Genomic DNA, 72,089 nt, shown 5'->3' on the forward strand with positions numbered 1-72,089 from the left:
ATTCAATGCATCACAAGTCCATTTCAAGTTCATCAAACCCTAACCCAAATTCACCAAAACCACTAATCAAGTTCATGAAGTTTTCTAAGGCAACCTACACATCAAATTGAAGCTAGTGATGCTAGTAACACAATTAAAACATCAACTTTTAACATCTAACAACATATGATCATCCAAAATTCAAGAACAACACACCAAAATTCAAGTTCACGCTAGTTACACTAAAACAACGAGATCGAGCATACAAATTACATACACGACATCACAATGAGCCATAGACACTAACTAACACCATTTCAAGTCAAAACACGAATTTAGAGAAATCTAGAGTTTTAGAAATGTTACCCAAACGAGATGAAGTTGGTACCAAAATGAAGAGGATGAAGAGAGGATCACGAATATGTAATTTATTTTGTTGTAAGCCTCCTAGATCGGATTTAGATGATGATTGAATGAATTTGGTTTTGGGTGTGTGTTCTTGCTAGAGAGAAAGAGAGAGAGATGGAGGTGTAAATGAATGGGTGAAAGGGGTTGACCCTTTGACCTAGTCAAGGGTTTGATCCCTTGTCAAGTTTAGTCCCTCAACTTTCGTTCGGGTGCGGGAATTACCTAAACGAGATAATTTAAAACGCGTATCAACGGGAGATGTTATAAACATATAACGGACTTTATATTAGTATAACGGAAAAGTAAATGGAAAAAGGCGGGATGTTACATTACCTACTCCTTAAAGGAAATTTCGTCCCGAAATTTAAGTAGGCGTAGTAGTCGTTGTTTCTTCCTCGAGATCTTGCGTTTCTGAATTCACGAATAGATGAGGATACTTCCTTCGCATTTGATCTTGTCTTTCCCAAGTAAACTCGGGTCCCCTTTTGGCGTTCCAACGGACTTTAACAATCGGGATTCGGCTTTGTTTCAATGTCTTGACGGAGGTGTCCACAATTTCAACCGGTTCCTCCACAAAATGAAGTTTGTCATCAATAGTAAGTTCTTCGAGAGGGATGACGATATCGGGTTCGGCAAGACACTTTTTCAAGTTAGATACATGGAAGGTAGGATGAACGGAACTCAGTTGAGGCGGAAGATCTAAACGATAAGCAACGGTTCCAATACGCTCCAAGATTTCGAAAGGACCAATATACCGCGGATTTAGCTTCCCGCGTTTCCCAAAACGGATTACACCCTTCCAAGGTGCGACTTTTAACATTACTCGGTCACCGACTTGAAATTCAAGATCGTTGCGTCGTTTGTCGGTATAGCTCTTTTGACGACTTCGGGCCGTCTTAAGCCTATCTCGGATTTGAACGATTTTCTCGGTGGTTTCGTGAATGAGTTCGGGTCCGGTGATTTGCACGTCGCCTACCTCGGCCCAACAAAGAGGTGAACGACATTTGCGGCCATATAGCGCTTCAAAAGGTGCGGCTTTAATACTCGCGTGATAACTATTGTTGTAAGAGAACTCGGCGAGAGGTAAGTGCTTGTCCCAAGCTTTTCCGAAATCAACCACGCAAGCTCGTAACATGTCTTCCAAGGTTTGGATTGTACGTTCGCTTTGTCCATCGGTTTGAGGATGATATGCGGTGCTCATGTCTAAACGTGTTCCCAACGCTTCTTGCAATGTACGCCAAAATCTAGAAACGAAACGGCCATCTCGGTCGGAGATAATCGATAAAGGTACACCGTGTCGGGCTACGATCTCCTTAATGTAAAGTTGTGCAAGTTTCTCCATTTTGTCCGTTTCTTTCATGGCCAGGAAGTGTGCGGATTTGGTGAGACGGTCAACAATAACCCAAATGGTATCATAACCGCCCGTCGTTTTTGGTAGTTTGGTGATAAAATCCATCGTTATTCTTTCCCACTTCCATTGCGGGATCTCGGGTTGTCGAAGTAGTCCGGACGGTCTTTGGTGTTCGGCTTTGACTTTGGAACATGTCAAACACTTGGAAACATAAGTAGCTACGTCCCTTTTGATGTTCGGCCACCAATATAGCTGTTTAAGGTCGTGGTACATCTTATTGGCACCGGGGTGAATCGAGTATCGTGACTTATGGGCTTCATCTAAAATAAGGCTTCGTAGGTCCCCATAACTAGGCACCCAAATCCTTCCGGCGAAATATCGGAGTCCGGTTTCTTTAACTTCGAATCGAGAGGTGAGGACGTTCAAGTGTTCGAGAGAGATGTTTTCATCCTTGAGAGCCTCATCTTGGGCTGCCCGAATTTGGCTATTAAGGTTTGTGTGGATGGTGATGTTTAAGGCTCGGACACGAAGAGGCACCGCTCTTTCTTTTCGACTTAAGGCATCGGCTACTACATTTGCCTTCCCGGGATGGTAACGAAGCTCGCAATCGTAATCGTTTAAGGTTTCAATCCACCTTCGTTGTCTCATGTTTAGTTGCTTTTGATCGAAAATGTGTTGGAGGCTTTTGTGATCGGTAAAGATAGTACTCTTGGTCCCGTAAAGATAGTGTCTCCACATTTTAAGTGCAAAGACAACGGCTCCGAGTTCGAGATCATGTGTCGTATAGTTTCGTTCATGAATTTTGAGTTGTCGAGAAGCATAGGCAATGACTTTCGTTCGTTGCATCAATACACACCCAAAACCATGTTTCGAGGCATCACAATATACAACAAAGTCATCATTGCCTTCGGGAAGTGACAAGATAGGAGCGGTGGTTAGCTTCGTTTTCAAGATTTGGAATGCGGATTCATGTTCGGTCGCCCAGATGAATTTCTTTCCCTTGTGAGTCAATACGGTTAGAGGACGTGCAACCAAAGAGAAATTTTCGATGAATCTACGATAGTACCCGGCGAGACCCAAAAATTGACGAATGTGAGTAGGAGTAGTAGGAGTCTCCCATTTGCTAATGGCTTCGATTTTCGTTGGATCGACTTTAATACCTTGGTCACTTACAACATGACCAAGAAATTGAACTTCCTTCAACCAAAATTCACACTTGGAGAATTTGGCATAAAGTCGTTCTTGTCTTAAAAGTTCAAGCACAAGTCGGAGATGTTGTTCGTGCTCTTCTTCATTTTTAGAATAGATCAATATATCATCGATGAACACAATAACGAATTTATCGAGATACGGTTTGCACACGCGGTTCATAAGATCCATGAACACCGCCGGTGCATTAGTGAGACCAAATGGCATTACAAGAAATTCATAACTACCATAACGAGTTCGGAAAGCGGTTTTGGAGACATCTTCCCCCTTAACCCTTAATTGATGATAACCCGAGCGGAGATCGATTTTCGAATATACACAAGACCCTTGTAGTTGATCAAAGAGGTCATCGATGCGAGGAAGAGGATATCGGTTCTTAACCGTCAATTTATTTAGTTCACGATAATCAATGCACATTCGTAGGGATCCGTCTTTCTTTTTAACAAACAAAATCGGAGCGCCCCAAGGTGAATGGCTAGGTTGGATAAAACCACGATCAAGTAGTTCTTGGATTTGACTTTGCAATTCTTGCATTTCAGATGGAGCGAGTCTATATGGTGCACGTGCTACGGGTGCGGCTCCCGGAATAAGATCGATTTGGAATTCAACCGGTCGATGAGGTGGAAGACCCGGCAATTCGTCGGGAAATACATCGGAAAAGTCACTAACAATTGGCACATCATCGATATGCTTATCATCGGACTCGACTTTCTTAACGTGGGCAAGGATCGCAAAACAACCCTTACGGAGCAGTTTTCTAACTTTAAGGCACGAAACGAGGTTGAGTCTGGTGCAACTCTTATCGCCATAAACAATCAAAGGTTCACCATTCTCGATAGGAATTCGGATTGCGTTAAGATCACAAAGGATGTGAGATTTCGTTTTGACTAACCAATTCATACCGATTATTACATCAAAGCTTCCTAGTTCCATGGGTATCAAGTCAATCTCAAATTCCTTACCCAAAATGTTTAACGTACACCCCCGGTAATATGTGTCAGCACTTAATAGTTTCCCGTTAGCCACTTCAATGGTATAAGTGGTATCTAATGGAAGAGGTGGAGTGCTAAAAGAATGAGTCAAAGTCTTGGATACAAAGCATTTATCGGCACCTGAATCGAATAAGCAAGAGACATAAGAATTGTTGAGAAGAAACGTACCCGTGACTAGTTCAGTGTCATCCCGGGCTTCCTCGGTGTTGATGTTGAAAGCTCGGCCGCGCGTATTGGTGTTATCTTTCCTTTTCGGGCATGCATTTCTATAATGACCCGTTTGACCACATTCGTAACAAGTGCCCGTCTTTGGTGCATTGGGCCACTTTCGAGCAACGGGAGTGGCACTTTTACAATCGTTGGCCTTATGACCAACTCCTTGGCACCGGTGGCAAATTAACTTACTACATTCGCCAAAGTGATGTTTGTTGCATTTGTTGCAAAGAGGTAGGTTCCCGGCATAACCTTTCTTGCCGTCGGAGGTGTAAGGCTTCTTAGCAAAGTTGTTGTTGCTTGATTGTGAGGGTTCCCACTTTCTTTTGTTACCGCCCGATTTATCCTCGGCCTTAGGTGCCGGAACTACGATTTCGTCAACCGTTTCAATTAGTTGGCGAGCCATGTTCATAGCGGCTTGATGAGTAGTGGGTTTGGATGACATCACCCCTTGTTTGATGCTTTTTGGGAGACCGAGCATGTAGAGCTCAATCCTTTGAGATTCGGGGTTAACAAGATTAGGACACATCAAGGATAGTTCGGCGAAGCGTTGATTATAAGCTTTAAGATCGTTTCCGACCGCTTTCAAAGCTCTTAGTTCTTCCTCAAGCTTTCGGGTTTCTTCGCGCGGAAAATATTCAACAATCATCTTTTCCTTTAGATCGGCCCAAGAGAGGGCATGAGCTTCATCGGTACCCACCGATTGAACATAGGTGTTCCACCATGTTAGAGCAATTCCGGAGAAAGTGTGCGTGGAGTATTTGACCTTGTCTTGATCCCGGCAACCGCTTATGCTAAAGACGGCCTCGGTTTGTTCAAACCAACGAGTAAGCACAACCGGTCCCCCGGTTCCATCATAAGTGTGGGGTTTGCACCCCATGAAAGCTTTGTAGGAGCACCCTTCGCTAGAGTTACCGGCTCCTTGGTTGTTGTTGTTGTTGTTGTTGTGGTTGTTATTATTATTGTTATTGGATGAGTGACCGGCCATGGCCGCATCTACGGCGGTGGCTATCATCCGTTCGAGAGCTTGTTCGGGAGTTTCATTGCGGCGTACACGACGAGGAGCCATTGTTCCTTCAAGTCACAAGAATATCATTGATTAGTATTCTCAATAATACTAACCGTGATATAGAATAAAGATAAAGAGAAGTTTTTCCTCGACTCGCCTTAAATTCTTTATGTCATAATGTCGGAACGTTCATATGAGTCACCGTAATATAATCCCGGAAATTATATTACCCTGATTCATATGTGCATTCGACATTATTCTATAAAGTCAAGGTGGCGTGTCAATCAAATTAAACAACGTGAGATTAAGATGAACTAAGAGTAGATATGAGTAGAAGTGTTCGAGTATAAATGCACAAGTAGTCAAGTAATTCCTACTTCAAGTCTATATGCCGGTTGTAGTCTAGACTCATCAATGTACCCTATGACTCGGGGTTGACACTAATGAACTCTAAATCCCTACAACCAACGCTCTGATACCATCTGTAGCGACCCGACCAAATCGTCATTGACGGCGCCGTCTACTTAGGTCCCGTTACGTGGTCATAAGTCTTTAAAACAACGTTTGACCAAAAGATATGTCGCATTCATTTCAAATGTAAGGGTTGTTCAAGTTTTACAAGAATAGTTCCACCACAAGTTACGATACCAAGTTTTAAGTACAAATGAAACTTATGCGACACAATTTAAAAGTATCCAAAAGACGCTCCATGTATGCATGTATACTCGACATCCAATGCAAGTATCAAAATAATGAGCGGAAGCATGTATCATGTATCGTTCAAGGACCTGAGAAAAACATAGAAATCTGTCAACGAAAACGTTGGTGAAATCATAGGTTTAAGTAAGTAAGTACAAGTGAACCACAAGATTTGCATCAATGAAATAATAGTAACACATTCCAAAAGTCTGTTTCACGAGCACCCAATTATCAAAGCTTAACATTCCTTCCATTGTATACCCCATCACTTAGTGCTAGAACAAACACTGATTCTCGAAAATATATTTCATCCGTAGACGGTAGCGAACCGTCAAGGATGAGGGTTGTCAACCCATATGGCCATATAACATAAGTTCTCGCTTACACCCGGCAAGTGTAATTAATGATAATCGAATTGAGGATTTTTGTTCTAAACTCGTATGTAGAATGTTTGTTTTCCCGTTCTTGTGTTCACTTAGTTCAAAAGAATCGTTTATGTTTTCTCATCCCAATATAAGTTCAAAAAGAGTAAAAGTGGGACTATGATCTCACCTTGAGTGCACGAGTAGTAAAGTACTTCAACAAGTAAACGTGTGCAAAGAACAATGCTAGTCTTGACCTAAACAATAGGTTGTATCAATAACGGTAAGCACGATAGGTCAAAGATGTTCAATTAGTCCTATGGCTCGTTAAGACTCGATCACAATAGCATGAGAATCAAATTGTCATGTTTCATGCAAGGTACAAGTATAAAAACATGTTAGAACGATTGCACAATCATTTGGTTAAGTTTGATTAAAAGTCAAACTTGGTCAAAGTCAAAGTCAACGGGGTCGGGTCGGGTATCCGACAATTTTTCTAAGTTATATAATCATATATGAGCATGTTGGCCAAGTTTCATGTTAATCGGAGGTCCATAGCATAGCAAACATTTTTACGTCAAAAGACAACCCAAACAGCCAGTTTTAGTACAATGGGACGGCGTCCCAAATAGCTAGACGGCGTCCCACAATGAAGGGTGGGACGGCGTCCTGATAACCTAGACGGCGTCTAGGTTCGAAAGGTGGGATGGCGTCCCCAGTATCTGGACGGCGTCCTGATCAGTTCCCAGGCCCTGTTTGCTGTATTCCTCAAATGGACGAACCAAAACACAAACAATCACATTTTATGATCCGCAAACAATTAGAACATGTATTTTATATCATCGGAAAGCTCTTTCGACAAGGAACGCAACTAAGCACTTTTCATCAAGCAAAAACATCATATACTATAACCGAAAACTCGTCAATTGATCAAGAAAGGTTTATTTTCAAAGTTTCAAGTTCGTAAAACGTATTTTATGATTCGGGAATCCAATTTACACATACGATATGCCGTTTTGAAGGTAATTAAGTATACATTGCATCTAAACACTTACTAATAATAATCCATGGCATTCAATGCATCACAAGTCCATTTCAAGTTCATCAAACCCTAACCCAAATTCACCAAAACCACTAATCAAGTTCATGAAGTTTTCTAAGGCAACCTACACATCAAATTGAAGCTAGTGATGCTAGTAACACAATTAAAACATCAACTTTTAACATCTAACAACATATGATCATCCAAAATTCAAGAACAACACACCAAAATTCAAGTTCACGCTAGTTACACTAAAACAACGAGATCGAGCATACAAATTACATACACGACATCACAATGAGCCATAGACACTAACTAACACCATTTCAAGTCAAAACACGAATTTAGAGAAATCTAGAGTTTTAGAAATGTTACCCAAACGAGATGAAGTTGGTACCAAAATGAAGAGGATGAAGAGAGGATCACGAATATGTAATTTATTTTGTTGTAAGCCTCCTAGATCGGATTTAGATGATGATTGAATGAATTTGGTTTTGGGTGTGTGTTCTTGGTAGAGAGAAAGAGAGAGAGATGGAGGTGGAAATGAATGGGTGAAAGGGGTTGACCCTTTGACCTAGTCAAGGGTTTGATCCCTTGTCAAGTTTAGTCCCTCAACTTTCGTTCGGGTGCGGGAATTACCTAAACGAGATAATTTAAAACGCGTATCAACGGGAGATGTTATAAACATATAACGGACTTTATATTAGTATAACGGAAAAGTAAATGGAAAAAGGCGGGATGTTACACACAAGATTTCATATTTCAATACACATCCCATACATAGAGATAAAAATCATTCATATGGTGAACACCTAGTAACCGACATTAACAAGATGCATATATAAGAATATCCCCATCATTCCGGGACACCCTTCGGATATGATATAAATTTCGAAGTACTAAAGCATCCGGTACTTTGGATGGGGTTTGTTAGGCCCAATAGATCTATCTTTAGGATTCGCGTCAATTAGGGTGTCTATTCCCTAATTCTTAGATTACCAGACTTAATAAAAAGGAGCATATTCGATTTCGATAATTCAACCATAGAATGTAGTTTCACGTACTTGTGTCTATTTTGTAAATCATTTATAAAACCTGCATGTATTCTCATCCCAAAAATATTAGATTTTAAAAGTGGGACTATAACTCACTTTCACAGATATTTTTCCTTCCTCGGAAATAAGACTTGGCCACGGATCGATTCACGAACCTATACAAATATGTACATATATATCAAAGTATGATCAAAATATAATTACAACCATTTTTATTATGTTTTAAAGATTTGAGTGTATTAAGTCAGCTGTCCTCGTTAATAACCTACAACTAGTTGTCCACAGTTAGATGTACAGAAAATAAATCGATATATATTATCTTGAATCAATCCACGACCCAGTGTATACACGTCTCAGGCTAGATCACAACTCAAAGTATATATATTTTTGGAATCAACCTCAACCCTGTATAGCTAACTCCAACATTACTGCATATAGAGTGTCTATGGTTGTTCCAAATAATATATATACATGGGTCGATATGATATGTCAAAACATTTGCATACGTGTCTATGGTATCCCAAGATCACATAATATATTATAATACATGTATAATACAATATAAGTTAGCTAGGATATGATTTGTATAGATTTGTTAAACATTTCCCGTAGCTAAAAAGATCAAAAAATATCCAATCTTGTTTTACCCATAACTTCATCATTTTAAATCCGTTTTGAGTGAATCAAATTGCTATGGTTTCATATTGAATTCTATTTTATGAATATAAATAGAAAAAGTATAGGTTTATAGTCGGAAATATAAGTTACAAGTCGTTTTTGTAAAGGTAGTCATTTCAGTCGAAAGAACGACGTCTAGATGACCATTTTAGAAAACATACTTCCACTTTGAGTTTAACCTTGAAATTTGGATATAGTTTCATGTTCATATGAAAAATCATTTTCCCAGAAGAACAACTTTTAAATCAAAGTTTATCATAGTTTTTAATTATCCAAACCAAAATAGCCCCCGGTTTTACTAAGACGGCGTATATCCGATTTTATGGTGTTCATCGTGTTTCCACGTTTTAAATCATTAAGTTAGCATATCATATATATATAGAACATGTGTTTAGTTGATTTTAAAAGTCAAGTTAGAAGGATTAACTTTTGTTTGATAACAAGTTTAGAATTAACTAAACTATGTTCTAGTGATTACAAGTTTAAACCTTCGAATAAGATAGCTTTATATGTATGAATCGAATGATGTTATGAACATTATTACTACCTCAAGTTTTCTGGATAAAACTACTGGAAATGAGAAAAATGGATCAAGCTTCAAAGGATCCTTGGATGGCTTGAAAGTTCTTGAAACAGAATCATGACACGAAAACAGTTCAAGTAAGATTTTCACTCGAAATAAGATTGTTATAGTTGTAGAAATTGAATCAAAGTTTGAATATGAATATTACCTTGAATTAGAAAGATAACCTACTATAAATAACAAAGGTTCATTGATCTTATATGATTACTTGGAATGGATTAGAAAGCTTGGAAGTAGACTTGCAAACTTGGAAGTATTCTTGATTTTTATGAAACTATACTTATGGAATTTATGAAGAACACTTAGAACTTGAAGATGGAACTTTAGAGAGATTAATTATATGAAGAAAATTGAAGAATGAAAGTGTTTGTAGGTGTTTTTGGTCGTTGGTATATGGATTAGATATAAAGGATATGAAATTTTGTTTTCATGTAAATAAGTCATGAATGATTACTAATATTTTTGTAATTTTATGAGATATTTCATGCTAGTTTCCAAATTATGGTTCCCACATGTGTTAGGTGACTCACATGGGCTGCTAAGAGCTGATCATTGGAGTGTATATACCAATAGTACATACATCTAAAAGCTGTGTATTGTACGAGTACGAATACGGGTGCATACGAGTAGAATTGTTGATGAAACTGAACGAGGATGTAATTGTAAGCATTTTTGTTAAATAGAAGTATTTTGATAAGTGTCTTGAAGTCTTTCAAAAGTGTATGAATACATATTAAAACACTACATGTATATACATTTTAACTAAGTCGTTAAGTCATCGTTAGTCGTTACATGTAAATGTTATTTTGAAACCTTTAGGTTAACGATCTTGTTAAATGTTGTTAACCCATTGTTTATTATATCAAATGAGATGTTAAATTGTTACATTATCATGATATTATGATATATAATATATCTTAGTATGATATATATACAGTTAAATGTCATTACAACGATAATCGTTACATATATGTCTCGTTTCGAAATCATTAAGTTAGTAGTCTTATTTTTACATATGTAGTTCATTGTTAATACACTTAATGATATATTTACTTATCATTTAACATAATTAACCAAGTGTATCAATATCTTAATATGATTCATATGTACCTAGTAAGACGTTGTTATAACGATAATCGTTATATATATCGTTTTCGAGTTTCTTAATTTAATAGTCTCATTTTTATGTATATAACTCATTGTTAAAATACCTAATGAGATACTTACTTATAATAAAATCATGTTAACTATATATATAACCATATATATGTCATCGTATAGTTTTTACAAGTTTTAACGTTCGTGAATCACCGGTCAACTTGGGTGATCAATTGTCTATATGAAACTTATTTTATTTAATCAAGTCTTAACAAGTTTGATTGCTTAACACGTTGGAAACATTTATTCATGTAAATATCAATCTCAATTAATATATATAAACATAGAAAAGTTCGGGTCACTACAGTTCCATCCTCAGGGATTCTGGTAATTTGACAAATCAAATCGTGCTAATACATTCCTTTCTGCTTAGCATGCTATAATCATTCGAAACTCCATACTTACGAATTCTGAACCATTACTCACTTTACTAGAGGTCGAGAAGAGAATAAAAAGGCAAAGAGCTCCGAAACATAAGGGAAGATATAAAACTCGACAACAACAATGAAATCACAAACCGTGTACATTAATACGAATAGCAATATAAAGACACGGGAGTATGATAAACACAATTACCCCAAGAGTGAAGTAGAAGTAAACAGATTCCTCTGGTGGGAGTTGGAATAGAAGAATTATTGTTACGATAGTCAGAATGAGGTTAGGAACCAGAGTTGGATTAAGCCTATTCACAATCATTGAAAGTATGAATCGAGAAAGAAAGTATTGGAGTGGTGAAAATAATAGAATGGAAGAAGTTCATTTATAGTGAAAATACCAAGACAAAGCAATCGAGACACATAATCGCATTTAATTATAGAGATCTTAATTTCCATAAACCCCGAAGAATCAGATCTTATAGATTTCAAAGATTTTATTTAAATCCCTTGAATTCTGGAATTCAACTCTGACTACGTCAAAAGTCAAGAAGAATCTTATTTTCCTCAGTTCACTATTTTGTGATAACTTCACTAGTACTCTTTACACCATCAAATTGTTTTATCTATATTACTCAGTAATGATAAAACTCTATTTATCAACTCATATTCGTCATGAAAACATTATTATTGTTAGCCATGACGACCTCGATCAATTCGGGACGAAATTTCTTTAACGGGTAGGTACTGTGACGACCCGGAAAATTTCGACCAAATTTAAACCTAATCTTTATATGATTCTGACACGATAAGCAAAGTCTGTAATGTTGAGTCACAAAATTTTTGAACTGTTTCATATACATTCAATTGACCTTCGACTGTTTCCGACGATTCACGAACAATTAATTGTAAATAGATATGTGTGTATATATATACATAGTATTTGGAATTACAATTTGTAATATTATATATTGTAATATATATATAAGTAATAAATATTAAAGATTCAATATATTACATAATTGGTAAATTGTAATAAATTGCAATATATTACATCTAGTTACAAGTTAAAATATAATAATCATTATTTTCATTATTATTGTCAATAGTAATATTAATATTAAAATCTGTATTATTAATATAATTGTTTTCAATAAACAACATATAGATATGAAATATATATATAAATTGTTGTAGTATTATTACTAATATTATTATAATCAGTATTATTATTATTATTATTATTATTATTATTATTATTATTATTATTATTAATATTGCTGTTATAAATTTATAGTTATTATCATATTCATTAATAATAATACTATTATGATTACTAATATGTTATTATAAATTTTTATTATTATTAAGTGTATTATTACTATAATTATATTATTAATTAATAAGATTAATCATAATATGTAAATACAGATATGTACATGTAGATATATAAATACAAATATATATACAGATATATAAAATCAGGTATATATATATATATATATATTGATTTACATATACAGATAAAGTATAAAAATCAGTACTTTTGTATTAATAATATAATTATTAGATTTAGATTAAATACGGATTAAAATACAGAATCAAATCTGTTTCACGTTCCTATCATTTTTATTCAATTTTTTGTTCATGTCTCTGAAAGAGGTAAACAACCAAATCGATCGTACCATTCTGTTAGAAATCAACATCGATATTTTTAATTCTTTTATATATATTTCTGTCCTGGTGGTCCGCTCGAATTGAGAAAAGATTCCCATTACCATTACAAACAAAAATTGATAGAATCAAAATCAGATATGATAATTCTGTAAGGTACAGAGATTACTAGATATTAAATAAATGAAGAATCGAATGCAGTTAGGCATTCACATCAATCTTCTTGATATTTTATTTTACTCGTCCTTCCTGTCTTCAACTTGTTACCCGTTCAAATTAACTTCTCAATACAAACAAGATGATCAAATCAAGTTGTCAGAGACCAATAGTAAATCATACGAACCTGTTGACAATCACAATCTGCTTTTAATTATTTTCAATTTCTTCCTGAGCGAATATTTCATGTCGATCACAAATCTGCTACGAAATAAACTATAATTGAATCTTATGCTGTATATATTGTACGAATCTGTTACACTTCATTTTCAACTTTATACATTTTTTGTTTGTTCCTTTTGGAGTTGATTCTTCATATCGTTAACACGAGCATTATAAAATACCACGATCAATACCCAAGTCATCATCTTAAATTACCTTCGGTTCCTTGCTTCTTCTTCTTCATTAAACCGTCATCTATATCTCCTCCCTTGAAGAATCTTGATGCTATTGTTGTTTTCTATCGACACACACAAACACAAACATCACCACCTACGAACTACAATCGAATACCATGAACAACTACAAACCACCTTCACACCATGAAATCATTATATATATAAATACAAACATATACACATTAAAAATATACACTTACATACCTTCACAACCAAACCGTCACCTCTTGATTTAGTTATCATCATTTAGTGATCACACCTTCAACCACGACCCCACTTCTGTAGTGACCCGAACTTTTCCATGTTTATATATATTAATTGAGATTGATATTTACATGATTAAATGTTTCCAACATGTTAAGCAATCAAACTTGTTAAGACTTGATTAATTGAAATATGTTTCATATAGTCAATTGACCACCCAAGTTGACCTGTGATTCACGAATGTTAAAACTTGTAAAAACTATATGATGACATATATATGGATATATATACAGTTAACATGATACTATGATAAGTAAACATATCATTAAGTATATTAACAATGAACTACATATGTAAAAACAAGACTACTAACTTAATGATTTTTAAACGAGACATATATGTAACGATTATCGTTGTAAAGACATTTAATGTATATATATCATATTAAGAGATATTCATACATGATAATATCATGATAATATAATAATTTAAAATCTCATTTGATATTATAAACATTGGGTTAACAACATTTAACAAGATCGTTAACCTAAAGGTTTCAAAACAACACTTACATGTAACGACTAACGATGACTTAACTACTCAGTTAAAATGTATATACATGTAGTGTTTTAATATGTATTTATACACTTTTGAAAGACTTCAATACACTTATCAAAATACTTCTACTTAACAAAAATGCTTACAATTACATCCTCGTTCAGTTTCATCAACAATTCTACTCGTATGCACCCGTATTCGTACTCGTACAATACACAGCTTTTAGATGTATGTACTATTGGTATATACACTCCAATGATCAGCTCTTAGCAGCCCATGTGAGTCACCTAACACATGTGGGAACCATCATTTGGCAACTAGCATGAAATATCTCATAAAATTACAAAAATATGAGTAATCATTCATGACTTATTTACATGAAAACAAAATTACATATCCTTTATATCTAATCCATACACCAACGACCAAAAACACCTACAAAAACTTTCATTCTTCAATTTTCTTCATCTAATTGATCTCTCTTAAGTTCTATCTTCAAGTTCTAAGTGTTCTTCATATATTCTACAAGTTCTAGTTACATAAAATCAAGAATACTTTCAAGTTTGCTAGCTCACTTCCAATCTTGTAAGGTGATCATCCAACCTCAAGAAATCTTTGTTTCTTACAGTAGGTTATCATTCTAATACAAGGTAATAATCATATTCAAACTTTGGTTCAATTTCTATAACTATAACAATCTTATTTCAAGTGATGATCTTACTTGAACTTGTTTTCGTGTCATGATTCTGCTTCAAGAACTTTGAGCCATCCAAGGATCCGTTGAAGCTAGATCCATTTTTCTCTTTTCCAGTAGGTTTATCCAAGGAACTTAAGGTAGTAATGATGTTCAAAACATCATTCGATTCATACATATAAAGCTATCTTATTCGAAGGTTTAAACTTGTAATCACTAGAACATAGTTTAGTTAATTCTAAACTTGTTCGCAAACAAAAGTTAATCCTTCTAACTTGACTTTTAAAATCAACTAAACACATGTTCTATATCTATATGATATGCTAACTTAATCATTTAAAACCTGGAAACACGAAAAACACCGTAAAACCGGATTTACGCCGTCGTAGTAACACCGCGGGCTGTTTTGGGTTAGTTAATTAAAAACTATGATAAACTTTGATTTAAAAGTTGTTATTTTAAGAAAATGATTGTTATTATGAACATGAAACTATATCCAAAAATTATGGTTAAACTCAAAGTGGAAGTATGTTTTCTAAAATGGTCATCTAGACGTCGTTCTTTCGACTGAAATGACTACCTTTACAAACACGACTTGTAACTTATTTTTCCGACTATAAACCTATACTTTTTCTGTTTAGATTCATAAAATAGAGTTCAATATAAAACCGTAGCAATTTGATTCACTCAAAACGGATTTAAAATGAAGAAGTTATGGGTAAAACAAGATTGGATAATTTTTCTCATTTTAGCTACGTGAAAATTGGTAACAAATCTATTCCAACCATAACTTAATCAACTTGTATTGTATATTATGTAATCTTGAGATACCATAGACACGTATACAATGTTTCAACCTATCATGTCGACACATCTATATATATTTTGGAACAACCATAGACACTCTATATGTGAATGTTGGAGTTAGCTATACAGGGTTGAGGTTGATTCCAAAATATATATAGTTTGAGTTGTGATCAATACTGAGATACGTATACACTGGGTCGTGGATTGATTCAAGATAATATTTATCAATTTATTTCTGTACATCTAACTGTGGACAACTAGTTGTAGGTTACTAACGAGGACAGGTGACTTAATAAACTTAAAACATCAAAATATATTAAAAGTGTTGTAAATATATTTTGAACATACTTTGATATATATGTATATATTGTTATAGGTTCGTGAATCAACCAGTGGCCAAGTCTTACTTTCCGACGAAGTAAAAATCTGTGAAAGTGAGTTATAGTCCCACTTTTAAAATCTAATATTTTTGGGATGAGAATACATGCAGGTTTTATAAATGATTTACAAAATAGACACAAGTACGTGAAACTACATTCTATGGTTGAATTATCGAAATCTAATATGCCCCTTTTTATTAAGTCTGGTAATCTAAGAATTAGGGAACAGACACCCTAATTGACGCGAATCCTAAAGATAGATCTATTGGGCCTAACAAACCCCATCCAAAGTACCGGATGCTTTAGTACTTCGAAATTTATATCATATCCGAAGGGTTTCCCGGAATGATGGGGATATTCTTATATATGCATCTTGTTAATGTCGGTTACCAGGTGTTCACCATATGAATGATTTTTATCTCTATGTATGGGATGTGTATTGAAATATGAAATCTTGTGGTCTATTATTATGATTTGATATATATAGGTTAAACCTATAACTCACCAATATTTTTGTTGACGTTTTAAGCATGTTTATTCTCAGGTGATTATTAAGAGCTTCCGCTGTCGCATACTTAAATAAGGACGAGATTTGGAGTCCATGCTTGTATGATATTGTGTAAAAACTGCATTCAAGAAACTTATTTTGTTGTAACATATTTGTATTGTAAACCATTATGTAATGGTCGTGTGTAAACAGGATGTAGCGACCCCGACAAATCGTCAAATGACGGCGTCATCTACGTATGGTCCCATTACATGTGTCGTAGGTCTTTATAACAAAGTTTGACCGAAAATATGTCGCATTCATTTCATAAAAGGATGTTTCAATGTTTACAAAAGAAGTTCCCATAACGAGTACATAACAATGGTTAAAGTTTGTATGAAACACATGCGACACAATTTAAAGTAGCCAAAATACGCTCCACGTATGCAATATACTCGACATCCAATGCAAGTATCAAAAAGTATGTGCGGAAGCATGCATCACCTAAGTTCAAGGACCTGAGAAAACATAGAGAATCTGTCAACGAAAACATTGGTGAAATCATAGTTGTATGCATAAAGTATATTTGTATCACAAGGTTTAGTATAAAACGTTTATCAAGCGTATACATCTCAAAAGATGTGTTTGTATCACGAGCACCCAATTATCAAGCTTAACTGAATCTTACCTCTGCATAATAGTGTTAGAACCTACACTATACATTGAAAGAACGTTTCATTCCTTCGAATGAGGGTTCGTTAAACCCGCATGGCCACACAACATAATTTCTCGCTTACACCCTACAAGTGTAACTAATGATAATTGGACTTGAGGCTTTTCGTTCTAACTCGTATGTATCTTTGCTTTTGTATAGTATTCAAAACGTTAAAGTATGAAAAGTATATGTAAGTATGTATTGTATATGTTTTCTCATCCCACGATTTTTAAAGTATAAAAGTGTTTGAAGAGTGGGCTATGATCTCACCTTTGATTGCAAGAGTGTAATAGTACTTCAACAAGTAAACGTGCAAAGAACAATGCTAGTCTCGACCTAAACAAATAGGTTGTATCAATAACGATAGTCACGAAGGGTCAAAGATGTTCAATTAGTCCTATGGCTCGACACGACTCGATTATGTAGCATGTGAAGCAAATTGTCAAGTTTCATGCAAGATACAAGTATAGAATCATGTTAGAAAGATTGCATAATTAATTGGTTAAGTTTGACAAAAAGTCAAACTTGGTCGGGTCAAAGTCAACAAAAAAGTCAACATGTTCGGGTCGGGTCCCGGACTATTTTTCTATGCTAATTATTCATATACAAGTGTATTAAAACAAGTTTCATGTGAATCGGAGGTCAATAGCTAGTCAAACATTTCGCGTGAAATGGGACAATTTGAGCAGATTCTGGCCAGGCCTATTGGCGCGCCGCGCAGGTATAGGGGCGCGCCGCGCCACCCACTGGGCAGGTCTGTTTCTGCTTTTCCACAAGTATGCACGAGCCAAAACCAATTCTAACACAACACTTGACCCGCAAACACTTATAATGCCTATCATACATCGTTGGAAAGGTATTTTGACGAGGGATGCAACTAAACACATATCATCAATCAAATTTCCACTTACAACAACCAAAAACCACAATTAATGTTCCTCATTCAAGGCATACAAGTCATAAATGCCATTTAATGATTTGGTAACCAAATTACATGAACAATATGCCGTTTCGAAGGTAATTAAGCATACAACACAACCTAACACTTACAATTAGCATTTCGTGTCATTTAAAGCATCAAAAGTCCATTTCTAGTTCATGAAACCCTAACTCAAATTCACCAAATTTCATAATCAAGTTTAGAAGGTTTCTTTAACCAAACCATACATCATAACGAAGCTAGTAACACTAGGAATAAGATTAAAACATGAACTCTTAGCATCAAACAACATATGAACACTCAAAATTCAAGATTAAGCATGTGAACTTTCAATATGAACTAGTTACATCAAAATAGCAAGAACAAGCATACAAAACACATAATCATACTAGACTTGAGCCATAGACACTAATTAACAACCTTTTAACTCAAAAATCTCAAGAACACATAATATTAGTGATTTTAGAAAGTTACCCAAATTTGATGAAATCGGTATGGAATCGAAGAGGAGATCACGAGGAGTTCAAATATGTAATTTGTTTTGATCGAATCCTTCTTGAACGAATTTGGATGAGGAATTGCTTTTTGATGAATTTAAAGAATGGTGGAAGTATTAGATGAAAAGGAAAAATTAAATGAAGAAATGAGGTGGAAGAGTTTGACTAGTCAAGTGGCTAGTCACCACTTTGGTGTCTTGGCGAAACAAGTCCCTCAAGTTGCAATCGGGTGCGTTAAATTACCTAAAACAAGATAATTGAAACGCGTATTAACGGAAGATGTTATAAACATATAACGGAGTTTAAAATAGTTAAACGGAAAAGTTGACGGAAAAAGGTGGGATGTTACATTACCTACACCTTAAAAGAAATTTCGTCCCGAAATTTAGGTAGGCGTAGTGGTCGTTGTTTCTTCCTCGGAATCTGACGTTTCCGGAACCGGGAATAGATGAGGGTGTTTCTTTCGCATTTGATCTTCTATTTCTCAAGTAAACTCGGGTCCCCTTTTGGCGTTCCAACGGACCTTAACAATCTGGATCCGGCTTTGTTTCAATTCCTTCTCGACGTAGTCCACAATTTCAACCGGTTCCTCCACAAAATGGAGTTTGTCATTAATAGTAAGTTCCTCGAGAGGAACGACGATATCGGGCTCGGCAAGACATTTCTTCAAGTTAGATACTTGAAAAGTAGGATGGACGGAGCTTAGTTGAGGCGGAAGATCCAAACGATACGCAACGGTTCCAACACGCTCTAAGATTTCGAAAGGACCAACGTACCGCGGATTTAGTTTCCCACGTTTCCCAAAAAAGATGACACCTTTCCAAGGTGCGACTTTTAACATGACGCGGTCACCGACTTGAAATTCGAGGTCTTTGCGTCTTTTGTCGGTATAGCATTTTTGACGACTCCGGGCCGTCCGAAGCCTATCTCGGATTTGAAGAATCTTCTCGGTGGTTTCGTGAATGAGTTTAGGCCCGGAAATTTGCACGTCACCCACTTCAGCCCAACAAAGAGGAGAGCGACATTTTCGACCATATAACGCTTCAAAAGGTGCGGCCTTAATACTCGCGTGATAACTATTGTTATAAGAGAACTCGGCGAGAGGTAAGTGCTTGTCCCAAGCTTTTCCAAAATCAACAACGCAGGCTCGTAACATATCCTCTAAGGTTTGTATTGTACGTTCACTTTGCCCATCAGTTTGGGGATGATATGCGGTGCTCATGTCCAAACGCGTTCCCAACGCTTCTTGTAACGTACGCCAAAATCTAGAAACGAAACGACCATCTCGGTCGGAGATAATCGATAACGGTACTCCGTGTCGGGCTACAATCTCTTTAATGTAAAGTCGTGCAAGTTTCTCCATTTTGTCGGTTTCTTTCATGGCGAGAAAGTGCGCGGATTTGGTGAGGCGGTCAACAATGACCCAAATTGTATCATAACCGCCCGACGTTTTCGGTAGTTTGGTGATAAAATCCATCGTGATCCTTTTCCACTTCCATTGCGGGATCTCGGGTTGTTGAAGTAACCCGGACGGTCTTTGGTGTTCGGCTTTGACTTTAGCGCAAGTCAAACATTTGGCGACGTATCTAGCAACCTCCTTTTTGATGTTCGGCCACCAATATTGTTCTTTAAGGTCATGGTACATCTTATTGGTGCCGGGATGAATCGAGTATCGCGATTTGTGGGCTTCGTCTAGGATGAGGTTTCGTAGATCGCCATATCTAGGCACCCAAATTTTTCCGGCGTAATATCGAAGTCCGGTCTCTGATGTTATGCGAGGTGGTATATAAAATAGTTATTATTTTACTAGGAAAATACTATTAAATACGATACAATTTTACACAAGATATTTATTTATTTATGGAATGGATATACTTAAACCTTGCTACAACACTTATAGGCAGTGTACCTAATCGTACAGTAGTGTAGTTTTTAGTAAGTCCGGTTCGTTCCACAGGGAAATCTTTAAACAAAGCTCAACGCTATATTAGTTTACTTTTATAAAAATACAAACATATATATAAGTAATATTATTATTATAAAGGGGGGTTTTTACCGTTTAATGACCGGTTTGTCGATTTTAAAACTTTAGTCGCAGTTAAAACCTAATGTAAAATATAAAATAAATACAAGACTTAAATTAAAGCGTAAAGTAAATAACGATAATGAAATTGCGAATAATAAAAATGCGATAAAATAAAATTGCGATAATTAAAAAGTACGATAATTAAAAGTGCGATTAAATAACAATAAATAAAAGTGCGATAATTAGAAGTGCAATTAAATATAAAATAAAGGAAATTAAATATGAAATAAAAGAATTATGCTTATTTAAACTTCCGTAATCATGATGTTTGACGTGTTGATTTTAGTTTTATGCCCATGGGTTAATTGTCCTTTGTCCTGGATTATTTAATATGTCCGTCTGGTTTTTGTCCATAACAGTCCATCAGTCATAAATATAAAGTGCAAGTGTCCTTGTCAAATTATTATTATACCCGAAGATAAATATTCCAACTAATTGGGGATTCGAATTGTAACAAGGTTTTAATACTTTGTTTAATGAATACACCAGGTTATCGACTGCGTGTAAACCAAGGTTTTACTACTTTGTTAACAATTACACCAATTACCCTTGAATGTAATTTCACCCCTGTTTTAATTATTCTAGTGGCTATTAATCCATTCCCGTGTCCGGTTAAATGAACGATTATTCGTACATATAAATACCCCGCCCATCGTGTCCGATCGAGTGTATATGGTAATTTATAGGGACGCCCAATTGTAAATCTTTATATTAACATTAACAAACTTTCATTTAGTTAAACAAATATAAAGCCCATTAATAGCCCATAGTCTAATTTCCACAAGTGTCGTTCTTTTGTCCAAACCCCAATTATGGTACAAAGCCCAATTACCCAATTTTAGTAATTAGCCCAACATCATGATTACTTCGTTTTAAATAAGCATAATAATAACTTAGCTACGAGACATTAATGTAAAAAGGTTGAACATAACTTACAATGATTAAAAATAGCGTAGCGTTACACGGACAGAATTTCGACTTACACCCTTACAACATTCGCTAACATACCCTTATTATTAGGATTTAAAATTAAAATTAAAATTAAAATATAAATTATATATATATATTACGTATATATTGAGAGAGAGATGAAATAAGATATGAAATTTGATCAGAATTCGGTTGGCTTTATAGCCAGAGTTGAAAATTGGGGCTCCGCGACTCGCGGAAAAAAACCCCTTCAAACTCCGCGAGTCGCGGAGGATGTATTTACAGCTCACACCCTTGGAGTTTCTTGCTGCCGACGGTTTTAATAATATATATATAATATATATATAATTAATATAATTAATTATATATTATATTATATTTATATACATAGTTAACTTGTAATTTTTAGTCGGTTGCGTCGAGCGTTAAGAGTTGACTCTGGTCCCGGTTCCGGATTTTAGAACGTCCTTGCGTACAATTTAATATCTTGTACTTTGCGTTTTGAATCTTGTACTTTTGTAATTTCGAGACGTTTCTTATCAATAATTGGAACCTTTTTGATTGTCTTTTGTTCTTTTGAGCTTTTTGGTCGTTTGCGTCTTCAATTCGTCGAATCTGTCTTTTGTCTTCACCTTTTATTATTTAAACGAATATCACTTGTAAATAGAATAATTGCAACTAAAAGCTTGTCTTTCTTGAGGAATAATGCTATGAAATATATGTTCGTTTTTAGCATTATCAAATATTTCCACACTTGAGCGTTGCTTGTCCTCAAGCAATATTGTCTTGAAATACTAGAATCACTTCTTTATTCTTCACACTTTGTATATCAGTGATTTCTATACGGCGGTATAAACAATGGTAGTAACGATATGGTTTACAGTCCCACATGACTATAAAAATTTAGATCCATTAAGGAAATTGGATCTTTATGAAAACATTTGATCTTTTGAAAATTAAATCTAGTTTTTACCCTAGATAAGTTTTCCGGAATAACCCTTTACCGGTGTTTGCAAAATATTTTTGTGGGTTTGGTGGGTTTCAGATTTGAAAATTTTAGCTCAAAACTTGCGGTTTTGTGTCACCCACTTGCTAACCTTGTATTTGGAAAGCAACACGTCCAGTTTACTTGTCCCGTATATTACCTTTCGGCAAACTACCGTCCGGTTGTAAAGGAAAGCGTTGAACAAGCAACTGTTTAAGGCAATGTCCCGTGACATGCTTTTGATTATGGTCTATAACGTGTCGGACGCAATTACTATCCTTGGTAGGAGCAATAGTAAAGCTCACCCTTATAATTTTTCGGTATGGCACAAGGTCCTGTCTTTGACCACTATGCAACCACCGTTCTTACGGTTGACACCCGATTTAGTTCAGGTGACCTAATGAATTCCAGGTGAATTTCTAGGATTTTACGTTCAATGGTAATGAACGCATTGAAAATAGGTTTTCAGAAAACAAATCGGCTTGTAGTTTTGATCAAAATATTTTCTCGTTCAAGCTCGAGTTTAGATATCATCGAATTCCATGAGTTTGTAATTCTCAATCTTTAAGGTCAATCTCAAGGATTGAGTAATATCAGGCTTAAAAGCTGATTTTTAATCTTTAAGGAGATTATCCTTTCTAGGGATCTGATTCATTAGTCTTATCAAGCTAATTTGCACGGTGCCTCCCCATTGTACGAGATAAATCCTTCTCATGGTTAGGATAAATCTGACCACTTGGCGACCCTGTTTGATGCTGAGGTCCGTGGATTTCCAGCCGATTTTAGAGATGACTTTTCTAGATTTTTCGTCAACCTACAGCTGGTCTGGACGACAACTTCATGACCTAAATCAAGAAGCGTGTGTCTTTTTCGGAAGACTTTACTTCCTTTTAATGATGGAATTGATTCATCGTGTAGATCCATCTCTTCTTTTCTTTCATCGGGTAAAACAGTTTAGTTTAGTTCAAAGCAAAAGTATTTTCAGTTATTGGTTACAGATATATGTGACATATGTTTAAAATAACTTGGTAAATTTTCCCACACTTGGCTTTTATTTTCCTTTTTATCGTCCTCTATTCCATTTTAAATGAATTTTAACATTTTAGTTTGTTTCTCAATTTATGTCCTTTCCGAGGTAACAATAATTTCGGTGTTAAAACCTAGTTTTATCGTTCATAAATATGTATAAACATGATTTGAATTCATTTAATTGAAAATTTTTACTAGAATTGGGTAGTCAGTATATAAGACTAGGGCTGTTCTTTTTTATCAGAGAGCACTAGATTCTAATACAACTACTGCTTTACTAGTATTTTTAATGGTAACCAAGTGTATAAAGTAAAAAATTTTAAAATCCGAAAGAATTTAACCCCTTCCCACACTTAAGATCTTGCAATGCCCTCATTTGCAAGAAATCAGTAACAATTTAAATTATTGAGGGTGATTTGTGTGAAAATGATTAAATTTTTACCAAAGTTTCCAAATATATTGGCGTTTGTTTGCTGAATGATAAATGGTGCACATCATTTGTTCATTCCGTCTTGTTGTTATTTCACATATATTTTGCATCTTGTCGTCAAAATTAGTTGCTTTTGCTGAACTTAATGCCAGTCTTTGAAAATGCGTTGTTTTACCCTGTTGTGTACATAAGATAAACTGCAAACATATATACATATTTTTGAAGTTTGGTTTATTACCCCACATTCAAAAATTATTAAAATCTAAGAATAAAAGTTAGATAATTATAAAAATGATTACAATATTAACAAAAATATTAAATGTATCAATAATTACAAATTACAAAATAAAAAAAAATAATAATAAGTAAACTAAGGATGATATTGGTACCAATAGGGGTTCCACGCATAACCATAAGTGCTATAGAATGCTTCGGCAGGGTCATACGTAGGATATGGTGGCTGCATCTCTATCGACCAAGGAGGGAAGACGGGTTTCGGTGTAGGAATATAGTTTCTACCTATATGTTGGCAATGCGCTATGATCTGGTTCTGATGAACTTGCCAATCTTCAAATGCTCTCTGTCTAGCATTTTCGTATTCCTGAGAAGCTATAAACCTATGCATTTCTTGCATCTCATTCCCCCCTCCTACATTACCTTGTTCCTGGTTTCTCTCCACCTGTGGATGTCTACCATGGTATCGTACTGCGGCGTTATTTCGCCGCTTCAAAACTTTCGCACCATGGTATACATTTAAACCTATAGTGTCGCGGGGTTCCGGCTCTTCTAGTAATAATCCCCCCCGACTTATATCCACACCGAGATATTCACCAATCAAAGTAATAAAAATACCACCTCCTATTATGCTATGTGGTCGCATCCCCCGAACCATAGCTGATAAATAATAACCCACACAATATGGTATACTTACAGTGCTCTGTGGGTCTCGAATACACATATGGTAAAACAAATCTTGTTCATTTACCTTTTCTTTGTTTTTACCCCTTTGTGTAATCGAATTAGCTAAAAACCTATGTATTACTCTTAATTCGGCTCTATCTATATCCAAATAAGAGTAGTTTCCCCCTTTGAAACGGTGATGGCTTGTCATTTGACTCCACACACCGTGTGTATCAAAATTCTCATCTATCCTTCTACCGTTTAGTATCAATCCTCTACAATCGGCAGACGCTAACTCCTCAGGCGTATATATACGTAAAGCCTGAGCCATGTCCAGTAAAGACATGTGGCGCATCGAACCGCCTAACAAAAATCTAATAAAAGAATGATCGGTTAAACTAGCTACCCGATCATTCAACTCTATACTACATAACAACTCTTCACACCATACTTTATATACAGGTCTGCGTATGGTGAATAAACATATCCAGTCATTAAAAGAAGAATTACCATACCTCTGTACAAGTAATTCCCTAATTGGCCCGGCCAATTCTACAGCTTCTAAGGGTCCCCATTCTATGACCCTCGGTACCTCAACAACCTTAGAGTGAAGAGTATGCAAACCCCGTTGATATTTTGGATAATCTATCCAAAGTCTGTCAAATCTCAGGTTCGGGTGCAATTCTTCCAAATGCATATCGGAAAAGGTCATGACTGGATGAGGTACATCCTGCTTGTAGTAGTTATCCACCTCCTGTTGTTCCAAGTTCTCAGCAGGAGCATGGCGGGCTTGGGATGAAGATTCACCCCTTTCATTCTGCAAAACACATCAAACACAAATTTTGTGCATCCAAATATGCATTAGTGTCAGCAAAATCATCAATCAAAATAATTACAATGACATTATCAATTTATATCAAACTTAAGCTTATTTTCACATTTTTATCAAATCTACACTTTTTCAAATAAGCATATACGAAAATTTTCGCCAAGTTCATAAGCATTCAACTCAAATAACATGTCAAAATAATCATTACTAGCAATTAAACAAGTCTCAAATGGCATTATCTTTCAAAAATCAAGTTCATGAATTTTGGACTTGAAAAAGTCCACTTTAATTCTCAAAATCATGTTTAGGCTCAAAGTTTGGATCATTTAACTACCTAGACATGTTACACTACTCAATTTAGCAACAATTCATGACAAAAATCGGCCATAACCTGTTTATATCAAAAAGCCCCAAATTGCTCAAGAACACAAACCCTAGATTATTCAAAATTTGAAGTTTAAGGCTTCTAATCATGTTAAACAGCATCAATCTAGGTTATACAAGCATAATACATAAACAATTTAAGTCTAATTACACTAAAAAGCATCAAAATTAAATTGGAGAAAAAATAGCTCAAGAACACCAAAATTCGGATTAAATGGTGTTTAGGTGTAGAAATTTACCGTTTTTCTTGAGAAATTCTTAGATAGCATCCTTCTCAACATGATTTTAGCAAAAAATTTGGTGATTAACGGTTAAAAATTGGGATTTTTGGGGGTGATTTTCGGGTTTTTTCGGGTGCAGTTTCGCAGTATTTTTGCTGTGTTTTGTGTGGGAGAGTGAACTGATCGTTCAGCTCTTTATATTTTTTTTCTGTAATTTGGTCCCTCCGCGACTCGCGGAGATTTAGGCTCCAAACTCCGCGAGTCGCGGAGTTTGGTATTTTTTTTTTTTTTTTTTTTTTTTTTTTATAATCATTAACTTTTGAAAACAATTAAGAAATTAATTTTAAAATTTTGTTTCCCTTGTTATTTAGGACGAGGTCGTTTCGGATCGATGTCCTAGTCCGTCCTTCGACAAAATTTTAAAATTTGTCTTTTTGTAGCGATTGTTTTAAAAGCTAAGATTTTTGGGTTTTTTAATGTTTTTGGCATACTTTAAATCAATAAGATTAAAAATAATGATAATAAAAGTTCTCGTCCCTTCCTTGGGTAAAGCAATTTCGGTTCAAAGACCTAGTCTTCAACTTACGACGAATTTTAAAAATCATATTTTTAACTTAATGAGATAAAGTAAATTTTTGTTTTTAAATTCACACAACTTAAATATAAAATTCAAAATTAAAAATTAAAAATTAAAAATTCACACCAAACTTAATTTAAAAATTCATATTATAAATTCATACCAAACTTATATTAATTTTTCAAATATTTACAATTTTAAATATATTGTTTTTACAAAGTTTACAATATTAATTTAAGATTTAAATATTAATTTTAAAAACATGGTAAAAATAAAATTAAAAATCTTTTTGTCTTTTTATCCCACTTTAATCAATCAAATATTATCAAAAATATGCGCCCCTCTTTTCAGTAAAGTAATTTCGGTTCCAAGACCTAATTTAACTCATGACGAATTTTTGAAATATTTTGGGTTGATTGATTAAAGATATTTATACCTTAAGAATAAACGTTAAATTTCGCAGTGATGTAATAAATTTTTGAATGATATCAATAATTTCGGTCGCCAAACCTAATTTTATTTAATACCAATTTAATACTTTTTAGCGAACAAATTAGCGTTTATTATCAAAAGGTTAAAAATAAAAATAAAAATAAAAACTGTACAGACATACCTGTTAAATAGATTTCTTAGTTATATGATCTATTCCATTCATAAGATAGTCGGTTTAATTGGTTTTCCATGGCTGCATAGGCGTAACCTCGAGCATTCATTGTCTTTTCTTCTAAACATATGAACGGTCCGTCTCTGCATAAAGTAACAAATTCGGTATTTGAATAGGTTTGATTATTTGAACATTTACCTCCATGTGACCATTTTCCGCATTTGTGACATCGTTCTAGGTGTCGTGCTCTTCTTTTCGCTGCGGATTTTGATTTTCCTTTACCAAATTGTAACTTATTATCTTCGCATCTGGATCCTTTTCTAACTCCGTCCATTCTTTCTCTGATTACTGATACTAATTCACTCGGTAGTATGTCATTATTTCTTTTAGTGATCAAAGCGTGTAGCTTTAGACCATGGTTTAGTTCACAGGCAGTCTTCATTTCGTAAAAACCTAAAAAAATAAAAATTCAGAATGGGGGGAGAAGACTAGTTCTTTAGGGTCTGCTAGGGAAAGACCATACATGTTCCATTTTCGAGAACTACACGAAAACAGACAATCTAACTCTAACAGAAATACATATTATCCTTTAAAGACTTTATTCTCCCCACACTTAGTTAGCTGTGGTGTCGAAATTGTGATTAACTTCGTTGTCGACTTCCATCGGACCATGTATGTAATGTTTAACTCTGTGACCATTAACTTTAAATTCAATCCCATTTGAATTTATCAATTCTATCGTTCCGTATGGGAAAACTCTTTTGACTATGAATGGTCCAGACCATCTTGATTTCAATTTTCCAGGAAATAGCTTGAATCGTGAATTGAAAAGAAGAACTCTGTCTCCTTCTTTAAATTCTTTTGAACTTCTGATTCTTTTATCATGCCATTTCTTCGTTCTTTCTTTATAGATTAACGAATTTTCGTATGCTTCATGTCTTAATTCTTCTAATTCGTTTAGTTGACTTAATCGTAGACGTCCGGCTTCATGTAAATCAAGATTACATGTCTTCAAAGCCCAAAATGCTTTGTGTTCAATTTCTACTGGAAGATGACATGCTTTTCCATAAACAAGTCTAAAAGGTGTGGTTCCAATTGGAGTTTTGTAGGCTGTTCTAAAAGCCCAGAGTGCATCCTCCAATTTAATGGACCATTCCTTCGGATTTGATCCTACGGTTTTCTCTAGAATACGTTTTAAAGCTCGGTTGGTATTTTCAACTTGTCCACTTGTTTGTGGATGATATGCGGTGGAGATTTTATGAGTTACTCCATATCTTTTAAGAACTTTCTCAAGTTGATTATTACAGAAATGAGTTCCCCGATCACTTATTAAAGCTTTCGGTGTTCCAAACCTTGCAAAAAGACGTTTTAAAAAGTTGACTACAACTCGTGCATCGTTAGTTGGGAGAGCTTGTGCTTCCGCCCATTTAGATACATAATCAATGGCTACGAGTATATATAAATTATTATGAGATTTTGGAAATGGACCCATAAAGTCAATACCCCAAATGTCAAATACTTCACATACTTGGATGACATTTTGTGGCATTTCATCACGTTGACTTATTTTTCCGGTCCTTTGACATGCATCACAGGATTTGCAAAGAAGGTGTGCGTCTTTGTAAATTGTAGGCCAATAGAATCCAGCTTCATAAACTTTTCTTGCTGTTAGTTGAGGCCCATAATGCCCTCCTGTTGGTCCTGTGTGACAATGGTTTAATATTTTACTAGCTTCATCTCCAAATACACATCGGCGTATTATTCCATCGGGACAACTTTTAAACAAATGTGGATCTTCCCAGAAATAGTGTTTTATATCACTGAAGAATTTCTTTCGTCTTTGGTACGATAATCCTTTTTCAAGGAATCCACAAACTAAGTAGTTTGCATAGTCTGCAAACCATGGGATTTCTTTATAATCTATCTTCAATAGATATTCATCAGGAAAGTTGTCTTGTATGGCCGATTCATTTAGAACTTCTAATTCGGGATTTTCAAGACGAGAAAGATGATCAGCGGCGAGATTTTCTGCTCCTCTTTTATCTCGGATTTCAATATCAAACTCTTGTAAGAGTAAGATCCAACGGATTAATCTTGGTTTAGCATCTTGTTTTGAAAATAGGTATCTAAGAGCAGAATGGTCGGTATAGACCACCGTTTTTGCTAGAACGAGATATGATCGAAATTTGTCAAAAGCAAAGACAATAGCAAGGAGTTCTTTTTCAGTAGTTGTATAGTTCGTTTGTGCTCCTTGTAATGTCTTACTAGCATAATATATAGGTTGAAATCGTTTTTCAATCCTTTGTCCTAAAACGGCTCCCATTGCAAAATCACTTGCATCGCACATTAGTTCAAATGGTAGATTCCAATTTGGTGTTATCATGATCGGTGCATTAGTGAGTTTTTCTTTAAGAATATTAAAAGATTTGATACACTCATCTGAAAAGATGAATGGCGCATCCTTTTCTAGGAGTTTATTCATAGGAGTGGCAATTTTAGAAAAATCTTTTATGAAACGTCGGTAAAAACCGGCATGCCCTAGAAAACTCCTAACTCCTCTAACATTGGTGGGATGTGGAAGTTTAGCAATTACATCTACTTTAGCTCTATCCACTTCAATTCCTTCTTTTGAAATTTTATGTCCAAGAACGATGCCTTCTTTAACCATGAAATGGCATTTCTCCCAATTAAGTACTAGATTTGATTTTTCGCATCTAATTAGCATTCGTTCCAGATTAACTAGACATGATTTAAATGTATCACCGAAGACTGAAAAGTCATCCATGAATACTTCCATGCATTCTTCTATCATGTCATGAAAAATCGCCATCATACACCTTTGAAAGGTTGCAGGGGCGTTGCAAAGTCCAAATGGCATTCTTTTGTAAGCAAAAGTACCATAAGGGCACGTGAATGTGGTTTTCTCTTGATCTTCGGGTGCTATTGGAATTTGAAAATATCCGGAAAATCCATCTAGAAAACAATAGTAACTATTTCCGGCTAATCTTTCCAACATTTGATCTATGAAAGGTAAGGGAAAGTGATCTTTTCTGGTGGCGTCATTTAATTTTCTATAATCAATACATACACGCCATCCTGTTACAGTCCTAGTAGGAATAAGCTCATTTTTCTCATTTGTAATGACAGTCATGCCACCCTTCTTAGGTACGCATTGAACTGGGCTTACCCATGGACTATCAGAAATTGGATAAATTAAACCTGCATCTAGCAGTTTAATAATCTCTTTCTTAACTACATCTTGCATATTAGGATTTAGTCTTCGTTGGCGTTGCACATACGTTTTATGACCTTCTTCCATAAGGATTTTATGTGTGCAATACGAAGGACTTATTCCTTTAATATCATGAATCTTCCATGCAATGGCTGGTTTATGAGCTTTCAACACAGAAATGAGTTGTGATTTCTCATTTTCAGTAAGAGAAGACGATATTATTACAGGTAATTCAGATTCACCATGTAAATAAGCGTATTCCAAATGGTTTGGAAGTGGCTTTAACTCTAATTTCGGAGGTTCTTCTATCGATGATTTATATCGATATCTGTCTTCTTCTTTTAGCATTTGAATTTCTTCTGTTGTTGGTTCATATCCATTAGCTATAAGTGTAGCTAACATTTCAGCTTCATCAATTGGTTCATTACCTTCTCCTAAAGAACATTCTCCTGTTCCTTGTAATTCTGGAAATTCTTCTAATAATTCTGCATGTGCATCTATAGTTTGAATATAATAACATGTATCATCTGCAGATTGTGGTTGTTGCATTGCTCTATCAACTGAAAAGGTAACACTCTCATCCTCTATACTTAGGGTCAGTTTCTTACCGAACATGTCTATCATTGCTTTAGCCGTGTTTAAGAATGGTCTTCCTAATATGAGAGGAACTTGAGAATCTTCTTCCATGTCCAGAACAACAAAGTCTACTGGAAATACTAAAGTACCAACTTTAACTAGCATGTTCTCCATTATCCCTCTAGGATATTTTATTGATCGGTCGGCTAGTTGTATGCTTATTCTGGTTGGTTTCAATTCTCCAAGGTCTAGTTTAGCGTATAGTGAATACGGCATTAGATTTATACTAGCACCTAAGTCTGCCAGTGCTTCTATTGAACTAAGACTACCCAGAAAACATGGAATTGTGAAACTTCCTGGATCAGATAGTTTTTCTGGTATCTTATTCAACAGCACTGCTGAACAATTAGCATTCATAGTAACAGCCGAGAGTTCTTCCATTTTCTTTCTATTCGTGATTAGATCTTTCAAGAATTTAGCATATCTTGGCATTCCTGAAATCACATCAATGAAAGGAAGATTTACATTTATCTGTTTAAACATATCCAAGAATTTGGATTGCTCGGCTTCAAGTTTTTCTTTCTTCATTTTACTTGGGTAAGGAAGTGGTGGTTGGTATGGTTTAACATAAGGTTTATCCTTAACTGTGTTATCTTCATTAACCTTTTCAACTACCGGTTCTTTTTCCTTATCTTGATCAGGTTGTGGTTCTTGTGGAGTAGGAATAGTTTCATCAGAAGTTACAGGTATTTCAGGTGATTTAAGTGTTGTACCACTTCTTGTGGTAATAGCTTTAGCTGTTTCATTCCGGGGGTTAGCATTTGTATCGCTAGGTAGACTTCCCGGTTTTCTTTCACCTATCAACCTTGCTAGGTTACTTACTTCTTGTTCCAGATTTTGAATAGAAGCTTGTTGATTTCTAAATGCTTGAGCATTTTGTTCATTGGTTTGTTTCTGAGATGTGAAAAACTGCGTTTGAGTTTCCACTAGCTTCGTCATCATATCTTCTAAATTTGGCTTTTTATCATCGGTTTGTTGTGGTGGTTTGTTTTGAAAATTAGGTCTTTGCTGATTATAAGTATTATTGGATACTTGTTGATTGCTAGGACCTTGTTGGTTGTTGTATGGAATATTTCGGTTATAATTCTGGTTTTGATTGTAAATCGGTCTTGGCGGTTGATAATTATTCTGATAATTATTTCCAGGCCTTTGGTTTATGTATGAAATATTCTCTCTTTGTTCCATTGTTAATTCAATACTTAGACAATCTTTTGTCAAATGTGGTCCTCCACACTGCTCACAACTAATTCGTATAGCATGAATATCTTTAGTCATCTTTTCCATTCGTCTCTCGAAAGCATCTATCTTTGCCGAAATGGAATCTAAGTCATGGCTAGAATCGGCTCTAGCTGCTTTAGATGATCTAATGATATCTTTTTCTTGGTGCCACTCATGTGAGTGGGAAGCAGTGTGATCAATAATTTTGTAAGCATCAGTTTCGGTTTTCTTCATAATAGAACCACCAGCTGCTATATCTATGTCTTTTCTTGTAGTGATGTCGCATCCTTGGTAGAATATTTGTACTATTTGACAGGTGTCTAAACCATGTTGCGGACATCCTCTTAATAACTTTCCATATCTTGTCCACGCCTCATATAGAGTTTCATTTGGTTTTTGTGTGAACGTAACAATTTCTGCTTGAAGTCTTACGGCTTTAGATGCAGGAAAGAATTGTTTAAGAAATTTGTCAATTAAAACGTCCCATGTATCGATCGCCCCTTCAGGTAACGATTCCAACCAATCTTTGGCTTCTCCCTTTAAAGTCCAGGGAAATAACATGAGATATATCTGTTCATCCTCCACTTCTCGTATTTTAAATAGTGTGCAGATCCTATTAAAGGTACGTAGATGTTCATTTGGATCTTCCTTCGGCGCACCACTAAATTGGCATTGATTAGTCACCATGTGTAGAATTTGTCCTTTGATTTCATAATCTGGCGCATTAATGTCTGGATGAGTAATTGCGTGACCTTGGCCAGTGCGTTTAGCTCTCATTCGGTCTTCCATACTTAAAGGTTCCAGATTCTCCATAATTGAATTTGTTGAATCGGTATCACTAGATGATTCTGTTTTAATGGTTCGTTCCTCAACAATCTCTGTTTGAATGATTGGTGGTTCCGGAGGAAAGTTTAGTGGTTCAGGATCTACGAACCGTTCCTGAATATTCTCTGGATTCTCAATTGTGAGGTCGGGTTCAAAAAATGGATTATCGGAAATTTGAACTGAAGTACTTGGTCGACTGGATGACGATTCTAAAGAAAAATCAACGGCGGTTATATTTGCTAAATGTCTTGATCTAGTTACAGGTGGTGAACGTACAAAAGGTGATGAACGTCTTGCTCGGTGCATTCACTGAATATCCTATTAGTTTTAAAAAGGAAAGAAAAATTATAATAAGTTATCCAATCAATAGACTTTTCTGATTTTGCCCACGTTTCGAATAGCCAAAAGATGCAGCAGAGGGGCAGGATTCGTTTGGTCTCAATATAATTGAGGACTGTTTGGCTCCAATAACCCGGTCCACGTACAAATCCAACTATTACTACGAACCAGAAAATTTTTATGTCTATCAATTTAACCACTTAAAATAAATTTTCGTAATTTTAAGGTGCGGCCACAAATCGCGACATTTTCGACCATATAACGCTTCAAAAGGTGCGGCCTTAATACTCGCGTGATAACTATTGTTATAAGAGAACTCGGCGAGAGGTAAGTGCTTGTCCCAAGCTTTTCCAAAATCAACAACGCAGGCTCGTAACATATCCTCTAAGGTTTGTATTGTACGTTCACTTTGCCCATCAGTTTGGGGATGATATGCGGTGCTCATGTCCAAACGCGTTCCCAACGCTTCTTGTAACGTACGCCAAAATCTAGAAACGAAACGACCATCTCGGTCGGAGATAATCGATAACGGTACTCCGTGTCGGGCTACAATCTCTTTAATGTAAAGTCGTGCAAGTTTCTCCATTTTGTCGGTTTCTTTCATGGCGAGAAAGTGCGCGGATTTGGTGAGGCGGTCAACAATGACCCAAATTGTATCATAACCGCCCGACGTTTTCGGTAGTTTGGTGATAAAATCCATCGTGATCCTTTTCCACTTCCATTGCGGGATCTCGGGTTGTTGAAGTAACCCGGACGGTCTTTGGTGTTCGGCTTTGACTTTAGCGCAAGTCAAACATTTGGCGACGTATCTAGCAACCTCCTTTTTGATGTTCGGCCACCAATATTGTTCTTTAAGGTCATGGTACATCTTATTGGTGCCGGGATGAATCGAGTATCGCGATTTGTGGGCTTCGTCTAGGATGAGGTTTCGTAGATCGCCATATCTAGGCACCCAAATTTTTCCGGCGTAATATCGAAGTCCGGTCTCTGATGTTATGCGAGGTGGTATATAAAATAGTTATTATTTTACTAGGAAAATACTATTAAATACGATACAATTTTACACAAGATATTTATTTATTTATAGAATGGATATACTTAAACCTTGCTACAACACTTATAGGCAGTGTACCTAATCGTACAGTAGTGTAGTTTTTAGTAAGTCCGGTTCGTTCCACAGGGAAATCTTTAAACAAAGCTCAACGCTATATTAGTTTACTTTTATAAAAATACAAACATATATATAAGTAATATTATTATTATAAAGGGGGGTTTTTACCGTTTAATGACCGGTTTGTCGATTTTAAAACTTTAGTCGCAGTTAAAACCTAATGTAAAATATAAAATAAATACAAGACTTAAATTAAAGCGTAAAGTAAATAACGATAATGAAATTGCGAATAATAAAAATGCGATAAAATAAAATTGCGATAATTAAAAAGTACGATAATTAAAAGTGCGATTAAATAACAATAAATAAAAGTGCGATAATTAGAAGTGCAATTAAATATAAAATAAAGGAAATTAAATATGAAATAAAAGAATTATGCTTATTTAAACTTCCGTAATCATGATGTTTGACGTGTTGATTTTAGTTTTATGCCCATGGGTTAATTGTCCTTTGTCCTGGATTATTTAATATGTCCGTCTGGTTTTTGTCCATAACAGTCCATCAGTCATAAATATAAAGTGCAAGTGTCCTTGTCAAATTATTATTATACCCGAAGATAAATATTCCAACTAATTGGGGATTCGAATTGTAACAAGGTTTTAATACTTTGTTTAATGAATACACCAGGTTATCGACTGCGTGTAAACCAAGGTTTTACTACTTTGTTAACAATTACACCAATTACCCTTGAATGTAATTTCACCCCTGTTTTAATTATTCTAGTGGCTATTAATCCATTCCCGTGTCCGGTTAAATGAACGATTATTCGTACATATAAATACCCCGCCCATCGTGTCCGATCGAGTGTATATGGTAATTTATAGGGACGCCCAATTGTAAATCTTTATATTAACATTAACAAACTTTCATTTAGTTAAACAAATATAAAGCCCATTAATAGCCCATAGTCTAATTTCCACAAGTGTCGTTCTTTTGTCCAAACCCCAATTATGGTACAAAGCCCAATTACCCAATTTTAGTAATTAGCCCAACATCATGATTACTTCGTTTTAAATAAGCATAATAATAACTTAGCTACGAGACATTAATGTAAAAAGGTTGAACATAACTTACAATGATTAAAAATAGCGTAGCGTTACACGGACAGAATTTCGACTTACACCCTTACAACATTCGCTAACATACCCTTATTATTAGGATTTAAAATTAAAATTAAAATTAAAATATAAATTATATATATATATTACGTATATATTGAGAGAGAGATGAAATAAGATATGAAATTTGATCAGAATTCGGTTGGCTTTATAGCCAGAGTTAAAAATTGGGGCTCCGCGACTCGCGGAAAAAAACCCCTTCAAACTCCGCGAGTCGCGGAGGATGTATTTACAGCTCACACCCTTGGAGTTTCTTGCTGCCGACGGTTTTAATAATATATATATAATATATATATAATTAATATAATTAATTATATATTATATTATATTTATATACATAGTTAACTTGTAATTTTTAGTCGGTTGCGTCGAGCGTTAAGAGTTGACTCTGGTCCCGGTTCCGGATTTTAGAACGTCCTTGCGTACAATTTAATATCTTGTACTTTGCGTTTTGAATCTTGTACTTTTGTAATTTCGAGACGTTTCTTATCAATAATTGGAACCTTTTTGATTGTCTTTTGTTCTTTTGAGCTTTTTGGTCGTTTGCGTCTTCAATTCGTCGAATCTGTCTTTTGTCTTCACCTTTTATTATTTAAACGAATATCACTTGTAAATAGAACAATTGCAACTAAAAGCTTGTCTTTCTTGAGGAATAATGCTATGAAATATATGTTCGTTTTTAGCATTATCAAATATTCCCACACTTGAGCGTTGCTTGTCCTCAAGCAATATTGTCTTGAAATACTAGAATCACTTCTTTATTCTTCACACTTTGTACATCAGTGATTTCTATACGGCGGTATAAACAATGGTAGTAACGATATGGTTTACAGTCCCACATGACTATAAAAATTTAGATCCATTAAGGAAATTGGATCTTTATGAAAACATTTGATCTTTTGAAAATTAAATCTAGTTTTTACCCTAGATAAGTTTTCCGGAATAACCCTTTACCGGTGTTTGCAAAATATTTTTGTGGGTTTGGTGGGTTTCAGATTTGAAAATTTTAGCTCAAAACTTGCGGTTTTGTGTCACCCACTTGCTAACCTTGTATTTGGAAAGCAACACGTCCAGTTTACTTGTCCCGTATATTACCTTTCGGCAAACTACCGTCCGGTTGTAAAGGAAAGCGTTGAACAAGCAACTGTTTAAGGCAATGTCCCGTGACATGCTTTTGATTATGGTCTATAACGTGTCGGACGCAATTACTATCCTTGGTAGGAGCAATAGTAAAGCTCACCCTTATAATTTTTCGGTATGGCACAAGGTCCTGTCTTTGACCACTATGCAACCACCGTTCTTACGGTTGACACCCGATTTAGTTCAGGTGACCTAATGAATTCCAGGTGAATTCCTAGGATTTTACGTTCAATGGTAATGAACGCATTGAAAATAGGTTTTCAGAAAACAAATCGGCTTGTAGTTTTGATCAAAATATTTTCTCGTTCAAGCTCGAGTTTAGATATCATCGAATTCCATGAGTTTGTAATTCTCAATCTTTAAGGTCAATCTCAAGGATTGAGTAATATCAGGCTTAAAAGCTGATTTTTAATCTTTAAGGAGATTATCCTTTCTGGGGATCTGATTCATTAGTCTTATCAAGCTAATTTGCACGGTGCCTCCCCATTGTACGAGATAAATCCTTCTCATGGTTAGGATAAATCTGACCACTTGGCGACCCTGTTTGATGCTGAGGTCCGTGGATTTCCAGCCGATTTTAGAGATGACTTTTCTAGATTTTTCGTCAACCTACAGCTGGTCTGGACGACAACTTCATGACCTAAATCAAGAAGCGCGTGTCTTTTTCGGAAGACTTTACTTCCTTTTAATGATGGAATTGATTCATCGTGTAGATCCATCTCTTCTTTTCTTTCATCGGGTAAAACAGTTTAGTTTAGTTCAAAGCAAAAGTATTTTCAGTTATTGGTTACAGATATATGTGACATATGTTTAAAATAACTTGGTAAATTTTCCCACACTTGGCTTTTATTTTCCTTTTTATCGTCCTCTATTCCATTTTAAATGAATTTTAACATTTTAGTTTGTTTCTCAATTTATGTCCTTTCCGAGGTAACAATAATTTCGGTGTTAAAACCTAGTTTTATCGTTCATAAATATGTATAAACATGATTTGAATTCATTTAATTGAAAATTTTTACTAGAATTGGGTAGTCAGTATATAAGACTAGGGCTGTTCTTTTTTATCAGAGAGCACTAGATTCTAATACAACTACTGCTTTACTAGTATTTTTAATGGTAACCAAGTGTATAAAGTAAAAAAATTTAAAATCCGAAAGAATTTAACCCCTTCCCACACTTAAGATCTTGCAATGCCCTCATTTGCAAGAAATCAGTAACAATTTAAATTATTGAGGGTGATTTGTGTGAAAATGATTAAATTTTTACCAAAGTTTCCAAATATATTGGCGTTTGTTTGCTGAATGATAAATGGTGCACATCATTTGTTCATTCCGTCTTGTTGTTATTTCACATATATTTTGCATCTTGTCGTCAAAATTAGTTGCTTTTGCTGAACTTAATGCCAGTCTTTGAAAATGCGTTGTTTTACCCTGTTGTGTACATAAGATAAACTGCAAACATATATACATATTTTTGAAGTTTGGTTTATTACCCCACATTCAAAAATTATTAAAATCTAAGAATAAAAGTTAGATAATTATAAAAATGATTACAATATTAACAAAAATATTAAATGTATCAATAATTACAAATTACAAAATAAAAAAAAATAATAATAAGTAAACTAAGGATGATATTGGTACCAATAGGGGTTCCACGCATAACCATAAGTGCTATAGAATGCTTCGGCAGGGTCATACGTATGATATGGTGGCTGCATCTCTATCGACCAAGGAGGGAAGACGGGTTTCGGTGTAGGAATATAGTTTCTACCTATATGTTGGCAATGCGCTATGATCTGGTTCTGATGAACTTGCCAATCTTCAAATGCTCTCTGTCTAGCATTTTCGTATTCCTGAGAAGCTATAAACCTATGCATTTCTTGCATCTCATTCCCCCCTCCTACATTACCTTGTTCCTGGTTTCTCTCCACCTGTGGATGTCTACCATGGTATCGTACTGCGGCGTTATTTCGCCGCTTCAAAACTTTCGCACCATGGTATACATTTAAACCTATAGTGTCGCGGGGTTCCGGCTCTTCTAGTAATAATCCCCCCCGACTTATATCCACACCGAGATATTCACCAATCAAAGTAATAAAAATACCACCTCCTATTATGCTATGTGGTCGCATCCCCCGAACCATAGCTGATAAATAATAACCCACACAATATGGTATACTTACAGTGCTCTGTGGGTCTCGAATACACATATGGTAAAACAAATCTTGTTCATTTACCTTTTCTTTGTTTTTACCCCTTTGTGTAATCGAATTAGCTAAAAACCTATGTATTACTCTTAATTCGGCTCTATCTATATCCAAATAAGAGTAGTTTCCCCCTTTGAAACGGTGATGGCTTGTCATTTGACTCCACACACCGTGTGTATCAAAATTCTCATCTATCCTTCTACCGTTTAGTATCAATCCTCTACAATCGGCAGACGCTAACTCCTCAGGCGTATATATACGTAAAGCCTGAGCCATGTCCAGTAAAGACATGTGGCGCATCGAACCGCCTAACAAAAATCTAATAAAAGAACGATCGGTTAAACTAGCTACCCGATCATTCAACTCTATACTACATAACAACTCTTCACACCATACTTTATATACAGGTCTGCGTATGGTGAATAAACATATCCAGTCATTAAAAGAAGAATTACCATACCTCTGTACAAGTAATTCCCTAATTGGCCCGGCCAATTCTACAGCTTCTAAGGGTCCCCATTCTATGACCCTCGGTACCTCAACAACCTTAGAGTGAAGAGTATGCAAACCCCGTTGATATTTTGGATAATCTATCCAAAGTCTGTCAAATCTCAGGTTCGGGTGCAATTCTTCCAAATGCATATCGGAAAAGGTCATGACTGGATGAGGTACATCCTGCTTGTAGTAGTTATCCACCTCCTGTTGTTCCAAGTTCTCAGCAGGAGCATGGCGGGCTTGGGATGAAGATTCACCCCTTTCATTCTGCAAAACACATCAAACACAAATTTTGTGCATCCAAATATGCATTAGTGTCAGCAAAATCATCAATCAAAATAATTACAATGACATTATCAATTTATATCAAACTTAAGCTTATTTTCACATTTTTATCAAATCTACACTTTTTCAAATAAGCATATACGAAACAACAATCGGCACATCATCGATGCGCTTTTCATCGGTAATTCGTCGGGAAATACATCGGAAAAGTCACTAACAATCGGCACATCATCGATGCGCTTTTCATCGGCCTCGACTTTCTTAACGTGAGCAAGAATTGCGAAACAACCCTTACGTAGTAGTTTTCTAACTTTAAGGCACGAAACGAGATTGAGTCCGGTGCAATTTTTGTCGCCATAGACAATCAATGGTTCACCATTCTCGATAGGAATTCGGATTGCGTGAAGATATCAAAGAATGTGAGATTTATTTTTGACCATCCAATTCATACCGATTATTACATCAAAACTCCCTAGTTCCATGGGTATCAAGTCAATTTCAAATTCATTACCCAAAATGTTTAAAGTACACCCCCGGTAATATGTGTCGGCACTTAAGAGTTTTCCGTCGGCCACTTCGATGGAATAAGTAGTATCTAAGGGGTGTGGTGGAGTGCAAAGAGTAGGAGCCAAAGTCTTAGACACAAAACATTTATCGGCACCCGAATCGAATAAGCAAGTAACATAAGTGTTGTTGAGAAGAAACGTACCCGTGACTAGTTCATTGTCATCCCGGGCTTCCTCGGTGTTGATGTTGAAGGCTCGGCCTCAGTTGTTGGGGTTGGCTTTCTTCTTTGGGCATGCATTTCTATAGTGACCCGGTTGGCCACATTCATAACAAACACCCGGTCTTGGTGCATTGGGTCCCTTTTGAGCAACGGGAGCGGTGTTTCTACATTCATGGGCCGAATGGCCACTCTTGTGACACTTGACGCAATACGGCCTTCCACACTCACCCAAATGATGTTTGTGGCACTTGTTGCAAAACGGTAAAGATCCGGAATAACCCTTCTTGCCGTCTTTGTTGTAAGGCTTCTTGGTGGAGGTGTTGTTGTAGTTGGTTGATGGAGTGGCTTCCCATTTCCTTTTGTTACCACCCGACTTGTCCTCGGCCTTAGGAGCCGGCACTATGATTTCGTCAACCGTTTCGATTAATTGGCGGGCCATGTTCATAGCGGCTTGATGAGTAGCGGGTTTGGATGACATCACCCCTTGTTTGATGCTTTTTGGAAGACCGAGCATGTAGAGCTCAATCCTTTGAGATTCGGGGTTAACAAGATTAGGACACATCAAGGATAGTTCGGCGAAGCGTTGATTATAAGCTTTAAGATCGTTTCCGACCGCTTTCAAAGCTCTTAGTTCTTCCTCAAGCTTTCGGGTTTCTTCGCGCGGAAAATATTCAACAATCATCTTTTCCCTTAGATCGGCCCAAGAGAGGGCATGAGCTTCATCGGTACCCACCAATTGAACATAGGTGTTCCACCATGTTAGAGCAATTTCGGAGAAAGTGTGGGTGAAGTATTTGACCTTGTCTTGATCCCGACAACCGCTTATGCTAAAGACGGCCTCGGTTTGTTCAAACCAACGAGTAAGCACAACCGGTCACCCGGTTCCATCATAAGTGTGGGGTTTGCACCCCATGAAAGCTTTGTAGGAGCACGCTTCGCTAGCGTTACCGGCTCCTTGGTTATTGTTGTTGTTAGACGAGTGACCGGCCATGGCCGCATCCACGGCGGTGGCTATCATGCGTTGCAAAGCTTGTTCGGGAGTTTCATTGCGTCGTACACGGCGAGGAGGCATTGTTCCTTCAAAACAAAAGAATACCGTTGGTTAGTATTCTAAATAATACTAACCGTGGTATGGAATAAAGATAAAGAGAAAATTATCCTTGACTCGCCTTAAATTCTTTATGTCATAATGTCTGTATGTTCATATGAGTCACCGTAATATAATTTCTGGGAATTATATTATCCTAATTCATATGTGCATTCGACATTACATCATATAGTCAAGGTGGCGTGTCAATTAAATTATACAACGCAAGATTTAGATAGAATAAGAGTAGATATGAGTAGAAGAGTTAGAGTATAAATGCACAATTTGCCAAGTAATTCCTATGTCAAGTCTATATGCCGGTTGTAGTCTAGACTCACCAATGTACCCTATGACTCGGGGTCGACACCAATGAACTCTAAATCCCTACAACCAAGGCTCTGATACCACTTGTAGCGACCCTGACAAATCGTCAAATGACGGCGTCATCTACGTATGGTCCCATTACATGTGTCGTAGGTCTTTATAACAAAGTTTGACCGAAAATATGTCGCATTCATTTCATAAAAGGATGTTTCAATGTTTACAAAAGAAGTTCCCATAACGAGTACATAACAATGGTTAAAGTTTGTATGAAACACATGCGACACAATTTAAAGTAGCCAAAATACGCTCCACGTATGCAATATACTCGACATCCAATGCAAGTATCAAAAAGTATGTGCGGAAGCATGCATCACCTAAGTTCAAGGACCTGAGAAAACATAGAGAATCTGTCAACGAAAACGTTGGTGAAATCATAGTTGTATGCATAAAGTATATTTGTATCACAAGGTTTAGTATAAAACGTTTATCAAGCGTATACATCTCAAAAGATGTGTTTGTATCACGAGCACCCAATTATCAAGCTTAACTGAATCTTACCTCTGCATAATAGTGTTAGAACCTACACTATACATTGAAAGAACGTTTCATTCCTTCGAATGAGGGTTCGTTAAACCCGCATGGCCACACAACATAATTTCTCGCTTACACCCTACAAGTGTAACTAATGATAATTGGACTTGAGGCTTTTCGTTCTAACTCGTATGTATCTTTGCTTTTGTATAGTATTCAAAACGTTAAAGTATGAAAAGTATATGTAAGTATGTATTGTATATGTTTTCTCATCCCACGATTTTTAAAGTATAAAAGTGTTTGAAGAGTGGGCTATGATCTCACCTTTGATTGCAAGAGTGTAATAGTACTTCAACAAGTAAACGTGCAAAGAACAATGCTAGTCTCGACCTAAACAAATAGGTTGTATCAATAACGATAGTCACGAAGGGTCAAAGATGTTCAATTAGTCCTATGGCTCGACACGACTCGATTATGTAGCATGTGAAGCAAATTGTCAAGTTTCATGCAAGATACAAGTATAGAATCATGTTAGAAAGATTGCATAATTAATTGGTTAAGTTTGACAAAAAGTCAAACTTGGTCGGGTCAAAGTCAACGAAAAAGTCAACATGTTCGGGTCGGGTCCCGGACTATTTTTCTATGCTAATTATTCATATACAAGTGTATTAAAACAAGTTTCATGTGAATCGGAGGTCAATAGCTAGTCAAACATTTCGCGTGAAATGGGACAATTTGAGCAGATTCTGGCCAGGCCTATTGGCGCGCCGCGCAGGTATAGGGGCGCGCCGCGCCACCCACTGGGCAGGTCTGTTTCTGCTTTTCCACAAGTATGCACGAGCCAAAACCAATTCTAACACAACACTTGACCCGCAAACACTTATAATGCCTATCATACATCGTTGGAAAGGTATTTTGACGAGGGATGCAACTAAACACATATCATCAATCAAATTTCCACTTACAACAACCAAAAACCACAATTAATGTTCCTCATTCAAGGCATACAAGTCATAAATGCCATTTAATGATTTGGTAACCAAATTACATGAACAATATGCCGTTTCGAAGGTAATTAAGCATACAACACAACCTAACACTTACAATTAGCATTTCGTGTCATTTAAAGCATCAAAAGTCCATTTCTAGTTCATGAAACCCTAACTCAAATTCACCAAATTTCATAATCAAGTTTAGAAGGTTTCTTTAACCAAACCATACATCATAACGAAGCTAGTAACACTAGGAATAAGATTAAAACATGAACTCTTAGCATCAAACAACATATGAACACTCAAAATTCAAGATTAAGCATGTGAACTTTCAATATGAACTAGTTACATCAAAATAGCAAGAACAAGCATACAAAACACATAATCATACTAGACTTGAGCCATAGACACTAATTAACAACCTTTTAACTCAAAAATCTCAAGAACACATAATATTAGTGATTTTAGAAAGTTACCCAAATTTGATGAAATCGGTATGGAATCGAAGAGGAGATCACGAGGAGTTCAAATATGTAATTTGTTTTGATCGAATCCTTCTTGAACGAATTTGGATGAGGAATTGCTTTTTGATGAATTTAAAGAATGGTGGAAGTATTAGATGAAAAGGAAAAATTAAATGAAGAAATGAGGTGGAAGAGTTTGACTAGTCAAGTGGCTAGTCACCACTTTGGTGTCTTGGTGAAACAAGTCCCTCAAGTTGCAATCGAGTGCGTTAAATTACCTAAAACAAGATAATTGAAACGCGTATTAACGGAAGATGTTATAAACATATAACGGAGTTTAAAATAGTTAAACGGAAAAGTTGACGGAAAAAGGCGGGATGTTACACAGGATATTTTAGATTATCATTATTTGATAATCTACGTAAAGCTTTTTAAACCTTTATTGATGAAATAAAGGTTATGGTTTGTTTTAAAATGAATGCAGTCTTTGAAAAACGTCTCATATAGAGGTCAAAACCTCGCAACGAAATCAATTAATATGGAACGTTTTTAATCAATAAGAACGGGACATTTCAGTTGGTATCAGAGCCAGGTTCTTAGAGAACCAGAATTTTGCATTAGTGTGTCTTATCGAGTTTGTTAGGATGCATTAGTGAGTCTGGACTTCGACCGTGTTTACTTGAAAAATGATTGCTTAACAAATTTTGTTGGAAACTATATATTTTTAACATGTGAATATTATGTGATATATTAATCTCTGTTTGATATTATGTGATAAATGTCTACCTCTAGAACAAGTCCCATTAACTCACCTAATAATAATGAAGAGTCAAATGTAAATTGGAATGATTCGTGGACTGATTCACAAATTCCCGAAGAGGAACCGGAAGAAGAGTCGGAACCGGAAGAAGAATCGGAACCGGATGAAGAAATAGAACCGGTGGGGGAAATAATAAAACGGTTAAGTAAAAGAAAATCCTCAACCAACCGACCAAGATTAATTATGGTCAATGGTGTTTCCGCCAAGGAAGCAAAATATTGGGAGGATTACCAATTCTCCGATGAATCGGATTCTGATGAGAATTCCGATGATGTTATAGAAATTACCCCAACTGAATTTAAAAAGGCAAAAGAAAATAATAAGGGAAAGGGCATAAAAATAGAGAAATCTAATTCCAACCCCGATGAACTTTATATGTATCGTCAACCCCCGAAGTCCTTAAGTTGTAACAATGATCCGGGAACCTCTAAACCACCAGGTTTTTCTAAACCAATGTGGAAAACGACGGCTCGTATTAGGGGAACATCATATATCCCTAGAAACTTGTCAAAACGAACCAAAACCGAAGAAGAAGAAGAAACAAGCGAGTCGGAATAAGATAGTTGTATCCGTGTGGTGTAATATATGTAATATAGTGTGCTTATGCTTTATGATATATGTAAAAATTGCTTGTATTAATAAGTATTTTTTTTATGAATCTAACTCTTGTCTATTTTACAGTATAAAAACACAAAATGGATAGACAACCCAATATTTTAAGAGACCTACCCGGAGACATGATTGATGAAATCTTGTCTAGAGTCGGTCAGAATTCTTCGGCACAACTATTTAAGGCGAGATCAGTTTGTAAGACATTCGAAGAACGTTCCAAGAATGCCTTGGTTTATAAAAGGCTTTCGTTCGAAAGATGGGGGATATCACATTGGGAAATCCATAAGTTACGATGTGTTTACTTTGACGCATATATTGCGGGGAACCCAAATGCTATTTTACGCAATGGGTTAAGAAATTATTTTGACTCAATATATCCGAATATTGGACTTCGTGATTTAGAAAAAGCGGCTAACATGCAACATAAAGAAGCATATTATGCTTATGGATTAGTAATGTTCGCTTCTCACCAAAGTGAGAACAAGAACATCGGGCTACAACTATTAAACAAAACGTTCCCACAAGTGACGGAGTCGGTAATTGGGGTAAGAAATGAGGTTTTTAGATTGTTACGGGACTGTTGGACATTACGTAACCCTCGTCCCTTTGACGACGTTACAACACGCTGTCTTATCAACGGCCATAACGGTTATGTTCCACAAGACCAAGGATGGGAAGTAATCCTAGTAAAACCAGAATGCATAACTTGTTTCTGGACGTATGAATTACGTGTCTTTATTGCCTTTGCTGAACGACTTGTGTACTAGCTAGAATTATCTTCACAACCATCTTGTATCAAATTTATTGTGTGCCATATTTCATGCTATATGTAAAATAAGCGGTATTGTAAGTTTGTAAAATATTGTGTAAAAGTTTGAACGCGAAATATTATTATAATCAGTTTTTCATATAGAATTGTAGTAGTTGAATTGTATATTAGCTACTAAGTATGAACTTAACGGGTAGGTACTACCCGAATTTAAACTTATAAAACTCTAATATGAAGAAAAAGCTTTTATAAATGAGTTCATATTATGCTACGAAATACTATTAACTACTCTTAATATTCTGTATGATTAACTTGTTCCATTTGACTATTTTGAAGGAAATGGCACCGACTACTCGACACACCGTGAATATGAATGAAGAGAAATTTCGTACTTTTCTAGCTTCAAACATAGCCGCAGTATAGGCTGCGCTACATACCAACAATAACCTTGGATCTAGCAGTACAGGAAATCATGTAGGATGCACCTACAAAGAATTCACTGCCTGCAAACCTTTGGAATTTGATGGAACCGAAGGACCGATCGGATTGAAACGGTGGACCGAGAAGGTCGAATCGGTGTTTGCCATAAGTAAGTGTACTGAAGAGGACAAAGTGAAGTACGCTACGCATACCTTCACAGGTTCTGCGTTAACATGGTGGAATACCTATCTAGAGCAAGTGGGACAAGACGATGCGTACGCACTACCGTGGTCAGCATTCAAGCACTTGATGAACAAGAAGTACCGTCCCAGAACCGAGGTCAATAAGCTCAAGACAGAACTTAGAGGGTTACGAACCCAAGGATTTGATATTACCACGTATGAAAGACGATTCACAGAATTGTGCCTATTGTGTCCGGAAGCATTCGAAGATGAGGAAGAGAAGATCGACGTGTTTGTGAAAGGATTACCGGAAAGAATCCAAGAAGATATAAGTTCACACGAGCCCGCCTCCATACAACAGGCATGTAGAATGGCTCACAAACTAGTGAACCAGATTGAAGAAAGAATTAAAGAACAGACTGCTGAAGAGGCCAATGTGAAGCAAGTCAAAAGAAAGTGGGAGGAAAACAGTGATAAGAATCACCAATACAACAACAACAGCAATTACAACAATAATCACAACAATTATCCCAACAATCGCAACATCAATTGCAACTACAACAAACGGCCCAACAACAACAACAATAACAACAACTACAACAATCATCCCAACAACAATAATAACTGCAACAACAACAACAATCAGAAGAAGCTATGCCAAAGGTGTGAAAAGTATCACTCGGGGTTCTGTACCAAATTTTACAACAAGTGTAAAAGAAATGGTCATAGCGCGGCGAAGTGTGAGGTCTACGGACCAGGGGTTAATATAACGAAAGGAACAAATGGTGTCGGAACGAGTAATGGCGGAGCAAGTAGTGTCGGAGCAAGTTATGCCAATGTAGTTTGTTATAAATGTGGAAAACCGGGCCACATTATTAGAAATTTCACGAACCAGGAGAACACGAATGGACAAGGCCGCGAAAGAGTTTTCAATATTAATGCGGCAGAGGCACAGGAAGACCCGGAGCTTGTTACGGGTACGTTTCTTATTGACAATAAATCTGCTTACGTTTTATTTGATTCGGGTGCGGATAGAAGCTATATGAGTAGAGATTTTTGTGCTAAATTAAGTTGTCCATTGACGCCTTTGGATAGTAAATTTTTACTCGAATTAGCAAATGGTAAATTAATTTCAGCAGATAATATATGTCGGAATCGAGAAATTAAACTGGTTAGCGAAACATTTAAGATTGATTTGATACCAGTAGAGTTAGGGAGTTTTGATGTGATAATCGGTATGGACTGGTTGAAAGAAGTTAAAGCAGAGATCGTTTGTTACAAAAATGCAATTCGCATTATACGAGAAAAAGGAAAACCCTTAATGGTGTACGGAGAAAAGGGCAACACTAAGCTACATCTTATTAGTAATTTGAAGGCACAAAAACTAATAAGAAAAGGTTGCTATGCTGTTCTAGCACACGTCGAGAAAGTACAAACTGAAGAAAAGAGCATCAATGATGTTCCCATTGCAAAAGAATTTCCCGATGTATTTCTGAAAGAATTACCGGGATTATCCCCACATCGATCCGTTGAATTTCAAATAGATCTTGTACCAGGAGCTGCACCAATAGCTCGTGCTCCTTACAGACTCGCACCCAGCGAGATGAAAGACCTGCAAAGTCAATTACAAGAACTTTTAGACCGTGGTTTCATTCGACCAAGCACATCACCGTGGGGAGCTCCTGTTTTGTTTGTCAAGAAGAAAGATGGTACATTCAGGTTGTGTATCGACTACCGAGAGTTGAACAAACTTACCATCAAGAACCGCTACCCACTACCGAGAATCGACTACTTATTTGATCAACTACAAGGCTCGTCTGTTTATTCAAAGATTGACTTACGTTCCGGGTATCATCAAATGCGGGTGAAAGAAGATGATATTCCAAAGACTGCTTTCAGAACACGTTACGGTCATTACGAGTTTATGGTCATGCCGTTTGGTTTAACTAATGCACCAGCTGTGTTCATGGACCTTATGAACCGAGTGTGTGGACCATACCTTGACAAGTTTGTCATTGTTTTCATTGATGACATACTTATTTACTCAAAGAATGACCAAGAACACGGTGAACATTTGAGAAAGGTGTTAGAAGTATTGAGGAAGGAAGAATTGTACGCTAAGTTTTCAAAGTGTGCATTTTGGTTGGAAGAAGTTCAATTCCTCGGTCACATAGTGAACAAAGAAGGTATTAAGGTGGATCCGGCAAAGATAGAAACTGTTGAAAAGTAGGAAACCCCGAAAACTCCGAAACACATACGCCAGTTTTTAGGACTAGCTGGTTACTACAGAAGGTTCATCCAAGACTTTTCCAGAATAGCAAAACCCTTGACTGCATTAACGCATAAAGGGAAGAAATTTGAATGGAATGATGAACAAGAGAAAGCGTTTCAGTTATTAAAGAAAAAGCTAACTACGGCACCTATATTGTCATTGCCTGAAGGGAATGATGATTTTGTGATTTATTGTGACGCATCAAAGCAAGGTCTCGGTTGTGTATTAATGCAACGAACGAAGGTGATTGCTTATGCGTCTAGACAATTGAAGATTCACGAACAAAATTATACGACGCATGATTTGGAATTAGGCACGGTTGTTTTTGCATTAAAGACTTGGAGGCACTACTTATATGGGGTCAAAAGTATTATATATACCGACCACAAATGTCTTCAACACATATTTAATCAGAAACAACTGAATATGAGGCAGCGTAGGTGGATTGAATTGTTGAATGATTACGACTTTGAGATTCGTTACCACCCGGGGAAGGCAAATGTGGTAGCCGATGCCTTGAGCAGGAAGGACAGAGAACCCATTCGAGTAAAATCTATGAATATAATGATTCATAATAACCTTACTACTCAAATAAAGGAGGCGCAACAAGGAGTTTTAAAAGAGGGAAATTTAAAGGATGAAATACCCAAAGGATCGGAGAAGCATCTTAATATTCAGGAAGACGGAACCCGGTATAGGGCTGAAAGGATTTGGGTACCAAAATTTGGAGATATGAGAGAAATGGTACTTAGAGAAGCTCATAAAACCAGATACTCAATACATCCTGGAACGGGGAAGATGTACAAGGATCTCAAGAAACATTTTTGGTGGCCGGGTATGAAAGCCGATGTTGCTAAATACGTAGGAGAATGTTTGACGTGTTCTAAGGTCAAAGCTGAGCATCAGAAACCATCAGGCTTACTTCAACAACCCGAAATCCCGGAATGGAAATGGGAAAACATTACCATGGATTTCATCACTAAATTGCCAAGGAGTGCAAGTGGTTTTGATACTATTTGGGTAATAGTTGATCGTCTCACCAAATCAGCACACTTCCTGCCAATAAGAGAAGATGACAAGATGGAGAAGTTAGCACGACTGTATTTGAAGGAAGTCGTCTCCAGACATGGAATACCAATCTCTATTATCTCTGATAGGGATGGCAGATTTATTTCAAGATTCTGGCAGACATTACAGCAAGCATTAGGAACTCGTCTAGACATGAGTACTGCCTATCATCCACAAACTGATGGGTAGAGCGAAAGGACGATACAAATGCTTGAAGACATGCTACGAGCATGTGTTATTGATTTCGGAAACAGTTGGGATCGACATCTACCGTTAGCAGAATTTTCTTACAACAACAGCTACCATTCAAGCATTGAGATGGCGCCGTTTGAAGCACTTTATGGTAGAAAGTGCAGGTCTCCGATTTGTTGGAGTGAAGTGGGGGATAGACAGATTACGGGTCCGGAGATTATACAAGAAACTACCGAGAAGATCATCCAAATTCAACAACGGTTGAAAACCGCCCAAAGTCGACAAAAGAGCTACGCTGACATTAAAAGAAAAGATATAGAATTTGAAATTGGAGAGATGGTCATGCTTAAAGTTGCACCTTGGAAAGGCGTTGTTCGATTTGGTAAACGAGAGAAATTAAATCCAAGGTATATTGGACCATTCAAGATTATTGATCGTGTCGGACCAGTAGCTTACCGACTTGAGTTACCTCAACAACTCACGGCTGTACATAACACTTTCCACGTCTCGAATTTGAAGAAATGTTTTGCTAAAGAAGATCTCACTATTCCGTTAGATGAAATCCAAATCAACGAAAAACTCCAATTCATCGAAGAACCCGTCGAAATAATGGATCGTGAGGTTAAAAGACTTAAGCAAAACAAGATACCAATTGTTAAGGTTCAATGGAATGCTCGTAGAGGACCCGAGTTCACCTGGGATCGTGAAGATCAGATGAAGAAGAAATACCCGCATCTATTTCCAGAAAATTCGTCAACACCTTCAACAGCTTAAAATTTCGGGACGAAATTTATTTAACGGGTAGGTACTGTAGTGACCCGAACTTTTCCATGTTTATATATATTAATTGAGATTGATATTTACATGATTAAATGTTTCCAACATGTTAAGCAATCAAACTTGTTAAGACTTGATTAATTGAAATATGTTTCATATAGACAATTGACCACCCAAGTTGACCGGTGATTCACGAATGTTAAAACTTGTAAAAACTATATGATGACATATATATGGATATATATACAGTTAACATGATACTATGATAAGTAAACATATCATTAAGTATATTAACAATGAACTACATATGTAAAAACAAGACTACTAACTTAATGATTTTTAAACGAGACATATATGTAACGATTATCGTTGTAAAGACATTTAATGTATATATATCATATTAAGAGATATTCATACATGATAATATTATGATAATATAATAATTTAAAATCTCATTTGATATTATAAACATTGGGTTAACAACATTTAACAAGATCGTTAACCTAAAGGTTTCAAAACAACACTTACATGTAACGACTAACGATGACTTAACGACTCAGTTAAAATGTATATACATGTAGTGTTTTAATATGTATTTATACACTTTTTAAAGACTTCAATACACTTATCAAAATACTTCTACTTAACAAAAATGCTTACAATTACATCCTCGTTCAGTTTCATCAACAATTCTACTCGTATGCACCCGTATTCGTACTCGTACAATACACAGCTTTTAGATGTATGTATTATTAGTATATACACTCCAATGATCAGCTCTTAGCAGCCCATGTGAGTCACCTAACACATGTGGGAACCATCATTTGGCAACTAGCATGAAATATCTCATAAAATTACAAAAATATGAGTAATCATTCATGACTTATTTACATGAAAACAAAATTACATATCCTTTATATCTAATCCATACACCAACGACCAAAAACACCTACAAAAACTTTCATTCTTCAATTTTCTTCATCTAATTGATCTCTCTTAAGTCCTATCTTCAAGTTCTAAGTGTTCTTCATATATTCTACAAGTTCTAGTTACATAAAATCAAGAATACTTTCAAGTTTGCTAGCTCACTTCCAATCTTGTAAGGTGATCATCCAACCTCAAGAAATCTTTGTTTCTTACAGTAGGTTATCATTCTAATACAAGGTAATAATCATATTCAAACTTTGGTTCAATTTCTATAACTATAACAATCTTATTTCAAGTGATGATCTTACTTGAACTTGTTTTCGTGTCATGATTCTGCTTCAAGAACTTCGAGCCATCCAAGGATCCGTTGAAGCTAGATCCATTTTTCTCTTTTCCAGTAGGTTTATCCAAGGAACTTAAGGTAGTAATGATGTTCATAACATCATTCGATTCATACATATAAAGCTATCTTATTCGAAGATTTAAACTTGTAATCACTAGAACATAGTTTAGTTAATTCTAAACTTGTTCGCAAACAAAAGTTAATCCTTCTAACTTGACTTTTAAAATCAACTAAACACATGTTCTATATCTATATGATATGCTAACTTAATGATTTAAAACCTGGAAACACGAAAAACACCGTAAAACCGGATTTACGCCGTCGTAGTAACACCGCGGGCTGTTTTGGGTTAGTTAATTAAAAACTATGATAAACTTTGATTTAAAAGTTGTTATTCTGAGAAAATTATTGTTATTATGAACATGAAACTATATCCAAAAATTATGGTTAAACTCAAAGTGGAAGTATGTTTTCTAAAATGGTCATCTAGACGTCGTTCTTTCGACTGAAATGACTACCTTTACAAACACGACTTGTAACTTATTTTTCTGACTATAAACATATACTTTTTATGTTTAGATTCATAAAATAGAGTTCAATATAAAATTGTAGCAATTTGATTCACTCAAAACGGATTTAAAATGAAGAAGTTATGGGTAAAACAAGATTGGATAATTTTTCTCATTTTAGCTACGTGAAAATTGGTAACAAATCTATTCCAACCATAACTTAATCAACTTGTATTGTATATTATGTAATTTTGAGATACCATAGACACGTATACAATGTTTCGACCTATCATGTCAACACATCTATATATATTTCGGAACAACCATAGACACTCTATATGTGAATGTTGGAGTTAGCTATACAGGGTTGAGGTTGATTCCAAAATATATATAGTTTGAGTTGTGATCAATACTGAGATACGTATACACTGGGTCGTGGATTGATTCAAGATAATATTTATCAATTTATTTCTGTACATCTAACTGTGGACAACTAGTTGTAGGTTACTAACGAGGACAGCTGACTTAATAAACTTAAAACATCAAAATATATTAAAAGTGTTGTAAATATATTTTGAACATACTTTGTTATATATGTATATATTGTTATAGGTTCGTGAATCAACCAGTGGCCAAGTCTTACTTCCCGACGAAGTAAAAATCTGTGAAAGTGAGTTATAGTCTCACTTTTAAAATCTAATATTTTTGGGATGAGAATACATGCAGGTTTTATAAATGATTTACAAAATAGACACAAGTACGTGAAACTACATTCTATGGTTGAATTATCGAAATCGAATATGCCCCTTTTTATTAAGTCTGGTAATCTAAGAATTAGGGAACAGACACCCTAATTGACGCGAATCCTAAAGATAGATCTATTGGGCCTAACAAACCCCATCCAAAGTACCGGATGCTTTAGTACTTCGAAATTTATATCATATCCGAAGGGTGTCCCGGAATGATGGGGATATTCTTATATATGCATCTTGTTAATGTCGGTTACCAGGTGTTCACCATATGAATGATTTTTATCTCTATGTATGGGAGGTGTATTGAAATATGAAATCTTGTGGTCTATTATTATGATTTGATATATATAGGTTAAACCTATAACTCACCAATATTTTTGTTGGCGTTTTAAGCATGTTTATTCTCAGGTGATTATTAAGAGCTTCTGCTGTCGCATACTTAAATAAGGACGAGATTTGGAGTCCATGCTTGTATGATATTGTGTAAAAACTGCATTCAAGAAACTTATTTTGTTGTAACATATTTGTATTGTAAACCATTATGTAATGGTCGTGTGTAAACAGGATATTTTAGATTATCATTATTTGATAATCTACGTAAAGCTTTTTAAACCTTTATTGATGAAATAAAGGTTATGGTTTGTTTTAAAATGAATGCAGTCTTTGAAAAACGTCTCATATAGAGGTCAAAACCTCGCAACGAAATCAATTAATATGGAACGTTTTTAATCAATTAGAACGGGACATTTCAACTTCCATCTCTCTTTTCTCTCTTCTTGAACTATAAACATGAACCACTATCATCACATCTTCTATTGATTCATTTTCATGTATCTGGTACGTAATAAAACACAAGTAATAACATATATTTATGAGTGGAAACTTGGTTATAAAGGAATATATATACAAGCGTAATCTGTAAAAGATATACAAGTGGGATTTATTAAAGGATAAATGGCCGACTAGTGGGAAGTGGCAAAGTTGAGCCGACAAAATTTATAAAGGCAAGGAAGGGTTATAATACTTAATTTACGCAACAAGAAAATGGTGGACCAAACAGCTTCGTTATTTTATCCCTCTTCTGTTTCTTTTCTATTAAAAACACAATGAGAGGTAATGATAATATTTGGGATGATCTCACGTATTCCTTTTTCTTTTGATCGACAAGTTGATAACTTTTAGGAATTAAATGTTAATTTATGTTTTGTGGAGCCGAAATAATTGGGATGTGGCCGACATATTACTAAGTGTTCCACAATGATTCCGTTACCTATTACGTTTAAAAAGAATAGGGGACGTTAAAAAGAAGGAAGGGAATTCTCTAGCTATTAAATTAGTTGATGATGGGTTTATCAAGAATTGGAATAGGCTATCAATTTAGGACGTTTTCTTTTAAATTGAACTCGATGTAACATGGGCCACAACAGCCACTATCCTTGGTCCAATAACCAAATCAGGCCATGCACTTCGGTTTCTATTTCCATTCGAGATACGTTCTTATATATGTTCCTATAATAACTATTATAAACAATAACAAATGATGGGGTGATCTTGATGATTATGATAATGAAGAATTATGATAATGGTATTGATTAGAGGGTGTTAAGAATGAAGGTGATTATGATATGATGAAAATGATATCATGATGTTAGGATGATAATGATAATTATGATTATGATTATGGTTATGAAGTTGATAATGAAAGATATCGAGTGTGATGAGTGACGATAGAGAAGAACGACGTTGATGAATGATGAAAATGGTGATTGTATGATTTATGGTTGTATGACCGAATGATGAGATTATGTGAGGAAGATGAGTAAGTTTCGATATGGGATATATGGTTTTTATTCAGTAATAAAACAGAAAGATACAAAATAGTTCAATGGTTAAGGATATTATTGGGTTAGCGGGATGTCGCGGGTTCAAACCCGGACATGGGCATTTTTTTAGGACTACATATTTGAGGTAGTTTACTTATTACTCACTTTTATTATTATTATTATTATTATTATTATTATTATTATTATTATTATTATTATTATTATTATTATTATTATTATTATTATTATTATTATTATCATTTTCAATGTAAGTAATATTATTATTGAAACTAATTTTATTTTTATAAAAATTATCATTTTTATTAATAGAACTATCATTATTATTATTTTTAGAATTATCGTTATTTTTATCATAATTACTTTTATTATCATTTTCATTATTTCTAACACTAATATTATTATTTTTATCATTATTATTATTAGTATTATTAATATATCAAATAAAGATTCTCTATATAAAAATGAATTATTTACATAAAACATAACTATATTAATATGTTTGTAATAAATATTAATTATTTATTTAATGAATATAAAAATAAATATAGTTAATTTAGTTATTAATGAAACGTACAAGTTACTAAAATAAAAATTAATAATAATACCTAGAATTGTTATATTACCATTATATGTGTTAATGTACATATAAATGATATAGGTTCGTGAATCCGAGGCCAACCCTGCATTGTTCAGTATCGTCGTATGCATATTTTTACTACAAAATATCGCATTGTGAGTTCATTTGCTCCCTTTTACTCTTTACATTTTTGGGACTGAGAATACATGCGCTACTTTTACAACTGCTTTATTAAATGCTTTTGAAATACATTTTGAACTGCGAATACATGAAATGCTTTTATAAATGTTTGACGAGATAGACACAAGCAAAACATTCCTCGAATGAATTATGTGGACGTGATAATTGCCACCATTGAATTATGTGGACGTGATAATTGCCACAATTGATATGAATATTTTTCCCTGATTATTATTGCTTGGTAACCTAAGAATTAGGGAACATCACTAATTTTGAGAATTAGTGCACGCCTAATTGACGCGAATTCTAAAGGTAGCTACCGGGTTTATCACCCCCACCCAGAATGTTCACTAGACGGAAGGGCTAGGGGGCGTGGTGTTTAGTACTTCGAAGTTTATATGATTATTATACAGACGAGATGTTCTGTTTTAGGGATATTATTATGCGCATTATATGTTAAGGTCAGTTACCAAGCCAAGCTATGAAAGCAATGAAAAGTGAATGTTATGTATCGAGAGAATGATTTTATACACAGGTTATGTGTATGTTATTTTTGTGCACAAGATATGTGTACAGTTACTAAAATTTATAAAAGATGATTTCGTACACGAGAAAGGTGTACTGTATTTAAAAGATATCGCATGTACATTACAGGTGGGTATAGGATTCGGGCCCATTTGTACCATGCAGCATTTAAATCTTGTGGTCTATTAAAATGATGAATTTTATTGCTTTATGATAAACCTATGAACTCACCAACCTTTTGGTTGACACTTTAAAGCATGTTTATTCTCAGGTATGAAAGAAATCTTCCGCTGTGCATTCGCTCAATTTAAAGATACTACATGGAGTCATTCATGGCATATAGAGGTCAGAACCTCGCAATGGGACCATCTGTTGAAGACTTCGTCCAGCTGGATTAGGACGGGTCACTACAAATGGCATGCCTCTCTTAATGAGAGGTCAGTAGTTCGACTTACTTGGGGTGCAACATTGTACACAAGATTGCCCCTTTACCCTTGAATTTCACCCAAGGGTGTCTTTTGCACATCGCGTTTTGGGGGCAGTGGGGAAGGGCGGTTTTTATCGCCCATGTCCTCGGATTGGCCGAGTTTCCTCATAGGCAGCAGTTGAGGGTGGGTTATACAACTACGGGAGATGAACGCGTGAGTGGTTAAGTCCTCCTGATTAATCCCTAATGCTATTAAAAAAAAGTGTACTTACAACTCCTCGTTAGTTACGACATATTTACGTAACATATTCAAACTGGTTGTTACAGAGTGTTGAAATTAAAATTGTTTGTGAGTTGTCGAAAAGTGATGGAAGGAAACACCCATTCAAAAACATTCATATAATTTAACTCTTGATCTTATATTATCATATCACACAAAACATTCATATAATTTAACAAACCTTTAAAATGGCTCTCACCATTACACTCATTCAAAAAAATTACCTGGCCCTGTCACAGTTATTCCAAAATTGTAGAAAAAACCCACAAAGCCGTTATAATGCCCCACGTTATTGTCACGGTAGTGTTAGGCCTTTAGTTGTGATTTAAAGTTAAATGTTGTATTTCCGTGGAGTTGTAGGAGAATTACGATGACCTGACAGTTGTAGCAAGGAAGAGACATTATATTGGATATTGTGTTATGGTGTCGTATCGTAGCGTTACTTTTTTTTTTGTAGCTCGCCCTTATTGGCTTTAGGGCCAACTAGTCCGGATCCGGCCCGCGCGATAAGGCGGGATCTTTCGGCCTGTGTATTCATATTTAACGTAGCGTTGTGTATTTACAGAGGAAAAAACGGCTCATGTCTTAAGCGTCGTTTTAGTTGTCGTTGTCTTAAGCGTTTTTTAAAAAGTGTCCATTTCGAACGTAGTTAGTTTCGTTTTGTTCATTAAAATTTTTCGAGTGTAACGGTGCTGTCGGAAAAATTTAACTTGCGGCGAACAGAAAGATACGGGTTGTCGTTGTGTTAAGCGTTTTTTAAAAAGTGTCCGTTTTGCGTATAGTTAGTTCCGTTGGGTTCGTGAGACTTTTTCGAGTTGAACGGTAGTCTCGGAAAAATTTAACTCGCACCGAGCGAGAAGATAGGGCCCGTTATAAATTCGGGGGAGTTAGTTTCTTTTATTTTAATAAAATTATATTTTTACACTTTGTACCCCTAAGAAAGTGTAAACTTAAGGAGTTGTTGTGTAAATTGAGCCAAAGTTGAAGGACCACAAAACTACACTAAAAAAACAACTAAAACTACACACTTCCAGATGTCTTTAGTATCTAAGGGTTAAAATATTCACTAGACGTGTATTGTGTTATAATTCAGTAGGCTTATAACTACCTTTAATGGTTATAAGAACAAAGAGAGAAAAAGAGAGAAGAAGGAGAGAAGAAATATTGATATTGATATTTCAAGAGAAATGGTGCACCTTAAATGGTTACCATACATGTCTATTTATAGTATAAAATATTACTATGCAAAAAATATAATAATAATAAAATTAACATCCAATCTAGATATTTTATAACACAATCTAACACTCCCCCTTGGATGACAATTTTATTAGAGAATAACTAGTACTGCCTCGTTAAAAACCTTGCTAAAGAAAACCCATTGGGATAAAACTTTAGCTAAGGGAAAAAGAGTGCAGCATAGAGTTGACTCCCCCTCAAGTAGGCAACGCCTGAGTTGTTACATCTTCTGAACATGCCTCATGCCAATATTATGAACGTGTGTTCTGAAAATAGCAGTTGGCAGTGCTTTGGTATAAAGATCAGCAGAGTTGTTGATTGAACGTATCTCATTTTAATCTGGTTGTCTTTTACGAGATCTTGAGTATATGAGAAGAATCTGAGGTTTTCATCTGAAACTGTATCATCTAAATCTTTTATGTACAAGTTTAGCCCCTGTGATTTGTCTACAGTCTCCTTCATGGTTTGCTCAAACCCTTGTTTCAATTCCTATTCCCTTGTAGTCTTTTCTGAGCCTTACCAACATACCATTCTTTTCCATCAAACTTATGACCGTTAAGACCGTCTATGGCTTTGGCGCCTCGTCAGTATTTATATTTTGTTCAGTCACTTTTGATACTCTTCTTTCATTTGTATTATGCAAGCTGCATTATCTTCATATATAGTTGTTGGTGAAGATAGTTGTTAGTCTTTTATAGCGTTCTAGTCCACAAGAATCAATAATGATTTGTGTCATTGATCTCAACCAAACACATTTTCGAGTAGTTTCATATAATCCAATCACTTCGTCATGATTTGATGATGTTGCAACAAGTGTTTGTTTTAAGAACGCCATGATTTTGTGGTACCTCCATTTAGGAATACATATCGAGTTTGAGATTTATCTTTATGAGGATTTGATGAATGACCTGCATATACATAATCAACCAAATCTTGTTTTGAAACGTTAGAATGCAATAATTTTAAATCAGCAGTTTCTCAGGGGTATCAAAATATGTGTTTGACCCATTCCAATGTCTTTTTGTAAGGGCTGAGTTGAACCTTGTCAACAAATTAACTACAAAAGAAATGTCAGGTCTTGTACAATTTGTAAGATACATAACAGCCCCAATTGCACTAATATATGGAACTTCTGATTCGTTAATATCTTCATGATCTTCACGGGGATGAAATGGATCAGTGTCAATATTGAGTGATCTAACAACCAATTGGTTTTATCTTTAAAAAATGTTTTAAAATCTTTTCAGTATAAGTTGTTTGATGTACAAGTAGACCATTAGGCATATGCTCAATTTGCAATCCAAGGTAATACTTGGTTTTTTCAAGATCTTTTATTTCAAAAAAAATAATTCTTTAGAAGTTGAATAATTTCATAGATTTATTTATATGTTCATATGATGTTAAGAACATTGACATAAACAACTACGATCAGATATCCGAACATTGTTTTTATAAAACATACGTGCAAAATAAGTTTATACCCTTTTTTTATCAAGTAGTCATTTAATCGGTTATACCACATACGTCCCGTTTGTATAAACCCATTTAGAAATCTTTGTGATTTAATGGAATATATTCCCTTGGGTTTTATAAAATGCTTATGATACCTTAACCCTTTAGGTATATTTATATATATATATCACTATTAAGTGATCCATACAGATAAGTAGTAACAACATTCATGAGATGCATTTAAATAACTACCAGGTTAATTAAGTATCTAATAAATAATTGTATCCATTACAGGAGGATAAGTTTTCCTCCTAATTCATTTCTGGTCTTTGTGGGAAATATTGAGTTACAAGTCTAGTTTTGCCTTGTAACTTCATTTGCACATTTCTTTTCGGATAAAAATTCATTTGTATCTCATATGTTTCACATCTTTAAAAGTGATAACGATTGATCCGAAAACTTTTCTTTTATCAAGCGATTCTAATTCAGCTCGTATTGCTCCTTTCCATTGAACTCAATCATGTCCATTTTCTATATTCAATGACAGATTTTAGTTCCAGATCATCATCTTTATTCATTATGTCATTGTAACATTATATGAAAATATCTCATAGAGATTTTAATTTTATTTCGGTTCAATAATATTGCATAATTTATCGCAATTTTAGTATTTTCATTTATCAATATCCTCTGCAGAAGGAATATTGATTTGTGGTTCTTCTTGAACACTTTCTTTTACCTCATTATCAGCTGATTTTCTTTTTCGAGGATTTTTATCTTCGGAACCAATTGATCTTCCACGTTTGATGCGTGGCAAAGACTCAATAGTGACATTATTGCCAGCTTTTGGAATTTCAATTCGAGCTGGAGCATTTATCGCTGGTATATATGATTTAGTCACTTCTTTTTATATCTGTAAATGCATAAAGTAATTAATTTGCAAGATCTTGCATATGCATTATTTTTGAACTTTCATTTCACATTCTTTTGTGCGAGTTCAATATACCTTAATTGATGTTCACATCATGAAGCACCATTTTTTTTTATTTCTCCCCCTAATCTAGGGAACAATGTTTTATTAAAATGATAATCAGCAAAACGTGCTGTAAAAATATCACCCATCATGGGTTTAGTATATCTTATGATTGAAGATGTTTTATATCCAAAATATATTACCATCTTTCTTTGAAAAACCATTTTATTGTGTTGTGGTGATATAATTGGAACATACATTGCACAACCAATGTTCTAAGGTGGAAAATATTTGGCTCTTGGCCAAAATCAAGTAGTAAGTGAAAATATTTATGACTTCCACATGGTATAATGCGAATTAATGTCGCAGCATGTAAATTTACATGTCCACATATAAATATTGAGATATTTGTACTCATTATCAATTGTCTAGTTATTAGCTGTAAGCGTTTATCTATTGATTCAGCTAAACCAATTTTGTGTATGCACATGAGCAACTGGATGTTCAACAACAATCCCTGTAGATATATAATGATCATTAAATGCTTGAGATGTTAACTCACCAGCATTATCAAGTCTCATCCTTTTAATGGTGTAATCAGAATAATGTGTTCTCAATTTAATAATTTGTGCAAGAAACTTTGCAAATGCCATATTACGGCTTGATAAGATACAAATATGAGACCATCCGCTAGATGCGTCTATTAGAACCATGAAATATCAAAATGGTTCACATGATGGATGAATTGGTTCATATATCTTACCTTGAATTCTTTCAAGAAATATTTGTGATTCTTTTTCACAATATACTTTTCATTAATCACCATATGTGCTTTTCACTAATCACCATATGTGTTTTTTTTTTCTTTCATAAATCACCATATGTGCTTTTTCATCATATATCCTTCTCACCATATACGCTTTTAATCATATGCGCTGTGTTTTTTCACCATATGCGTTTTTAATCATATGCGCTTTTCATCATATGCGCTGCGCTTTTCATCATATTCGCTTTTTATCATATGCGCTGCGCTTTTCATCATATTCGCTTTTTATCATATGCGCTTATCATATGCGCTGCGCTTTTCATCATATGCGTTTTTCATCATATGCGCTTTTTATGTGAATAGTAATTTAATTAATTTCGTTTTACTATTCATATGAATTAATTTCGATTTACTATTTTGTTAATTGAGTAATATATATACATCATATACTTGTGACTCCGAAGGCTCAAATGAATTTGAACATATAGTTATATGTTGTACCTTGCACATTAATTTTCAGTAGAAGCTTTAGATGCATATTTTTTTCTTGATGAACTATTTGTTTCATATCTAGCTTAGGCAATTATTGTGAACATTTAGTCCCTATAAGAGCATTTATCTTTTAGACTTTTAGTTGATTTGTACTTGTCACAATTAGGGATAGCACCCGCGGGTCGTGGATGCGGATTCATTGGATCCATCACGCGTACCCGCAGATTTTTTTTTAAATCAAATAACTGGAAATTTGGATTATTTTTTTATTATTTTTTTTTTAAAAAAAACATCCAATTGAACCCTTGTTCGTTGAAACAATTTGACTATCTTTTTAACTCCCCATTATTAAACGGGTCATTTTGATGCACACTCTTTAAAAAAAATAATAATTTGTTTTTTAAGTTTTATTATTCAACCTCCTTTTTTCAACGGTCACGTTTTTAACAAAACATTTGACAAGTTTGGAAAAAAATTTTGTTTTTACTTTGCTTTCCCCCTTTCTGTAAAATTCATTTAAACACTTTCTTTGTTTTAAAAAAAAACTTCCTCTTTTTTTTTTTTACGTTACCCGTAAATTATAAATATATAAAAAAAACCTTTTGTTTAAAAAAAAAACTTTCTAGTTTTTAAAAGGCCACTTGACTAATTTTTTTAATTCTTTCACAACATCCGATATCGTGATCGTGATCTTTCACCAAAGCAAGAGATATTCTTGATAAACTAAACACTGACTCGTGTTTGGAATTATCGGCCACAAAAAAAAAATTCATTTGATGAAAGTATATTTTTTTAATTATAGAAGGAGACCACTTCATTTTCAATACTTCATTTTTGATAAAAGCTACTCCATTTTACCATTCTTTTTTTTTTTTTTCTTATTTTAACTTTTAAGATTTACTTTTAATAAAAACACAAACTACTTTTTTTATTTTAACTTTTAAGATTTACCTTTTAATAAAAATACAAACAACTTTTTGTATTTTAACTTTTAAGATTTACTTTTAATAAAAATACAAACTACTTTTTGTATTTTAACTTTTAAGATTTACTTTTAATAAAAGTACAAACTACTTTTTCTTATTTTAACTTTTAAGATTATAAATTTAAGAATAAACATTAGTATGCATGAAATAAATAATGATTAATTGCATAAGTAATCTTAAATGTTAGATAACATATAAAGACCTCATCATATTCGTATTGATCGGAATTAATCTCGACCCATGGTACCGTGTTGTCAAATGACGTGTTGCGTACATAAAGTACCGTGTTGTCAAATGACGTGTTGCGTACAATCATGAGGTCTTATTAACATAAATATAAATGTTAGTGAAGTTAATAAGAGTTAGATTACAGAAAATATAATTCAGGCGGTATAACCGGCCATATATAACTTAAATAACATAAATATAAATGTTAGTGAAGTTAATAAGAGTTAGATTACAGAAAATATAATTCAGGTGGTATAACCGACCATATATAACTTAAATAACATAAATATAAATGTTAGTGAAGTTAATAAAAGTTAGTAAACATAAATGATAGTTAGGCGACAGTGTCGACCATATATAATTTAGGTGGCAGAGCCAACCATATAATAAGAACAATACAAATGCACTAAGAACTTAATAAAAATTAGTAGTTCAAAATGTTAGTAGTCCAAAGTTTGATATATTCGAGTCTGAAAATTATCTATAATTTCATACCTTGATCAGTGACTCGTGATCGTTTGAGATATCCTTTGATTACACTAAGCTCATCGTGCTGATAACGTGTTATAATTCAGTAGGCTTATAACTACCTTTAATGGTTATAAGAACAAAGAGAGAAAAAGAGAGAAGAAATATTGATATTGATATTTCAAGAGAAATGGTGCACCTTAAATGGTTACCATACATGTCTATTTATAGTATAAAATATTACTATGCAAAAAATATAATAATAATAAAATTAACATTCAATCTAGATATTTTATAACACAATCTAACATATTGTAATTTGTAAATGATTCCCACTTTTTTTTAGCTTATCGGTGAATAAAGACAAAATTACATATAACATCCTATGGTTTGACCCAAATTTCATGTGGAGTTTCTAAACTTTTTTTTTACGTGTGGGTCCCCATATTTTACTCCCTTTTTATGAGGGTTCCTGTGATTTAGCGATTGTGTAAAGTACGCAGGTTACTCACACGACTCCTCGTAAAACGAGTATAAAGTACAAGGACTCTATATGCCAACAAAATTTTTAAAATTTAAAGAAATATGGCATAAACTGGGAGGCCTCTGTGATGTTGTCATGAGTATATTCAAATATGTACTTGAATATTAACTCAATTACAAATTACAAATAATGGCCTATGTCTTGAATACTTGTTTTTGCAATTGCTACCCTATTATAAGTTTTTCTACATTTTTTTTGTTAAAATAACTACAACATATAATCAACTATTTTCATCAATTGATGAAAAAGACGAAGAAGAAATACAATTGATTCAGACGCAAGCCAAGGCTCTCAGAAGCACTATGATGTTCCTTAAAATTAAACAAACGATCTGAGCTAACTAAACTCGAGCTTTGAGGAATAATTGTTAACCCATAATTATAATCCATGTATCTTTGTATATGAGCTCAACCCATGTTCTAGTATATTCTAGCCTTAGGGTTTATTGCGATATATGTCTTGTATCTTGTAATGCAACATTGATGATTGATATACGAGGTTTACATCATAACATGGTATAATTATGGGCTAACAACAATTACACTAAAACGCACAAGGGGCACAAACATAAACCACAACGAATGCAAAATTCATATCTAACCAAAAACTACTAAAATAGAAACGAACCAAAAACGCTAAAAAATTACCCGACAACCGGCTTTACCTTTACTCTTACCTTCCCGAGTCTTTATGATCGGCTTAACAAGCACACCATCAACCTTCAAACGATTAAATTTCTTACCTCCCCGATTTTTAATTGATGATACCTTTGTCGAAGCGTTACCAATTCTAACACCCGGCACAGGAGTAGGAAACGAGCTTTCCTTCTCAAAACTTTCAAAACAGTCGAGGTTCCTATCCACTTCATGGTAAATTTCACACTGACGTAGTAATTATATTGTGCAAATAAACATAGCGCAATAAAATACACCAAAAGTTACACATGATTGATTAAACAATTTAGAAAGATTAGTCAGGGACCTTTATTATTAATGAAACCAATTGAATTGAATTAAAATTAGAAAGAATGCTAAGAAATTACTCTGAGTGAAAAAAAAAAAAAAAAAACCTTATTACTTATTCTACTATCCTTTCAAGCCTTGTAACCAACCTCCGGTTACCACCACCACGGTGGTTTCCGATATCTCCACCACCTCCAACCCCATCATAGGATGACGCTATCATCTCATTTTGATCACAAAACACCAACGGGTCAACCCGTTTAATACAACAACCACATCTCACTTTACCGTCATCAACCATAAGTGCCTTCCCAGCTTTAACCGCTGACGAGACCATATCATCAGCCGTCAACCGTTTGTTTAACCAACTTGATGGTAGCTCAAAGTAAAGCTGACCTGGTTGAAGCTCATCTTGTTGACTCATGGCCGTCACATAGTCATTATAGTCCATCTCATCGGCGTTACAAATGAACGAACATGGTTGGTGAACAACCTTGAACACCTTTACCGGTGACCGGAATTCTCTAAGTTGACCGTCTAGAAGGATTAGTTTGACGGTGGTCGTGGCGGTGGAATCGGTGTCGTAGCATGAGGTGCAAATGCCCATTTTATACAGTATATATTTTATTATTAGATCATTAATTGGTGTTCAAAGTTATGATAAATGAACGTGTTTGTTATAGATATATAATGTATACGATAGGTTTTATTGTTTCTGCAGTGTGTAATGATTTTTTTATGTTGACGTCGCTATTGATGTTGCTTTTGGCTCATTTATATGTTTTCTTGTAACTAGTGAGACGATGGGATCTTATGTTCATTCATTTCAAGGTCAATAATCTTGAATTCTTATATTTGTCATTTAAAACATAATTCTTTAGTTAAATATAAACATAAACGTCATTGTTTAATTGGTAGGAGCATAGGAGCAGGAATTATAGATGTTGCGTCTATCCCTACCTTGTGGGAATGGGCAATGAATCACATAGACCGGATTATGTTATATACACACATTCATATCCATTAATTAAAGATTCATTTACATTCATATTTTATGTTAGATATCTTTTTAACCTAATACTGTTAAAAGTCATAGTCTGTTACCAGATTATGTAATTACTTATTAATAAGTCGTAACATATAGTCTACATTTTCTAAATTACATAACTGACTAGTTGTTGTAATTCTATATATATATATATATATATATATATATATATATATATATATATATATATATATATATATATATATATATATATATATATATATATATATGGTGAAGATCCAGCGCTAAGTAGGTATAAGTGGGATAAGGGGATAAGTGATTTTGCGATTTTTATATCTCGAGTTCTACAGCTCCGATTTAAAAAAAAAAAAAAATTGCTGGTATCTATTTTCAGTGTGCAGATTCAGAATTTTTTTTTTCTTCAACTGGAGCGTTAAGATGTATCTAATGCATGCTATCCGCTGTTTTGATGCTGTTTGATGCATGTTAACTGTCTTTCATGCAGCAGATGCATCTTAACAAAAAACAAAGAAAAAATTACTTTTGATTAAAAAAACAGTGTTTAGGGTTTGTGCTAAAACGTGTATATATGGCAGGGACACGCTAACCCTGTGTGCCGTAGCACCCACCAATCCCACCCCGAAAGAGACCTGTGCCGGAAAAGTACCTCCTCCCAGTACCCACAGTGGCGGCAAGAGCAATTTTTACCCCAGCTAGCTAGACCCCCGAAAACACTTCACAAATTCCTCCCGGAGGAGAAATAATTCCATGCGGAGCGCCCAGACTGAGAATCGAACTTGCGCCTTCCTTGTGCTAAAGCTTCCCCCACTGTGGGCCCAGGGATCAAAGGCATCGGGTACCACTGAGCTAGAAGCTCGTTGGTAGTGTTTAGGGTTTAGTAATTAGGGTTTAGGGTTTAGAAATTAGGGTTTTAGAACGAGTTTTTAAACGAACGGTTTAGAGTTTAGGGTTTAGGGATTAGGGTTTAGGGTTGAGGGTTTACGGAGTAAACCCGAAAACCCTAAACCTTAAACCCTAACCCCTAAACCCGTAAACCCTCAACCCTAAACCCTAATCCCTAAACCCTAAACCCTAAACTCTAAATCGGGCTAAATCCTAAAAAAAAACTCAAAAAACGTTAACATGCATCGGGTGCATTTTAAGCTCATGTTAAAAAAAAAAAAAAAAATTATGAATCTACACAATGTCAGTAGATTACGGAATTTTTTTATTTTTTTTAAATTGGAGCTATAATGTAAAAGATATAAAAATCTCATTTTACTTATCCCCTTATCCCAAAAATATCACTTATCCCTTGATCTCCCATATATATATATATGATATGATGACACAAATAAACACCATATACAAAGGTGTCTTCGGACAGTGGCAAGATAATCAACCGTCCAGAGATCAAAAATTTAGAAGGATCCAAATTGTTTTAACATATATATGTGTGTGTGTGTGTGTGTGTGTGTGTCATTTTCTTAAATTATTAAGTAAATTAAAAAAATCAACGTGTAGAATGATTCATTTTTTTATTTTTGCTCTGGGCCTTTTAAAATGTTAAGATAGTCATGACCATAGATATTAAAATATGATCATTTCTAGGGTTCGTTGATCAAATAAGTGTTAGATATGGCGGCAAATGTCCCATTATTAAGATTATTAAATATTAAAAATTTATTGTAATGAAAAAGTGAAAAGAATATATGTAATTTTAATGGAGTAGTATATATATAACTGAGAGTAATTACGATGATATATTTATATTTATAATATAATATATATATATATATATATATATATATATATATATATATATATATATATATATATATATATATATATATAGTGGTAGGATCAAGAGGGAAGTAACCATTCGGGGGGAAGCGAGGGGAAGCAAAAACTTTTTTTTTTCGTTTTTTGAAAAAACTTTGTTCACGAACATTATAGATGAGATGAAAATATGAACATTTAGTAGAGACACTTTGTGATAAATATTTTTATTTTGGCGGGAAAACGCTCGAAGAAGTAATATATAATGTGATGACCCGAAAATTTCTGACCAAATTTAAACTTAATCTTTTTATGGTTTCGACACGATAAGCAAAGTATGTAAAGTTGAGTCACAAAATTTTGGAACAATTTACATGAATGCATTTGACCTTTGACTATTCCTGACGATTCACGAACAATTGTGTGTAAACAAATATGTATAAATATAAATATAAGTATATGTAATAATTTGAATTAATAAAATTAACTTAATTAATTAAGTTAGTTATAAAAATAATTCGCAAGATAAAAAGTTGTTATTAAAAATGAAGCTATACGTAAATATATATATAAATTCTATTATTAAGTAATATATATAAAATGTATAAATAATAAATATACAATAAAAGTTATTATTATAATTATAAGATAGTATATTTTATCTAAGTGATAAAACATGTATATAATACAAGAATAAATTTATTATAATAATATTGCCATTACTTTTAATGTTAACAATGTTAATAATGTTAATTAAAATATATAAATAAAAATTCATTATATATAAATTATTAAAGTTAATAGTATTATTGTTTTTATTAATAATATGAGTATTATTATAACTAGTATTATTACCTTTTAATAATATTGTTATGAATTTTATATTCATATTATTATGATTACTAGTATATTATTATAAATTTTTATTATTATTAAGAGTATTATTATTATTGTTATGTTTATTAATTAATAAGAGTAATACGTAAATACCGAAATATATATAGACATATAGATATATATAAATACAGAAATATAAAATAAAATATCAGATATAAATATATATAATATATATTTATACAGATACCGTATATAATCTATAATATTATTACTTATTATTGTTAACTAATATAATTATTATTATAAATTATATGAGTTATAAAAATCAGGAACATTAATCTAATTCAGTTGCAAGTATCCATCTCTCTATAGTTATTTTTTTGTTTTCGGTCTTTATAAATCGTACGAATCTAGATTTGATCACAATATAATCCAAATTCAGTTGATATCGTGATCTTTTTTTATATTTTATTTTTATTTTTCTTTTATACATGCTTTAAAATAATGGTCGACCAATTTCACTATAAGTCAGTCTAATTGTTTCGGGTTATCAGTTAATTCATTCAGTTCTCTCAATTATCACTATCATGTATCAATTAAAAACACCCTTAACAGCTGTCAGATAATCAAATTCAACAGAAAAGTCGAAGAACACAGTTTAACCTCTGTACGTGTACATTTTTATTCAATTCATCGAATTCTTGACAATTTTAAAAATCTAAAAATGCAGTTTAGTTATAAATCTCTTGTCTAAACTATCTGCAAAGTTTCAAGAATCAATTTAATCTATCGAGTTCGAATTTTGAGAGTCAAAGTTTTAAATGAAAAAGTCAACAATTATTCTTGAGTTAAATTCGAATTCATTTTTACGTGTTACGTCCAATTGATGATTCAAAAAGATTGCATAAACGATTAAACACCTTTTTCATGTTATACGCTTTGACTAAAACGTCCTTAAATTTCGAATTTGAAATTGGGTTCATCGTTATGTTTTAAAAACTGTTACAGCTCCTTTTATATTTTTTTTTTCTGTTTTGATAAATCAATCAACTCTCATTCAAGTCGTTTTCGATTCAATTTTTAGTCTCAATTCAAATCTATAACTTATTGTTGTTATTGATTATTATTGTTTGCTTAAAATTTTATGAAATTTAAAGAAGAAGTAGAAACAGAGATAAATACGAGTTATTTATATCTGTTAATTTATTTTTTGTTTTATTTTTGTTTTCAATAAATTCAAACATCCAACATAAATGATTCTTGATACATTTGAAAGTTTTAAAACCAAAGCAAGTATGAGTCGATATGCATAATGGGTTCTGATTATGTTTTATCTTACAAAGAAGTGGAAGAAGGAAAACAGAAACAAAAACTATGTTAAATATATTTCGGTTCTGTAGTATTTCAGAAAATGGGCACAGCCCAGCTGGTTAAAGTGTTTGTCGGGGAGCGAGAGGTCTAGGGTTCTTTTTACAGAAGCTTTTATTTAAAGGGTATTTTTTTTTAAATTCTATTGTTATTATTATTATTATTATTATTATTATTATTATTATTATTATTATTATTATTATTACTATCATTATTATTATAAATTATTATTATGTTTATTATTATTATCATTGTTATTATTTATGTTATTAACACTAATCATAATTAGTATTATAATTATCATTATTAATACCATGATTATAAGTATTATAACCATTATTATAATTATTATCATTATTAATGTATTTATTATAAATTTTGCCATTTATGTATTAGTTATCATTATTATTATTATATTATTATGATCTTAGCTATAACTAAGAATATTGTTATAATTATTATTAATATATATATTATCAACTAATATAGTGTATTATCATTATTATTATGTAAACATAAATACTATGATTATTATTATTATTATTATTATTAGTATCATCATTTTATTACCAAGTAACATCATTAAATATTAATAGTATTATTATTATTATTATTGCTACTAGCATTATAATTAATATTAGTATTAATATTATAGTTATCATTATAAGTATAAGTATTATTGTTTATATTATAATGAGTATTATTATTAAGTAATTACTAAAATCACTACCATAACTATAATTAACAGTAAAATTAATATTTTTACGATATTATTATTATTATCAATAATATCATTATTATTATCACTAATAGAATTATTAACATTATTATCCTTATTAAAATATTAGGTAATATCATTATTATCATTTTTATCACTACTAATAGTAATTAGCATTAATATAATTTTAATAAACAAATGATATATATAAAAATATATATATATATGTAATACATATAACATAATAAAAATTAATATTTCTATATATAAAATGAATAAATGAAACATATAAATTATTAATATAAAAAGGAAATAACTAATAAATTTATATACATATATATA

General features: G+C 34.3%; 2 long non-coding RNA genes across 2 annotated transcripts; both read right to left on the reverse strand.

The window, feature by feature from the left end:
• Positions 1-16,838: 16,838 nt before the first annotated feature.
• LOC139886285 (uncharacterized) lies at positions 16,839-19,161 on the reverse strand. The gene is made up of 4 exons (XR_011772378.1): positions 19,037-19,161; positions 18,660-18,925; positions 17,516-17,581; positions 16,839-17,048 (listed from the first exon to the last, which is right to left on the reverse strand). It is a non-coding gene; the product is annotated as an uncharacterized lncRNA (long non-coding RNA).
• A 23,479-nt stretch (positions 19,162-42,640) lies between these two features.
• Positions 42,641-44,578, reverse strand: LOC139886287 (uncharacterized). The gene is made up of 3 exons (XR_011772379.1): positions 44,463-44,578; positions 43,319-43,384; positions 42,641-42,851 (listed from the first exon to the last, which is right to left on the reverse strand). It is a non-coding gene; the product is annotated as an uncharacterized lncRNA (long non-coding RNA).
• Positions 44,579-72,089: the final 27,511 nt, after the last annotated feature.

This window comes from Rutidosis leptorrhynchoides, chromosome 1, assembly GCF_046630445.1.
Source record: "Rutidosis leptorrhynchoides isolate AG116_Rl617_1_P2 chromosome 1, CSIRO_AGI_Rlap_v1, whole genome shotgun sequence".
Classification (NCBI taxonomy): Eukaryota; Viridiplantae; Streptophyta; class Magnoliopsida; order Asterales; family Asteraceae; genus Rutidosis; species Rutidosis leptorrhynchoides.